A 72,089-nucleotide genomic window follows, 5' to 3' on the forward strand; every position below is an offset into this window, starting at 1 on the left:
GGAAGAACTTATCTGCTAAAGATTTTATGTGGGAGGATGAGAATTTTATACAGAAGCATCCAGAACTACTCAAGCATTGAGGACAATGCTTTTCGGAAGGAAAGGTGCATGTTAGGCCCCTATAATACTAGTCATTCCCCCATTACTATTGTCATTGTATCCCTTATTGTTATTATTGTGCCCCTATTGTCCCTATATTGTTATTAGTATGCACCATAGAAACCCACTATTGTTATTTTTGTGCCCTTATGTTACTACTATTATGTCAGCTTGATTATATTGTGACCCCTTAGACTCCTATATATAGAAGGGGGGTTTAGTCATTTGTATCATCCAATAATTGTTCATTTGTGTAATGTAAAGGAGGTTGCCCCCTCGAAGAGGTTGAATTCTAAGGCGTTGATATGTCTTTTCTATCTTTTTGTGAGTTGGTTTCATAATAGAACATGACACTAATCTTCATTATTTTCATCAATAGAATAACATCCCTACAAGAAAATACAATGGAGCTGCAAAAAAATACAAGCTCTCTCCACACTAACACTAATGAAAATCTATCACCTAGAGGAAAATTCAACTTGGTACTTATAAAAAATTATTAGGAATCATTCCCCATGAATGGAGGAATCTTTCCCCACAAAAATCCCTTGATTAGTGGATCTGGTCCCCAATACTAGGAATCTGCATTAAATGGCAGGGAACACATTCCTAGATTTTCTCAATCATTGGAGTTCCACAATCTGTGCCATAATTCCATAATATATTGTTGATTTATTATTTATTATTGATCCTCCTGTAGTAGGGAACAAGTCCCTAAATTATCTCCTCCTCCAAATCTTCACAATCTGCCCAATATTCTCATAATATTCCACAAAAATAGATAATATTAGGCACAAATATCCAATTATTCATAAACCTTCCTAATGGAAATATTAGAGTTAAAAATAAATTATCTAACCAAGAATGAGAGGTTTAATGTGGTGAAGGATGGTCATAAACCTTAAATTATTGTTTAATTTAGAGACATGGGCCCTAATTTATGTCTAGTTTAGAGGCCCATCATACCCCCCTATTGAAAGTGTTGCTCATCCTCTGAGAAACTTAGTTACCTCATTGTGCCTCATTCATGGCCCTGGTGGTCTCTCTCTTGTGCATTAAGAATCTTGGTTGTAAGTTTTGCAAGGACAAGCCTAGAAACATATTTGTGCAAAGAAAAATCACTGTTTCTTTAGACCATTAGTTTGCTTTCTTTCCCTTATTCAAGATGGGTTCTTGAATATTTTTCAATTTAGCAAGGTCTTCCATATCCTTATCAACCTTCTGCTACCTTTTACCACCATTTGGACACCTCTAACACCTTCAAAATGCCTTTAGATGAGAACTAGGACATCCTGTAGTAATTCCTGCCAAAACTACAAGAAACCTACAGGAAACCTTGTTAAAACTATAGGAAACCCATTTTGATCATAAATGATAGTCAAAGGTTAGGGCAGACCCTTACTTGACTTCCATGCCTTTCTCCCATTTTTATAACATCTTTTAGGCCTTGGACAAAAGCTAGAAAAAGATTAGAGACCTCTTGGAAACCCTCTTTTTATCACTGCAGTTTGAGTTCTATTTTCATGGTGAATGTCTCATTTCCTTTTGTTTCCTTCTTCTTCGCTCTTGTGGCCTATATGATTTCCTTTTTCTATTTTGATTAGGTCTCTCTTAAGCTTTGCCATCTTGGGGTTTAGCATAATTTGTTCATTTCTCCCTTCTTGTATCAACATTCTACCTTCCTGTAGTAGTCATTCCTCCTCTTTCAGGGTCTTCTAACTGTATGTGAGTGATGCGAAATGATGAAGAGAGATTAGATGATGATGCTAGGGCTCAAAGGGAGTAGTGTAGGTTTGTGAAAATGGAGAGGATGCTCTTCTTGTTTTTTTTCTCAAGAATGAAATGGGATGGATGAATGATGAATAGATAGTGAATATGAAGTGGATGGGGGGCTTGGAGTACTGTGGTGACTTAGCCTTTGCAAAAATTTCTTCTTTTAACTGTTGTCCTCATTCCTTGAACTCATCACCCTTCATAATTTGACTTTTCAACATTCCATGAGTGAAGGTGTGAGATGCAATTAACTAGTTGAAGGCGACTGAGACTGCTGACGCATCCTTAGCTTATAAAACCTCATCTCTCATGCATTGACAACAAATTTCTAACTATATGCTCAAGAGAAGAGGTCAAGGCTATTGCATACCTGTACCTACCTAATGGTTGTTGGAGAGACATGCATGCTGCTCGTGAGTTGTTGTTGATGTGCATGTGTTGTATGGTGATGTTGATGATCGTGATGCTACTAATAAGTTATGGAGGAGCTTCTTTGATTTCTGGATCTCCATGCTGAAGCTGATTGCAAATATCTTGCTACTTCATCATCATATCCCCTCAATTTTTCAAAGAAACCCATCCAATTGTGCCTTGTGAATATCTCTAGTATAGGAGGGTGTTGAAGAATCCTCATTGTGTTGATGGGTTCCCCCTGACATTTTTCTCTGATGGATGGAGGTTTTTGTATTTTTGATACCAAATTTCAAAATTCTGTGTATACAATTCCCCTAAACTGCAATCTTTTTCAATAAACTAGAAGGCTTTTCTATATTATTTTCACTTGGAAAATGTGGGAAAGTATAGAGCCTACCTCCTTATCACTACTTGATGAAGCCAACCTCTATTTTTCCCTTTTAAAACTGCTCACTGCCAATCCTGTAGGTGTTGTTATGTATCATGTAGGATCTCCTGTAGGATCGTGTAGGTTTTCAGGACAGCGACTTGTTTTATCCATATCTCCCAAACGGTAGAATGGATTGACGTGAAACTTTTTTAGCATGTTTCCATCATCATTATGCACCTATCCATAAACAAATTTTGATCAATGGATGCATGGATCTCGAGAAAAACTAAAAATAGCTGAAGGTGATGGAGGTCGCCTTCTTGGAAATCGTGCATTAGAATTTTTTGAAATTGCATGGACATGTTACCATCATCCATATGCATCTCCCCATGAAAAAAAATTGTAAATGGATGCATGGATATCGAGAAAATGCGAAATTGGTTGTAGGTGTTGGACGCTGATTTCTTGAAAACTGTGCGTTGGAATTTGCTGAAATTTCTTGAGAATATTACCATCATCCACATGCATATCCCCCTAAAACAACTTGGCAAATGGATGCATGGTTTTCAAGTTATGGAAAAAACAAATTTATGCTCTATGTATTTTTGTATCCTGTAGTAAAACAAAGCATCTTGTAGTTTTTTAGGACAACAAGGAAATTGAATGGTAGTGTTACAGGAATAAGTACCCTAGGGCTTTGGGTTAGAACCCCAACAGAGTAGAAGTAGACTACAACAAGAAACACTCATACAACTCAGGCACAATGCTTATATAAACAAACTACGTAAGAGTGACCGTACTCGGATTTCCTTTGTTCGAGTAGGTCCTGCAGGGTTTAGACCCTCCGTAACTTCTGATGTTCTTAAGACCTGAAAATCATTCAATTCGAACATACATAGCAGTATAGAAGTAAATCGTATTCACGAAATTTGACTTTATATCATATAAGCGAATGATCAATTACACATCAAAACAACATCATACATGAATTACAACATAATTTGATGCATAAACAAAGTTAATTTTGGAAACAAGACAACATTTATTTTATTGCAGTAAGCTATAAATAACATGGAGAGAATTCACCTGAGTCTTCTTCTTCCGGCTCCAAGCAGAACCATCCTCCAGATTTGTCCTATCCCAGCCTTCAACAATCTTCTTCCATAACCAACACCATGATATCTCAAGCAAGAGGGAGAATATCCATAATCAAGGAAACAAGTGTTTCTTGAAGCTTGGGGAAGTGCATGAGGCACAGGGATTCATCAGACTCAGTCAGGGATAATCTCAGTATAATAAATCTATCTCTTCTCCTCCTTTAGGCCTTCCCATAGAAGTCTATTTATACTTCTCCTAATTAGTTTTTTAGTTGGGAAACAGTTGGGCCACGGGCAATAGGAGGTAATCAACAGGTAAAACCCGTGAACTCTACCCATAATTAAGAAAATTTAATTTTTTAAAGTGTTTTAACACATATACGCGGATTGGGTATTGACTAACCCACGTGTACACGCTTTTATCTCAAGGAAAAGTAGCGTACAGGGAATAAAACATTGTTTTTAATATATTTGGACCAAGTCTGGAAGGAGGGGTTTCCCTAGGCCATAAACCAAGCATCACAAATACCAAGGGTGATAAATGGTGCTATAACAGGTAGAAGCTTGAGAATGATGGGTGGATGGTGGAAATAGATGAGGGTGATGGATTGGCATGGCCTTGGCCTTGTTGGAGCATTTGAACAAAGGAGGAGAAAGTCAAAATTTGACTTCTTTTGACTGGGTTTGACCTATTTTTTATTTTCTTTGGTGCCAACTTACTTTTGTTCCTTGTAGATGTTGGAGAGCACCTACATTCATCATGGAGCAAGGATTTTTTTATTTTTTGTTTTTTGTTTTTTCTCTTTTTCTAGGCCTACTAGTCGCCTCAAGGAGGTTTTCGACTAGTAGGTTTGCCTAGGCGCCTCAAAGGAGGTTTTCACCTAGGATCTTTTTTCTTTTCTTTTCCAACCCATTGACTACCTCATGGAGGTTTTCAATCAATGAGACAATCTAAGGCACCTCCAAGGAGGTTTTCACCTGAGATTTTTATTTTTTTCTTTTATTTTTCATTTTTTTTCGACCCTACCCTACTTGAAAACCAAAATCACTTTCAAGTATAAGAATACATCCAATGGAGCCATGTGCACATCAAGATGACAAAAAAACTGATGTGTAGGCTTGAAATTGATGTTTTGACAGGTACCTGAATTTGAGTGATCAAATACTTTGAATTAGATGAATACAAGCATAATTGAAGAAGAGAGTGTTGCTGCAACTTAGTGATTGTCTGGAACCATATTTCAATATAGTTGTGATGCCTTTGGTCCACTTGCTGATTTGGATCATCTTGGATGTCTTCTTCTACCATGACCTTCAAGTCTTCCTCTTTTTAATGATTTATCTCTTGAATACATGGAGGATTTGATGGTAACCATGAGGGAGCTTTCTCAATCTCTGATTTTGTTGTCTGCTCTTCGTCAAATGCAGCCCATGGTTCTTTGATCTTCTCTTTTGAATATTCTTCTTCTGCATGTTTTCCTTCAATGATATCAAGAGAATCTCTTTTTTGCAATACTCTTCCTAAGCTATGGTGAATACCATTGATATCAAGAGGAGATGTTTGAAGTGTTGTACCTCAGCATTGTAAGTGGGTTGAGCTACTTCAATGCGTGGGTTTGGAAATGGTGGTACAGGTAGTTGAGTGGGAGTGTATATTTGAGATGGATGTGGTTGGGGTTGTGGTTGTGGTGGAGGTGAATGGTAAGGATAACATGGATTTGGGTATGGAGGATATTGAGGAAAATACTGAGGATATTGTGGATGTGTCCCATAAGATCCTTGCCAACCTTGTTGCCAAGATTGGTTTTGAGGTTGAGATGGCCAATGTTGCCAAGGAAAGGGTGTGTTCCAATTACTTTGAGGTTGATATGCATAAACTTGAAATTGTGAATTAGGCTTTTGCATCATATCAGGCTGAATAGGTTGCCATGGTCCTCTTGGAGCTACATAACATTGCTGCACTGACAATTGACTTGCTCCATTGTCCTCTTAGTGAAATTCCTTCAACCTTGGCAATGAAGGACAACGTTTAACATTATGTGATTCTACAACACAAATATTAGCATTTTCTTTTCCTTCATCTTGCATTCTTAACATTTCTACTTGTTTTGTTAGATTGCTAAGAATTTCTATTTTAAAATCATCAAACAAATTTCCAAGTTTAGCTTGACTTACCGATCTTGATGCTGATTTACCTAATCTTTCTTTTCCTCTTGATATGTGTTTGCATGTTTCACAAATTTCCTCAAATGATAATTGATATACATCACCTCTACTCATGAGATTAAGGAGATCAATCCATTCATCCCTAATTTCTCTAAGTAAGAGGGTTTTTAGTGTGTCGGATCCTAAATGATGTAGTTTTGCCCTCTTAACATTATACATGAACCTCTCTATTAGATCCTCAATGCTTTAATCTTCTTTTTGATTCATTCTAAATATTTCTTCCTTAAGATCACGATCTTTATATTTTTCTATAAATATCTTTTGCATATCATTCCATGATCTTAATGAATTAGTCCCTAAACTCATGAACCATTTAAGAGCTCTATCCTTCAATGTCGCTGGAAACAATCTCAATTTTTGAGTTTTTAATAAGTAACGATAAGATCTACAAACAATCTCAAATTCAAAGAGAAAGGTTTCTGGATCCTTTGACCTTAGACCATGAAATTTTGGAAGAAAAGATGGAGGGATGTTCTTCATGTGCACACTACCATCAGTATCTTGAATGGGAAATCCAAGAGGATATTCCTCATTGTCATAATATCCATCCATTTCTTCTACATTCTTTGCCATCTTCTTCTTCTACCTACAAAATTGAATGGTGATGTGGCTCTTACTACACCAAGTGATCAAATAGGGGGGGTTGGTGTTGGAGATTTTTTGTTTTTATGATTGAATGAAAACTTATAATGCAATGCAGTTTTCTACTTTTGAAATTAAATATGCCTAATGCAAATATTTTTTGTTTTTTGCACAAAGTAAGAAGAAATGAATCAACTAGGGAAGAAAACAATGCATACTTTGACACCTCCTTGGCAACGACGCCAAAAAGTGATGAGCCTCCATATTGCAACAACAATGTTGCAACTCCCAAGGCTACCGACTTTAATTATAAACCCGGGGTTCGTACAAACTTAAGAGGTATGAACATTATATTTGCAGCATACAATGTTTCCTTCCTTTTCTGTCATGATGTAATGGAGTGCATGTAATAAAGGAAAATCCTAAACTAATTGCTTAAAATGAAATGTTTGAAATGGAACCTTAGCCTATTGCAAAAAAAGAAAGTACAAGGAAAGAGACTGAAATCCAATGCTAAAACACATCATTTTCTAACTAACTTCTAAGAGGATTTTCTTCAAAGGAATGTTAAGTTAACATGTATGCAATCCTACTATCCTAATCATGCAGATTCAAATCATCAAACCTTCTACTGCTACGCATGTAAATGAATAAAATAAATCTGTTTTTGTTTTTGTCTTTTTGTGGAAAAGCAAGTGTGAAAGCTAATCTTTTTTGGTGATGTGACAGGTGGCTTCGAGATGATGGTGGATGTTTGGAAGGCTTTTAATAACCTTAGGTGACCTTGTGTGGCTTCTTGGAGCTTTTCCCTCAATTCAGCCTCAAAACAGACCACTACAGGAAAACCTACAGGATCCCCTGAAAACCTACAGGATACAGCTGAGAGAAAAAGGATGAATGTTGAAGGCGATGGAACTCTTAGGGAAGGTGGTTGGTGGATGGAATGAGGCATGGGAGTGCCTAGGACCACTTCAGAACTCAAAACCAAAGTTGGGAGATGGATGGATTTGCTCAAAAAGCTTGGAGAAGTTTCCTTGTGAAATGATGAAATTGGTGAGGGTTTAATGACCAAGAAAATCAAATCCAAATTGGATGGGGAAAATTTTGGTATAACTAGGATGTCTAAGGTCCATATTCCACATGGAATCACTCAAAAATACCTCTGTTAACCCATGCAAAAAAAATAAAAAACATTACTAATCGAAAATCAAGAAATTTGAGAATTAGCAAACTAGTAAATATAAAAAACGCCTAACCAAATCAAGTGAAAATGCAATGGGGTGATTTTGGTTATGAACTAGAATTTTTTTGTGATCTAATGCAAGTGGAACCAAATCAATTGAATCTTGTTAACATGCTCTAAAAAATAGCATAAATTTATTGTTCTTTGCTAAAAAGGAGGTCCAACAATCTAGATTTGGGAATAAGAAGACTTATCCAAGCAGCTCAATGATTACTATGAACTTCCAAATATTTTCCAAGGATGAAATAATTATTGTGATCCTAAAAAATAACTTACATCAACCGTTTAACTCAATCCTACAACAAGAAATTATTAATACTAAATTCAGAAATAGAAAGAAATAAAAGTTAGAGATTCATGTGAATAAGCAGTGAAAAGAAGGAAAGAAAATGATACAAAAGGGTTCTGAGGTTCCTCGGATGGAAAAGCCCAAGGAAACTCAGAGACCTATGGAGGAGAACAAGACTGAGAAGCTAAACATGACACCAATCTTCATTATTTTCATCAATAGAATTACATCCCTGCAAGAAAATACAATGGAGCTACAAAAAAATACAAGCTCTCTCCACACTAACACTAATTAAAATCTATCCCCTAGAGGAAAATTGGACTTGGTACTTAAAAAAATGATTGGGAATCATTTCCTAGAATGGAGGAAGCTTTCCCCACAAAAATCCCTTGATTAGTGGATCTAGTCCCTAACACTAGGAATCTGCATTAAATAGCAGGGAACACATTCCTAGATTTTCTCAATCATTAGAGTTCCACAATTTGTGCCATAATTCCATAATATCTTGTTGATTTATTATTTATTATTGATCCTCCTGTATAGGGAACAAGTCCCTAAATTATCTCCTCCTCCAAATCTTCATAATCTGCCCAATATTCTCATAATATTCCACAAAAATAAATAATATTAGGCACAAATATCCAATTATTCATAAACCTTCCTAATAAATATATTAGAGTTAATAATAAATTATCTAATGCAGAAACAGAGATTTAATTTGCTAAAGGATGGTCATAGGCCTTAAATTATTGCTTAATTTAGAGGCATGGGCCTTAATTTATGTATAATTTAGAGGCCCATCACTCACCACATCAAACAAATTAGATTTCAATTTATCATCACAACCTTCAAAAGATTCATAATCAATATCATTCTTTTTCTTTATCATGAGAAGCATAAAATTTTTACTTGCATTTACTAGTCTCTTCATCTTCCCTGCGTTAACCAAAGAAATGTTCATATTTTTGCGATGGGCTCTCACTATGTACTCCACCCCATTCTTGAGCAATATGTATTTGTTGTCATGACGATAAAATACTACTTTTCTATCATATAAATAAGGACTACCAAAAATGATTCCTGAGATGTAAAGTGGAACTACATCTAACTCAACTTCATCAATGAAATTTTCAGTAATGGTGAACTTGAATAAACACTTCCTTGTAACCTATAAATTTGCATTGTTTACTATTCAACCCAATGGATATGGCTTATGCTGAGGTAGAGTTTCAAGGTTTAGTTTTTTAACCAAGTCTTCTAAAATCAAGTTTGATTATGACCCATTATCAAATAATGCATCAATCTTTGTATGATTTGAAATCACTCTAACATGAAACAACTCTATTCTTGACTCTTCATTTGGAGTGTTGTTTTGACTATGTGATGAACTAGTGCTTGTAATAGTTTCTTTTCCTTTTGTAACCATGGCTGAAATCTTGGTCTCATCACCACAATCTGAACCAATGTCATGTTCTGTGGTAGTGGTCGTCTTTTGTTTTCCCTGATTGTTTTGTTTCTTAGGCCTTAATTTGGGATGCAATTTCCAGCAATGGGCTTCATCATGCCCCTCTTTGGAACAATGTTTACATGTGATTTTCTCCCCTTCTTTCTTCACACTTGCATTTTTCTTTCCCTTCCATTTTCCACCCTTTTCTTTCTCCCTACCCTTGAATGGATTCCTCTTACTACCTTCCTGAATGTTCTTTCTTCTAGATTCAATGTCTTTGGCTTGCACACATACCTCATCTAAGTTATTTGGATTAAACATAAGGATAGTATGTTTCAGATAGGAATGTAAACCCCCAATATATTTTAGCAGTGTATCTTGGGAATGCAAATTCACTCCTAATAACCAAGCCCTTTTCCTAAACTTTTGTGTATAATATTCGACTATTTGGCCTTTAAGCTGCCTAAAATTATGCCAACTCATAATGGATTTTTGCATATATGCTAAAGGATAAAACTGTCTTTTAATTCCAAAAAAAAATTCAACCCAAGTGATGGATATCTTACCATGGATTCTCATTTCCTCTTGAGTCTTTGCTTCCCACCAAACTAGTGCATCTCCTTCTAGCCTCAATGAAGCCAACTGGATCTTTATGTCATCTTCTTGAAGGTTTTGAATTTTGTAGTATACCTCCAACTATCGAATCCAATTGTCCAACTTTTCTACATTCACCTCTCCATTGTACATGGGAAGTTCGACTTTTATGTCCAATTTCAGTAATGGAGTCTTTCCTTTTATGGTTTTGGAATGAGTGTGGGAAGTTTCAGTGGTGGTAGTGGAAGATGATGTTGTGTGAGATGGTGAAAATGATGAGGAAGATGATGAGGATGGTGGATGGAGGTTGATTTCCACCATTCCCTTTGGAATCCTTCTTCTCATGTTTTTTGTCCTCTGAGCTTCCTTTTGCATGTGGAGGTTTAGAACTCTCTCCAATCATTTTAGTGTTCCTCTCTTCATAGAGGACTTTAACCATGTTAGTCAAAGTATAGAAATATTTCTTGAATTATTCCTCTTCTGAAGAGGGACCTTTAGGCTCTCTTTCTCCAGACATAATGGCTATGTATTCCAGCTGAGAAATTGGTACTGCTGGTACCTTTTCAATCTCAGTTGAAGGAAAAACTTGAGAAGTTTCAAGTGCAGCTGGAATTGGAATTTGGGTGGCGGAGATTGTGGCCTTATGGCTCTCCTTCTTCTAGGCATTACCTCAAGAGTTGCAACCAATAGCTTCCCTTCTCCTCTTTGCAACTTTAACCTTGTAAGCATCACAATTTTGCAACCATTAAAACCCTAATTGCACAAACTCAAGCAATCAAGCAATTCAAACTTTTCTCTGATACCAACTTGATCTATTTTTGTATAATTAGTTTTGTTGTGCTAATAACAATTACAGATTTATAAATATGTGCTTGCTTATTGCTCCTTGAGATGAGGTTTCATTAGTTGTTTGTGCATACAATCAGCTAAATTTCCTTAAGTTTAAAAATACATTCATGAGAAAAATATCTTCAGAAACAAATACTGAACAACAAACATGTACAGTGAAGCAAACCATCAAAGAGACACATTAACACAGTGTTTTGATGAAGGAGTTAAACCCTCCTAGGATACATCTCCTTGGTCTAACTTCCATGGCTTGGGCCTTTGTATTAGCTCAATGTGGAAAAAATACTATTTACAAATCTCTATGGCTCCTGATACCTGCACCAATGTGTTTAGAATGTCCCAATTAGCCAAGAACACCTCTTTCTTAGCTCAATTTGATGGAAAATTGACTTCTCTAGAGCTCAGTCAGTGTTTTCGTACATTTTCTCCTCGAAATCTAGAACATCTCTAGTTAGTCCTGCTAAATTCGGTGGTAGGCCCAAATTTAGGGGCACCGCTAAAATCACTGCTAGTTTAAACTGCAGTTAATTAATACAAAACCATGCTTAATTAAGACAAAACCAAATTAGCGCTAAGCACTAATTGTGACATTCAGCGGCAAAGGTGGACCTAGTCACATGCGATAACTATTGCATTAAACACTGTAGTTAAGTTCGTCGAAACCATCGGAACTAATAACTGTTAGGTGTTACCCCCTTGCGTTCACATGAAACCGGCACGGTTGTGGATTAGATAACTATTGGATAATCTAATGTTTGTGGATTAGATAACTGGTGGATAACCTGACGTTTGCGGTTTATTACAATTGTGTTCACAAGTGGACCATTGGAGTTGTGGTTTGTATAACCGTCAGAGTCACGTTACCATGGCGGTTTTTGGAGTTGTGTTCACATGAGGGGAGCGCTGGCCCTCCCCTAACCACCAACCTTCAAACACATATAACATAAATATAAACTGTGAATACGATGGTTAAGAAACACAGTGTAGAGCGGATGGTTAAGGCTTATGGTTGGTATGCGGTAGGTCATGGGTTCGACCCCGACCACCACTAATAAATTTTGCTCCATAAATAAACACCAATCTTACCCTTGGGAGGTGCCACATGGCAGCCTTCGAGCTTGCCACGTGGCATTCTTCCATTGGTCTAAAATCAAACCAATAAGAACGCGGCAAATCACCATTATACAAACCATCCAAATGCTGACACTAGTCCATCCCTAATTTGTTATTGACCAATCATTAACCATGCCTAGTTACCTGCCACGTGAGCAATACATATTGCTGACTATGCAGTGACTGGGCATTTTTTTGGGCAAATTTCACCTGTTTAGCAAAGCGATTAGAACACAATAACTTCCTCATATGAACTCAGTTTTCGATGAAACAAGTTGCATTGGGATCGTTTTTCTGAAACGGACGCGATCATTCTGGTTTCGAGCCAATCTAAGAAATTTGAATTTTGAGCTAAATACTGAGCACCTGATCATGAGGGAGATCCCATATTTTTGACTTCGCTCAAATATTTTCTTCAGATGACATACATGATTTGATCTTCTTTTGGCTAACATAGTTACATCATCTAGATAGACTACTACACTTTGGCCAATAAGGCCATGGAAAGCAATGTCCATCACTCATTGAAAAGTAGCACCAACATTTATAAGTCTGAATGGCACAAGCTTGAAGGTGAATGTTCCCCATTTGGTCCTGAAGGTGGTTTTAAGACAATCTAGTTTTTCCACTAGCACTTGATTATAGCCAAAAAAACCATCTAGTATCGAGAACATCTTAGACCCAGATACTATTTGGAGGATTTGTTCCATGGATGGCACTAGGTAGTTGTCTTTGTCTCATGTGCATTTAATATTGCAAAAGTCAACTCATAACCTTATCTACGTGAACGTATTTCTAACAGAGACCAAATTTGAAACCCAAATATAATGTCTAGCCTTGAAAATGATCTTAGCAACTAACAGCTTCCTCAACTCCTTTTGAATTAGGGGTTCTAGCATTGGATGAACTTTCCTTAGATTCTACTAAAAAGGTTTCATCCCTTATTTAATGGGAATGACATGTTATATAATACAAGTATCATATGTATTCAAATCATCGTATGCCCATGAAAACACATCATGGTATTATTTGAACATGCGGATGAGTTCTTTTCCTCCTTGTGGAGAACAACATGTACCAAGGTTTACATATTTTGGATCTTCTTGAGTTCCCAATTAGATTTGTTTAGATGACAACTTTGAGCTCTGAGTCTTGACGTTAATTAGTCCTCTAAACTAGTTTTGTGGGTCCTATAATTTTTCAATGGACAATACATTTTTAGACATATTTCTTCCTTTCATTGCATCAAATTCTTCTTGCAAAGCCTTGTCATGCTCATCCTCCTCAATGGAAACATATTTTGTAACAACCCTGGCTAAAAATACATGTGTGTATATATATATATATATATATATATATATATATGGCCATAGTGATAGGACACATATTCCAAGCTAAATGGTGGGAGAAACATCCTAATGGGTGTTGATTTGGTTTATTATGGATAATGAAATTGGCAAAGGCAATGGATAAGGTTTTGGAGAGGTATGAGGCATTAATTGGCATTTTTATTTATGAAAATAATGGAAATTACGAGAAAAGGGAGGTGAAAGGTCACAGGTTGCATGTGAGGAGGAAATGAAGAAAAGTAATGGAAAATGAAGAAAATAAAGGCTTAATTGATAAAAAGGCTTTTGAGGATCAATGGGCAGTACTTGGTCAGTTCAGTTTTGGAGCTCTCTCATTATTCTCTCTCTCTCTCTCATACTCTTGGATACTAATAATTTTCTTGGAGCACTCTTGGAGGGTGTGGCATACTTGGATTTTTGGAGCAAGAAGGAAAAGGAAGTGAAGGAAAGTGAAAGAGGGAATCATGATCAACAACTACAATAGTTTTGCTTGTAGGTACCAAGTTGCATGTATGTTTTCCTCACTTGTTTTAGCATGCATGGCACATGCATGTGGTTTCTCGGTTATGATTTGTCATTGCCATGGAGGATTGCCTAGATTGACATTGGATTTGCCTAGCCTTTCCATTTTTTGGATAGCCATGGTGTTGTGGGTTTACTTCCTTTATTTTCTGGTTGGTTCTCACATTTCCTTTCCCTGGGTTGAGTTATTAGTTCTTGTAACCTTGGTTGGACAAACACTCTAGAGCCTTGTAACAACTCGGGTTGAGTTACTAGTCTCGTAGCCTGGGTTGGATAAACATTCTGGAGCTCTTGGTGGGTTGAGTTACCAGTGCCATAGCCTTGGTTGGACAAACACTCTAGACCCTGGTAAAAGTTGTGGGTTGAGTTACTAGTACCGTATCCTTGGTTGGACAAACGCTCTGGATCTCGATAAAAGTTGTGGGTTGATTTACTAATCTTGGAAGTCGAGTTGGAACAAATGCTCTGGAGCCCTAGATGGCTAGGATAGAGACCGATATGATGATGGTTTTGTGATGTTCGACTATGAGGTGGAGTCACTGTTTGATGGGTTGACGTGGATGGCCTATGGAATACCTTGATGAGTTTTGATTGAGGTTTTTTATGAGATCCCACATTCATGCTTGGAATATGGCACGAGAGTGAATGGATGAAGAGAGATTTGGCTTAGCCATTCTACGGTCGGGTGGAACGTGGAACTCCCATCCCAGGTTTGGATTTTTCATCAGTAATGAAAGGTTATTTCCCCTTGTATCTCTATGAGAATTATGATGGATTTATATGTGGTTTACATGGCTGTGATTTTATTGGTATTTCTGTCCCTATTATGCTGGTTATATGTACATTTCATGACAATAGCTATGTATGGCTCTCATCATGTTCTTACTTGTTATTGAATGATCAATGTATCTATGAACTAATGTATGGCATGGAAGCTAATGTGATAAGGAGACAATGCTTCATAACGAATATCAGATAAGTATGAGACTCCTATGCTCAAATCTATTATTTACACCTATAGGTTGCATATTTACTAAGTGTTTGACAAAATGTCTGTCATGGTTAGGATTGGTTAGGTCAATCCATTGCTCAAGTTTTATGTTAGAGGTTTTGCCTTGGTGTCATTTAATTTCTTGGAGAGTCTCATCAAGTTCTAGGCATTGGTTTGGAGACTAGCCTTGAAAAAGTGGCTTAAACCACACAGTCTCTAGCACATAATTGGCTGATAAATACTACAGACTCTTCCTTGCAGGCACTGTGGGAGCGACTATAGGTTTATAGTCGCATGCATGCCTTGATGGGAGAGACTTTGGGTTTAATTCATGTAAACACTAGGCTAACACGGGGATTGGGGACCTGGAGTGGTGGATTGTCTCTTGGGGGTCCTGAAGCACCTAAGGGAGGTTTGTGTGTTGTGTTTTCATTGATTCCATTTCCTTAAGGTTACCTAGGAGGTTGAATAACATCATAGTAGCCTCTCATCACATGTTTACCCCGATTGGTTGGTGGCTTGGGTAGATGTGAGTGGGGGGTGTTGCAAAGTAGTATCATAGCATGGGTGCACTCTCCTTCGGCTGTGTGTTGATTATGCTTTCATGTTGGTTGCATATGTGTTCCTTATTCATGTAGTCCATGTGCTTGTTGAATTTGCATGATGTTGATCATGGTTGTAGTGATGTCTCCATGTGAAGGTTGAAGGTGTTGTCGTGGATTATGTCTTCATGTGGGTATGGTTGATTATGCATTGTTATGCACGTCAGTGTTCACATGTTATCAAGTGCATGTGAGGTGGTTGTTGTTGTCATGCATGAGGTCATGGTTTTTGTTAGAGCCTAGATTTGCCTCAGGCTGAAAAGGCAAGGTTCTAGGTCCACATCAAACCATGCTCAGCCTCGTAGCTAGCCCTACGAGGACAGGAGAGGGCTCTCTCCGAGTCAATCTCAGCAAAAGATAATCAGAAAGGGCTTGAGATGACTGATTTAACAACTAATCTTAAGCTAGGTATTAACTGCAAGGATTTAATTTGAGTTTTTGGGGGTTTTGTTGGAAAAAGGGAAAGGCAAATTTTGGGTCCGGGGATGAGGCCAGATTTTTGCAGAGTTCAGGTAGGGGCAAGATAGGCAGTAGTTTTGATGCTTTGGATCGAATGAATTGATGGATCAGACTAGTGAGGGGCTAAGGATGGCAAGAAAGTCTCAAGAGTCCTCCTCAAACAAATGAAAACATGTAGAATTAAACAAAATATCAAGGCAGAGCATAGAAGTCCAATGAATTCTACCTTAATCATTCATTTGTTTAATTGCAGAAGACAAGAGAAGGGAAAATGATACACATAAACATTAGTGAAATTAAAAATACATAGATAAAAACACCATCAAAACATAAAGCCACATGGATCCCAACAAGTGTTGCAAAACCCTGGTATTTCCTTTGCCAAAATTGCAGAAATGAAATGTACAATAGAGTGCCAAGCAATCCCAAGTGTCCAACCATGAAAATGACTTAGAAATTACATAATATAGACAATCCTAACTCCTTCCCATGCCTCTAGGGGTCGATCTCATCATTCTAGGAGCTGTTTCAACCATATCTAAACAAGGAACTGAAAAATAGGCAATGAAACAACTTGCCCCTATATGCTAGGAAACTGATTCATTCATTTAATTTCCAATTTTTAGTGAATGAATCCTCTAGAACAAGTAAAAATGTGCCAATATTACATCATGGTCATCAAATTACATCATGGTAGATCAATAGTTACATAAAAAAGAAAAATTGGTCAAAACTGGGCGAATCTCTGAGCTGAACAATGAAAAATAGGCAAAAATCCTCTATGCGTCGCGCCAATTTGGAGCTGAATTTGAGGCCCTTCCTGAAGTCCAAATTGAGCCCAAGATAGCTTGTTGGAAATCCCTGCCTATCTAATTTCCAAAACAAGTGGAATTTCTGAATTTGGATGTCATTTTCCCCTCCAAAATTTCAATCTCCCAAGGCTGCTTCCTGTGTGTCAAAATAGGGGCAGTGAGGTCATTTTTTGAGTGTTTTTTGACCTTTTGAGGGCTCAAAACCTGCCAAAATTTCTTGGCCATGCACAAGAAACCATAATTTATCATGAAAAATCCAAAAATTCAATTTTTTTTTGATTTGGAGCCCTCTAGCAAAAGCGAGCGCCATGTGGCACAGCACATAGGGAGGAAAACCCTGTGTTAAAAATTTCTGTGCGTAGTGCCTTTTTGAAGACCAGTTTTGAGGACCTTCCCATGGTCCAAATTGGGCACGGGATAGCTCGTTGGAAATATTATTGAGTCTACTTTCCAACCCAACTTGAATTTTTCAATTTTGAGTTCATTTTCCCTGTCAAAAGTCAAATATCCCAAGACTGGTCAAAATGTGCCAAATGAGGCTGCCTCAGGGCAGAGTGCTGTTGCAGTCAACTTTTGAAGATCTTCCTCAAATCCAAAGTGATATCATGCTAGTTCATTGGAAATATCTTTGTGTATACTTATCATTTTACTCAACAAGAAAGTCATTTGGCCAACCATGCTAGGAGAAAACTTGATTTTCCCAAGGTCACTTCAGAGGTGCATCAATTCTCCCGAGGAGACTGTATTTTTGACTTTTCTCTAAAACCATGACACCTGTGTAAAAAGTGAAGGAGGTTTTTCTTCCTTGGCTTATTTTGGACAAAACCTCTCTCATTTGTTTCAGATTCATCTTTCCTTGCTCAGAAGCATCATTTGAGTAAAATCTACCCCGATGTGTGGAACAGGGGATTTGTTGAAATGAAGTGAAATGAAGGGGATAGGGGGCTTATAAATTCTTGAGAAAATTTCGAGAAGTAAGGAGGGATGTTAGAACATAGGGGAAAGTGGAATTTCAAAGATTGAGTGAGGGGAAGGGGTCCAAAAAGGCAAAACACAGGCCTAGCCTTGAAAATTGTCAAGTTGTAGCAAGAAACTAGGGTTTGTGCGAAAATGAGGAATTTGGGGGATTTTAGTGATGGGAAGTGTTTAATAAGGTACATTAAGGATAGAGGAAGGTGTATGAACATCAGGATACAAGTTTTGCTGATGATTTGACCATCCAAGAGAAATTGCCTTCAAAGCCCTAGGAAAGGGAAACGAACTTTACCTAGGCACAACTGAAGCATGAGCAAGGTGTAAAATGACCCATTGGACCCTGACATGATGATGAAAACCCTCTGAATGATGGCACATTCTGCTTAATGGTGACATGAAGCTCTTGGGACAGCCATTAAGGTTTGGGAATTTTAAGTATGAGACTAGGAATTTTTGTGTAGGGTTAGGGTTTGAGGTTTTGGATTTGAGAATTTGGGAAAAAGAATTTGGGAGAAAGAATTAATGAACCTAGGGGATAAGGAAACTTAGGGAATGATGAAAACAAGGGAGAAAGGGATGGAGGAGTAACTTTGGTGACAAAACAATGATTTTGAAACCCTAACAGCAAGTTTCCCTGAGGAAATTTAGGAGGTAGGTTTTGATGTTTTTATTTTAACCATTATCATCCTTAAACCACCATAGCCTATCACAAAATTGGATGAAACACCAAGATGGAGGCTCTACCTAACAAATCCGTGCGAATTATTGGCAATTGGGAACAATTCTTAGAAATTTCAGGCCTTTTGCTGTGTGCGCCGTGCAGCACGCCCAATGCGCCACGCCTCCCCTTTGCGCCGCACTTGTGAAATTTTGAACTGAAAGTTGAAGCCTAGTGCGTCGCACCGATTGTATGCACCATGCCAGTCAGCCAATGCGCCGCGCACCTGTTTTTGACCAATTTCTCCCAATTTCTCTTGCTTACCTCCAAACACAACTTTGCTTTGCTTCCAAGAGTGAAAATAAACTTTTCAATTTGAAGAAATGACTTATAAACTAGGAGCTTTTAAGTTTTGGCTCATAAAACCCACTTTCATAATATTTGCAAATGACTTTATCTTTACACTCTGTTTTCCTTCCTTTATGATTTTTTGAGCTGAGTGATGAAACTCTTGTCTTTTTGTGTAGGGATAGCTATCATTGGATTCGGCAAAGGAGACCAGGGTTGTGCTTGAAGAATTTCACAACTGAAGGAGCTTTGAGAATTACATACTTATTACAAAGATAAAATGGACAATTTTTCTTCAAAACAGAGTTTTGAAGAAGAATCATGATCAAGCATATTGACGATGAAATTTATATCATGAAAACTTATTTCGAGCCTCCCTCAAGTGCCTGTTGGTAATCATTGAATAGTTTGAAGCATTTATTGACAAAACCCTAATGAAACCCTAGACCTACTTGACACTGAAACCCTAAAGACAACTTTTTCAACTTTGATGAAAAGACTGTATATGTTTTTTAAATGAAGAGCTAGCAGGTAGATAACATGAGGGGAATGAGTGACAAGGCCCTTCCGTTAGATTATGGCATGCTCCTAGTGGAATGCAGATGATCGAGCTGAATGAGACACCTAAAAATGAAATGCAATAAGAGAAATGATCTCTGACGGAGGGATGACCAGACCGACACTAACATTGGCTCCAATGGGGATGGTAGCTCCTTAGAGGTGCTAAGAATGACAGATCTTTGGGAGAGAAGACAGTGCCTTCATCCATTGGGCAATGGAGTAAAAACTCAAGATAAAATGCATGGCTGGAAACTGACACAAACTTACTTAACAACAAGACTGAAAACTGACTCACAAATGACTCATGACTGACTTAACTAAAACAAGAACTTACAAATCTTATTGAAGGGCAGCAGTCCATCAAGATTTCAAATCATGATGACAACCACCTACATACTAATGAAATATGTACAATCATGTGTAATGAGCTTTCCAATGTAACCAATCCAGCAGATGGCTACATACCAAATTTCTGCTCTCACTTTTCTCAAGTAGGCGGAATAATGAACCTGTAGGCAACTCAAAATAACCACTGAATTCAAAGCTTATGATAGTGAACCAGGCAATATTTATATTTTCTAATGCTTGCAAAAGAATGCCGAAGGGATCTTGAAAATCCTGAAGCACTGGCTTATCTTGAGATCCAGCTGCAAAAATACAAGTACTCCCTCCATTTTGATCTGAAAGAACAATTGATTTCCAAGGGATAGGAATGCACAGAGAGGTATGTGCTTCTGCCATCTGAGTAACTGTGAGAAATTCTGGCATATTGTCTCTCTCAAACTCAACTTCATGGTCTAGGTCATTCTTAAACGGAAAACAATCTTCAAGATTATCAAACATGACAGCCTTATCATCTTCATGAAAGAAAATATTATGGGTTTGTTGATCTATAATGCTAATTACAAGACTAACATCATTTTCAAAAGAGGAAGAAGTGCCACCATCACCTTCTTGACCATGTGCACACTGCAGATTTGCGTTAGCTTGGGCTGTAACATGACCTTTCAGGAGTTGATCTATCTCATCTTCAGACAAAGGAGATAATACTTTTTGTTTTTTTTTTGCTCAAGCGATTACTACCTTCTTGAAATAACATTTCAAAACATGAGAAACTTGAATGATAGTCCTCAATTCCCCGATCTTCTGAAATTTGAAAATATTGTTGATCATCTTCATATGACATGGCAATCAAATTATCATTTATCACTGATTTATTGAAAGAAGATTTTTCACTTACTTGAACAAAGATCTCATCTTGTTTTTCATGAACTGACTAGATTACCTCCTCATGAAGGCTTTGGTCAATAACTTTGACTTCTTCATTCAAGATGATCTCAACAACAGAGCTCTCCTTCATGGGATTCAAAACAAGGTAGTCTTGATCATCACGATCTGAATCTAGATCTGAAATAGCTGACTTGAATTTGTCACAATGTGAAATTGAAACTTGACTTTCCTGCATCCTGTCTTCTTCTATGGATAGATCTGAAATAAAACCTTCTCTTTCATCATTTTCCATTGTACCAAGATCTTGATCCTGCTGCAAAGCTTCCTGAGCATCTTGATGGGAATCCTCTAGGTTCTCTTCATGTTGCTAAAATGGATTCTCGTACAAGGCTTCCATGATCTCATCATCCATGAAGTCATCATCTTCATAATATTTCTCAAGGCTTTCAATAAAACTATAAGCATGTTTGCAATAGTTCTGAACTAAATTTAATGATGGATAATATTCTTTATACCTTTCAAAGAACATGGCATGAAAATCCTTCAAACAGTAAATACAAGTAGGCGGCAAACTTTCATACCAAGATCGGGCTTCACCTTCCAGAGTGGCCATGAATATCTTCATCAAGCAATCTTCAGGAAAATCAACCTTCAACTTGCGAATATGTATGTGAAATCTAACCAGATGTAAGGCAGCATCCTTCCTATCATCATCTTTAAACATAGGCAAATTATTTTGCCAATCTACCTTAGGAATTTTATTTGGAAAACCTGGAATGTGATCTCGGCTCATGGGAGCGTATCTTCTTGCAACCCGTTCCATCTTGAAAATCTTAAAGCTATTGATCTTCCTGTAATGGAGTCACCATGAAGCATTGATTTCTGGATTTTTCAGTGAATGGAGTCACCAGGTGAATGATTTCAGCCTTCTTATGTCTGATCGTTGTCCACCATCAACAATCAGATCTGAACTTGATACATGTACTGGGGCAATTAACAAGTTAGATGTCATGTTTACAAGCTAGACCAGAGATTGACTGAAGCAATGTTTATCTACTTTCGCTAATGCAAAGCAAGAGCGTTTCGAAGGCTACCTGGCATAACTTCAAGCTTCGTCTGTAGCTTATAAAACAAATGACATCAACAAGAAAACCATTTTCTTCCCCAGTATGGTCGCCACTATGTTAGAGCCTACATTTTCCTCAGGCTGAAAAGGAAAGGTTCTAGGTCCACATCAAACCACGCTCAGCCTCGTAGCTAGCCCTATGAGGACAGGAGAGGGCTCTCTTCGGGTCAATCTCAGCAAAAGATAATCAGAGTGGGCTTGAGATGACTGATTTAACAACTAATCTTAGGCTAGGTATTAAGTGCAAGAATTAAATTTGAGTTTTTGGGAGTTTTGTTGGAAAAAGGGAAAGGCAAATTTTGGGCCCGGGGATGAGGCCAGATTTTTGCAGAGTTCAGGTAGGGGCAAGATAGGTAGTAGTTTTGATGCTTTGGATTGAATGAATGGATGGATCTGTTATGAAACTAGCTCAAGAAAAGATAGAAAAGATAGATCAACGCCTTAGAATTCAGCCTCTTCGAGGGGGCAACCTCCTTTAAATTACATAAATGAACAATTCTTGGATGATACAAATGAAAAGACCTCCTTTCTATATATAGGAGTCTAAGGGGTCATAACATAATCAGAGCCGACATAACAATAATAATGTAAGGGCACAATAATAACAATAGTGGGCTTCTATGGGGCACAATAGTAACAATATGGGCACTACATGGGTACATCAATATAATAAGTGGGTTATACTAATAACAATAAGGGGTTACACTAGTAGTATATGGGCCTAACATGCCCCTCTCCTTCAAAAAGCGTTGTCCTCAACGCTTGAGTAGTTCTTGATGCTTCTGTATAAAATTCTTGTCATCCCATGTGGAATATTCAGTGGGTAAGTTCTTCCACTTGATGAGATACTATGAAATTGATCGTTTTCGTAGCTGTCAGGTTCTTGTTTCTGTGACTGCTCCATGTTCCAATATGATTTTTCCTTCCTCTTCAATTTCTGGCAATATTGTTTGAATTGGCATCTTTTGCAACTTTTGAATAAGTGGCCATACTTCTTCGTCCTTCTTCCATTCATCCCTTTCTTCATTTATCCAATCTGGTTGGATAATATAAATAGCACAAAACAATGCTTCCACATCCTCATCCTTGAAGAGTCTTCCCATTTGGTAAGGTTGCCATTTTTTAAGTGCATGTAGTATTGCCAACATTTCCTTCTCATAAATAGCTTGCTTGAGATGTAGCAGTAAAAATACCCAATCACCTACATCAAAACATTTTTCACTACGATGTTGATCTACCTGTTGTTTCGTTTGATTTTGCACTGAAGTGGCATTATCCTTTAAAAGTTGGATAACTTGTTGTTGATGCTCGATGTGATCTTTCACTGCTTGAACCTTTTTCTTCTTGATATGTCCTTCTATCTCTAGAGTTTGAGGAGTGGTAATTTCTTCCAATCCTTTACAAGATATGGTCGGATTCATTTCTTGATGCTCGATGTGATCTTTCACTTCTTGAACATTTTTCTTCTTCATATGTCCTTCTATCTTGATAGTTTGAGGAGTGGTAATTTCGAACAATGAATTACAAGATATGGTTGGATTCATTTCTTCTTTCTCAATGTGATCTTTCACTTCTTGCACCTTTTTCTTCTTGATATGTCCTTCTATCTTGAGAGTTTGAGGAGTGGTAATTCTTGCTAATGCTTTACAAGATATGGTCTGATTCATTTCCTCTTTCTCTGGGGTGGGGTCCTGACGTATATCTTCTTCTTTTGATGTTTATTGATCCTTTTCTTCCTCCTATTCATATTCTATGTAAAATAATTTCTTCTCAGCACACTTATGACCTTTAGTGCATTTGCTATCACAATTGTAACAAAGCCCTTTTTCTCTTTTTTCTTCCAATTGTTGTGGTGTAACCCTTGTAGGTTGTGGAAGGCTAGGAGAAACAACACTTCCATCTTTATAGTTGTGAGGGGTACGCTTCCTGGTTTCCATAATTTTGCTTTCCACTATGTCACAAAGCCCTTTTACTCTTTCCAATTGTTGTGGTGTTGCTCTAAAGAAGGTGTTGCTCTTTGTATCCTCATAATGTGCTATCATTTCCTCCGTGAAAATTGACCACGTAACAAGTTGTTTATGAGAACAAAGCCCTTCGTACCATAAAAATTGATCTGGTTCTAAATATGAAGATGCAATACATACCTTTTGTAACAGTTGTACACCATGTAGATCAAAATATTGCTCCATCTAAAGTATCCAATTTACCAGATCCTTCCCATCAAACTTCCTCATCTTGCTTTTTCTTGATTTTAGGAGCTCGACCTTGAAATGACTGTAACTCTGTACTTTCGGATCTTTAAGTTCTAAAATTGTGACCTATAGTAGCCCTCTGTGTCCTCTTTCCAATGCCACCAGTCTGATCCAAATTGGATTCTCTAAGAAAGAGTTATGCACAATCTCCCAAGATGACTTGATTATAGACCTTTCCAGAAGAGCGAAATTGTATGAAGTGCCACGTGTCACTGTTTTGACCTTTGGATCTGAAAAATGCATACAAGAAACTACAATCCGTCCTCTTTCTGTACCTTCTTATGAAATTTCAATCTGATCCCCAGAGAGAAAGTTATGACGATTTTCCCCAGGTCACCTGTTTGGAATGTAATTCAGGAGTCTGTAAAAAGACCAACTTCCTCAGATCATATCTCCGCAAATATAGTGCAAAAAGCTCTGAAATTTGGACCCGAGCTTCAGCGTGATTTCTTCTCAAATGGGTTTTTTTTTGCAACTTCTGAAACGTCGCAGAAAAAAATCTATAGAAAAAATGCCACGATGACCTGTTTAGAGTAGTGAAACCCTAGAATCCAAAGCTCTGATACCAAATGTTATGAAACTAGCTCAAGAAAAGATAGAAAAGATAGATCAATGCCTTATAATTCAGCCTCTTCGAGGGGGAAACCTCCTTTAAATTACATAAATGAACAATTCTTGGATGATACAAATGAAAAGACATCCTTTCTATATATAGGAGTCTAAGGGGTCATAACATAATCAGAGCCGACATAACAATAATAATGTAAGGGCACAATAATAACAATAGTGGGCTTCTATGGGGCACAATAGTAACAATATGGGCACTACATGGGTACATCAATATAATAAGTGGGTTATACTAATAACAATAAGGGGTTACACTAGTAGGATAGGGGCCTAACAGGATCAAACCAATGAGGGGCTAAGGAGGGCAAGAAAGTCTCAAGAGTCCTCCTCAAACAAATGAAAACATGTAGAATTAAACAAAATATCAAGGCAGAGCATAGCAGTCCAATGAATTCTACCTTAATCACTCATTTGTTTCATTGCAGAAGACAAGAGAAGGGAAAATGATACACATAAACATCAGTGAACTTACAAATACATAGAGAAAAACACCATCAAAACATAAAGCCACATGGATTCCAACAAGTGTTGCAAAACCCTGGTCTTTCCTTTGCCAAAATTGCAGAAATGAAATGTACAATAGAGTGCCAAGCAATCCAAGTATCCAACCATGAAAATGACTTAGAAATTACATAATATAGACAAGCCTAACTCCTTCCCATGCCTCTAGGGGTCGAGCTCATCATTCTAGGAGCTGTTTCAACCATATCTAAACAAGGAACTGAAAAATAGGCAATGAAACAACTTGCCCCTATATGCTAGGAAACTGATTCATTCATTTAATTTTCACTTTCTAGTGAATGAATCCTCTAGAACAAGTAAAATGTTCCAATATTACATCATGGTCATCAAATTACATCATGGTAGATCAATAGTTACATAAAAAAGCAAAACTGGTCAAAACTAGGTGACTTTCTGAGCTGAACAGTGAAAAATAGGCAAAAATCCTCTATGCGCCGCGCCTGATTCTCTATGCGTTGCACCACTTTGGAGCTGAATTTGAGGCTCTTCCTGAAGTACAAATTGAGCCTAAGATAGTTTGTTGGAAAGCCCTACCTGTCTACTTTCCAAACCAAGTGGAATTTCTGAATTTGGATGTCATTTTCCCCTCCAAAACTTCAATCTCCCAAGACTGCTTCCTGTGTGTCAAAATAGGGGCAGTGAGGTCATTTTTTGAGTGTTTTTTGACCTTTTGAGGGCTCAAAACCTGCCCAAATTTCTTGGAAATGCACAAGAAAACACAATTTATCATGAAAAATACAAAAATGCATTTTTTTTGGATTTGGAGCCCTCTAGCAAAAGCGAGCGCCACGTGGCGCGGCGCATAGGGAGGAAAACCATGTGTTAAAAATTTCTGTGCATAGTGCCTTTTTGCAGACCAGTTTTGAGGAACTTCCCGTGGTCCAAATTGGGCACAGGATATCTCGTTGGAAATATTATTGAGTCTGCTTTCCAACCCAACTTGAATTTTTCAATTTGGAGTTCATTTTCCCTGTCAAAAGTCAAATCTCCCAATGTTGGTCAAAATGTGCCAAATGACGTTGCCTCAAGGCAGAGTGCTGTTGCAGTCAACTTTTGAAGATCTTCCTCAACTCCAAAGTTAGCTCATGCTAGTTAATTGGAAAGAGCTTTGTGTATAATTATCATTTGACTCAACAAGAAAGTCATTTGACCAACCATGTTAGGAGAAAACTTGATTTTCCCAAGGTCACTTCAAGGTGCATCAATTCTCCTGAGGCGACTGTATTTTTGACTTTTCTCTAAAACCATGACACCTGTGTAAAAAGTGAAGGAGTTTTTTCTTCCTTGGCCTATTTTGGACAAAAAAATCTATCAGGTTTTCCAAATTCATCTTTCCTTGCTCAGAAGCATCATTTGAGTAAAATCTACCCCGATGTGTGGAACAGGGGATTTGTTGAAATGAAGCGAAATGAAGGGTATAGGGGGCTTCTAAATTCTTGAAGAAATTTTGAGAAGTAGGGAGGGATGTTAGGACACAGGGGAAAGTGGAATTTCAAAGATTGAGTGAGGGGAATGGGTCCAAAAAGGTAAAACACAGGCCTAGCCTTGAAAATTGTCAAGTTGTAGCAAGAAACTAGGGTTTGTGCGAAAATGAGGAATTTGGGGGATTTTAGTGATGGGAAGTGTTTAATAAGGTACATTAAGGATAGAGGAAGGTGTATGAACATTAGGATACAATTTTTTCTGATGATTTGACCATCCAAGAGAAATTGCCTTCAAAGTCCTAGGAAAGGGAAATGAACTTTACCTAGGCGCAATTGAAGCATGAGCAAGGTGTAAAATGACCCATTGGACCCTGACATGATGATGAAAACCCTATGAATGATGGTACATTCTGCTTAATGGTGACATGAAGCTCTTGGGACAGCCATTAGGGTTTGGGAATTTTAAGTATGAGACTAACAATTTTTGTGTAGGGTTAGGGTTTGAGGTTTTGGATTTGAGAATTTGGGAAAAAGAATTTGGGAGAAGGAATTAATGAACCTAGGGGGTAAGGAAACTTAGGGAATGATGAAAATAAGGGAGAAAGGGATGGAGGAGTAATTTTGGTGACAAAACAATGATTTTGAAACCCTAACAGCAAGTTTCCTTGAGGTAATTTAGGAGGTAGGTTTTGATGTTTTTGTTTTAACCATTATCATCCATAAACCACCATAGCCTATCACAAAATTGGATGAAACACCAAGATGGAGGCTCTACCTGGTGAATCCGTGCGAATTATTGGCAATTGGGAACAATTCTTAGAAATTTCAGGCCTTTTGTTGTGTGCGCCGCACAGCACTCCCAATGCACCGCGCCTCCCCTATGCGTCGCGCATGTGCAATTTTGAACTAAAAGTTGAAGCCCAGTGCGCCGTGCCGATTGTACGCGCCGTGCCAGTCAGGCAATGTGCCGCTCACCTGTTTTTGACCAATTTCTCCCAATTTCTCTTGCTTACCTCCAAACACAACTTTGCTTTGCTTCCAAGAGTGCAAATAAACTTTGAAATTTGAAGAAATGACTTATAAACTAGGAGCTTTTAAGTTTTGGCTCATAAAACCCACTTTCATAATATTTGCAAATGACTTTATCTTTACACTCTGTTTTGCTTCCTTTATGATTTTTTGAGCTGAGTGATGAAACTCTTGTCTTTTTGTGTAGGGATAGCTATCATTGGATTCGGTAAAGGAGACCAGGGTTGCTCTTGAAGAATTTCACAACTGAAGGAGCTTTGAGAATTACATATTTATTACAAAGATAAAATGGATGATTTTTCTTCAAAACAGAGTTTTGAAGAAGAATCATGATCAAGCATATTGATGATGAAATTTATATCATGAAAACTTATTTTGAACCTCCCTCATGTGTCTGTTGGTAATTATTGAATAGTTTGAAGCATTTATTGACAAAACCCTAATGAAACCCTAGACCTACTTGACACTAAAACCCTAAAGACAACTTTTGCAACTTTGATGAAAAGACTGTATATGTTTTTTAAATGAAGAGCCAGCAAGTAGGTAACATGAGGGGAATGAGTGACAAGGCCCTTCCATCAGAGTATGGCATGCTCCTAGTGGAATGCAGATGATCGAGCTAAATGAGACACCTAAAAATGAAATGCAATAAGAGAAATGATCTCCGACGGAGGGATGACCAGACCGACTCTAACAGTTTGTGTAGTTGATATGAAGATGCATTGATGACTGGACTCTAGCTAGAATGGTGTGTATATGGTTTTGTATTCATGTGTTATATGTATATATGCAGTTGTTATGCATGTATGTTATTGGTTATAGTTATGCACGAATAGTAGGTCAAATATGCCTTGTCAAGTCATTGTATGCAATTTAGGTCATCATGGTGCTATTGGTTGTTATGATGCTAATGTGTTGGCTGAGATAGAGTAGGAAATGCATATCATCATAATGAGGTTGCAGCTATTGAAAATGCAACAAGATGATGGAGCTTAGTGGAAAGGAGTCGCCTTCACTAAGTGGGCCCGCAGGCTATTTTTGACGCAAAGTCTATTTTTAGACTATGTCTATTTTTAGACATATGGATCATGGTCTATGAGTTGCAAGATGCTATTTGTGGATGATTGGTCATGTTGGTAAAAATAGATGGACTTCTATTTTTAGACATATGGGCGGAATCTATTTTTAGACTGCCAGGCTAAAAATAGAACAGTCGAATATTATTAGCTCTTAATAATATTTGGACTATAAACATTATCTTATCCTCTTGGAGCACTTCAGTTCGAGCTACGGATGTGGCACATGCAACTGCCAGAAGGAAATAAGCTTTTCTTATGGGTTAGTTGAGCTATTGCATGATGGACTTTAGTTAGAACTCAAGTGATTGAGTTTGGTGGAGTTGATTGAGGAGTTGATGGAGTTGTGTTCAATTTGACTTAGTTGAACTAGTTGTATTTAGTCTAACTACAGAATACACTAGTGATGAGTGATGTGAATTAATTATTAATTATTAACTCATAAAGCAACTAAAGAATACATCAGTTAACTCAGTGCATGGACAGTTCAATGGAGACAGGTGTTAGAGGTGGAGACTACTATCAGTTGTGACTATAGCTATGCATGAGATTTGCACAATCAATGATGGAGATTTCCAATGAGGATTGCGCAGTACAAGCCAAGGAAAGGAGCTTGGATCATTCCCATTGGATTGCGCAGTAGAGGCAGGCAAACAGCGGAGGAGATTTGAACCTGTGACTTGATTCAGGTCTGAGCTAGTTTGTGTGTAGCAGGTGGAGATAGTACTGAGTACTTGTGAGGAGTATTGTACTATGTATTGTTACATGTTCTCTATCATTATAATATACATATAGTTGGGGGTTTTCAGCTGTATGCTTTCCCCGGTTACATACTGTGTTAATGTGCGCATGCGATTGATGTTTCGTTCTTTTTAATTCCGCAAAATTGATGATCAATGTAGAGGAGGTTATGTATTATGCATGAATTCCGCAATAGTGTATAATTAAGATAATCTCTATGAATAAGTGTTATATTATTCAAAATTTCTACATGGTATTAGAGCCAAGTTGATCATCAGATCTATTATTCAGAAAGTGTTTACATTTTATTTCTTCAGGAAGAGTCTGTAATCGGGCCAGGTAGCCTCTGGATTCATCCTTCTTTTGGAAGGTGAGATATCCGGTAAAAGCCAATACAATCAATCTCTGTATGAGAAAGAATTTTTCTCACGAATTTTAGATCAGAAGCGGTTGAGTTTTGAGCTGGTGGAATTCGAATTTGCAGCAGTGTTTTCTTGGTGTCAAAGTTGAAATGTCTTTCAACAGATTGCGATTGGAGTATGCTCTTGAAGGCAACTCAAATTATATTGCATGGAAAGACAGGATGGAGGCAGTGTTAGATGACAATGGGCTGAAGGAGTTCATAGAGGTTGAGGTCCCAAAGCCTACTGATGTTGCTCACGTTGAGGTTTGGCAAAAGAAGACAACAAAGTGTCAAAGGATTCTGTTGGAGGGCGTGAAGGATCACATTGTATCCAGCCTGCATGGAAAGGCTTCTCCATACTTGATGTGGAAAGCGTTGACAGATTTATTCCAAAGCAAGAGCGACCAGAGGAAGTTGGTGCTCAAGGATAAACTCAGAAACATTAAGTGTGAGAAAGGAGACAGTATGCCCAAGTATCTCACGAAGTTCACCCAATGCCGGGATGAGTTGGGAAGTGTGGGGGTGATTGTCGATGATGAGGACTTGGTGAGCTTGGCTCTCCTTGGTCTTCCAAAGAGTTGGCATTCCTATCAGGACTGTGTCAATGGTTGGGAGAAATTGCCAGGATGGGAGAGACTTTGGTCAAATCTTGTGTAGGAGGAGATCAGGCGGAATACCAGGGATGGATCTTCATCAAAGGCATATGATGAAGAAAATTGCGCTTTGGATGCCAAAGCAAAGAAGGGGAATGAGAAGGGTTCTCTTTCTGAATCCAATTCTTCCAATGATGGGAAGAAGGTTGAAAAATTGAAAGTGCGATGCTTTCGTTGTCATGAGGTGGGCCATTATGCTGCAAATTGTCCACGGAGGAAATCCAAGAAGGGATCCGGGGAAGGATTTGAAGGTGAGGCACTTGCTTCAAAGTTCGAGTTGGATTTCACACTCTTCGCATGCATGGTTTCATCCATGGTGGGAAGTGGTTGGTTTCTTGACAGTGGAGCTTCTTTCCACATGATCGGTGACAAGAGTTAGTTCAGTACTTTGGAGGAGAAAGATCTCCAGATACTCATAGCGATGGGTAATGATGAGAAGTATAGTGTCTCAAGTGTAGGCACGGTTATTTTTTAGAGGGAGCATGGAGCTTGCCTTACCTTGACCGATGTCAAGTATGTACCAGGATTGAAGAGAAACTTGGTGTCGATCGTGATGCCGGAAGACAAAGGCTATGATGTAGTCTTCAGTAAGGGAAAGGTTTTCCTTAGACACATCATCACTAGACAGGTGAAGCAGATTGGTTCACGGGTCAAGAACCTGTATGCTCTTGAGGTTCAAGATGCATGAAAAGCCTTGAGCAGCAAGGCAACTGATGGATACTTGGTGGTTGAGAGGGAGCGTATATTACCTCTCAACATGCAGAGTCAGAAGAAGTCTTAGACGACTGTGGAGGAGCCACGATTGGTGCAGCAGCTTCAGGAGGTTGTGGAGCAGCCACAACAAGGGAAGCTGATAGGAGATCGAGTAGAGACATCTACTCATGCAGATACCTCTAGTAGGGGGAAACTTCAAGCCAGGTGGGCAGAGGGATCACATGCAGCCATACCTCCAGGTAGGAGGTGGGGTGATGTGGATTGATTGTCCCAAGGAGGAGGGGCAGGATCCTTCAGGTACCCAACCTCTTGGATGAGACCTTGCTACGGCAGCCTCGATGTGGAGTAGTAGGAATTGACTGATTGGGTAGAGACAGATGTGGATGGAGCGGCAAAGAGAGCGATAGTGTAGGGAATCCCAGGACAGAGCATAGCTAGCAGGCTGCAACAATGCGAGAGGCACAAGTGTTTTGCACAGTGCTAGGTGGCACAGAGAAGTGTGCAATGGTGCAAAATGCATGGAGATGTTGCAGTAGCGCAGATCTCAGAGAGGGAGCACTTGTTAGCAGCAGGTAGAGCTTCAGCATCAAAGTATGTTCCTAGCCCAACAAAGTGGTCAGTTGGGATTGTTTTGGTTCCAAGTGTTGTTGGAGCAAGTGGACCGGGCAAATGTGTTGCATGCAGAACATTCCAGAGTTGCAGGATAGCGGTTGCAGATAATCCATATCTTGTTGAGAGGGAGTGTTGAAAATGCAACAAGATGATGGAGCTTAGTGGAAAGGAGTCGCCTTCACTAAGTGGGCCCGCAGGCTATTTTTGGCGCAAAGTCTATTTTTAGACTATGTATATTTTTAGACATATGGATCATGGTCTATGAGTTACAGGATGCTATTTCTGGATGATTGGTCATGTTGGTAAAAATAGATGGACTTCTATTTTTAGACATATGGGCGGAGTCTATTTTTAGACTGCCAGGCTAAAAATAGAACAGTCGAATATTATTAGCTCTTAATAATATTTGGACTATAAACATTATCTTATCCTCTTGGAGCACTTCAGTTCGAGCTACGGATGTGGCACATGCAACTGCCAGAAGGAAATACGCTTTTCTTATGGGTTAGTTGAGCTATTGCATGATGGACTTCAGTTAGAACTCAAGTGATTGAGTTTGGTGGAGTTGATTGAGGAGTTGATGGAGTTGTGTTTAGTTTGACTTGGTTGAACTAGTTATATTTAGTCTAACTGCAGAATACACTAGTGATGAGTGATGTGAATTAATTATTAATTAATTCACTAATTATTAACTCATAAAACAACTAAAGAATACATCAGTTAACTTAGTGCATGGACAGTTCAGTGGAGATAGGTGTTAGAGGTGAAGACTACTATCAGTTGTGACTATAGCTGTGCATGAGATTTGCACAATCAATGATGGAGATTTCCAATGAGGATTGCGCAGTACAAGCCAAGGAAAGGAGCTTGGATCATTCCCCTTCTCACATTGGATTGTGTAATAGAGGCAGGGAGACAGTGGAGGAGATTTGAACCTGTGACTTGATTCAGATCTGAGCTAGTTTGTGTGTAGCATGTGGAGATAGTACTGAGTACTTGTGAGGAGTATTGTACTATGTATTGTTGCATGTTCTCTATCATTATAATATACAGATAGTTGGGGGTTTTCAGCTGTATTCTTTCCCCGGTTACATACTGTGTTAATTTGCGCATGCGATTGATGTTTCATTGTTTTTAATTCCGCAAAATTGATGATCAACATAGAGGAGGTTATGTATTATGCATGCATTCCGCAATAGTGTATAATCAGGATAATCTCTGTGAATAAGTGTTATATTATTCAAAATTTCTACAACAACATTAAACTTTGGGGTAAGAGAAGATCGTCATACAAGTATTGCATGTTGGTATGAAGATATGTAGGTTAAGGATTCTTATATGAGTTAGGGTTATATACATTAGGTTTATGTACATGTTTTTGATGTTATGGTTACATACACGATAGATGATAGTTGATTATTATAGTCACATGCACATGTGTCGATTGTCAAAAATGATAGTAACATGTGGTTGCATTCATTTCTATTGTTTTCTTATGTTAGTTAACTTGATGATTATGGTTATAACATTAATATATTGATGTTATATGTGTCATGCTAAATTGGATTGGAATATGCAGATGGTTATGGTTACGATATTCAGGTATGAGCTGACATATTCAAGTATGCATGAACGATAAATGCTTATGAGTTTATGCTGTGAACACGTTAGTTAGTTAGTGTTATTGATATTGTGATCTTATTTATGTTTGACTTGACATGTTGTAAATTTATATCTTTCTAACTAGATTGATTGTGCAAAAAAGATAGCCTCCCTTGAGGTACACTAAGGTATGAGTTTTCCTATGTAGTATATGTGGTGGTTCATTCCTGATTACATCATCTATCTGGTGTTGAGTGTTTGATGTCTATTATGTCATCTAGTTGATTTATTTAACATGGTATGTTTGCAAGTTGGTTGAAAGTTTGATGAGTTGCATAATACGAGTACATGTTCCAATGATCTTGTTTTAAGATGGTCATACTAACATATATGTGTTGAGACAGTTGATATGTACTTGAATGTAGTTGACATTTGTAGCATTATGTCTAATGACTATGAGTTGATTATGGATTACGACATGATTTTTAGTCTTAGTAATGGATGATTTCGAATTGATAGATATGATTGCCTTGATATTTGGAAAATATGGTTGACATGTGTAAACAGTTGCAGGAAACATGCTTGGTATTATTATGAGAAGGTAAGAGTTGATGTGTTTACATAACTAACAGTTGGGTGATGTGACAACACATAGTAAGCCTCAATTGCAACAAGGTAAAAAGGTAAAAGGAAGGAATTGGGCAAGAATTCCTTTGGCTATGTTTGGAAACCCTAATTCCAAGTGAATGAGTTCTTTGCATACAGGAAGTCTTCTTAACCTTAATCTCGTTTGACATTATGTGGATATGTGTTATATTCATGGACATGTATTTGACAGGTATATCAACCAATTTCTAGTTACAAGTAGATCTGTCAAGGGAATTGGAGTCCCTTGAGACATGGCACAGATGTGTTCAACTACAAGGCAGTGTGCTTGGCATAAAAAGATAAGGTAAATGGTGTATTATTACGTTATATATATACTAACAGTTATGTCTTTATGGCAATATGATGCCGAGGATTGCATGGAAAAATAAATTTCCATGAAATATTGAAGAAAGCTCTGGTTAAGAACCATGGGGATTGAGTCATGGTGTCTATTGTAAGTCTTGTGTTTTTTGTCTTCCGCAATCTTTGTGCTTGATTTGTGATTTTGAGTGTGTCTGGTGCATAACTATGCCACTTTGTTCGCAGTGTCATTTTTTTGTTGGTTTTCCATGGTTTCCTTCTTGGTTGTTTCTTGTCTTGCCTTTTATGTTTTGAAGGCCTTGGGAATTGGTTGGGTAAGAGGATAGTTGATGGAGCTCGGGGAGAGATGTGTGGCACCCAATAGGTAATGTAAGGACTCAGATAAAGCTCTGTGCATTAGTAAGCACATCGAAAGTTAAGACTATGACAGTCAGTTGGACTAGTTGGGTCCATTGTGGTAAATAGATGGTGTCAGTACATACATGAGAAAGGTAACTAGAAAAGGTAAAGTAAATGGACCTGAGATGTCGGATGGCTTGACTAAGTTGGGAATGGTGGTTCTCAATGTTGTGCATGAATAAATAAATTTCTCTTAACCTTGATATCTACTATTTATGTTGTGATCATGATTTCTTTATGCTAATGATTATGTGCATATATGTATGTATGTATGTACATTGTTATCTGACAGGGTCATCACAGATCATGATTGTTTTATGCTAATGTTTATGCATATGTATGTATGTGTCTATGTATCTATGTCACTACCCGATAGGGTCATCAGGAATCGTTCTTGTGGAGGAATGATTGCTTATGCAGACAAATGACATGAAGAGGTTCCTGATCTGATGAGGAATCAATTGGGAAGAGTAGTCATGACAAATGTATGAGGTTAGAATCATGTGGTTATGAGTTGATATTATGTGATCATATTATGTCTATGTTATGGATAGGTTATACCAAGGGATACATCAACAAAATGAAAGTAGTGTCGTCTGCAGCATGCTAGGAGGTAGTGTGGTTTTTGATGTGTGGTATTACTATTGTGCATATGTCATACATGTTGTACATGTTGCATCTGTGGTGATTGTGCACATGAAGTATTGTGCATATGTAGTGTGTGTACATGTTATTTATGCAATATTATGTACAGGGTGTTAGCCTACATATAGTGTTTATGAATGTTGCATATTCAGTGATGGGTATATATATGGTGTTATGTACATGTTGGGTATACGGTGTTGTGTACATATTTTACTATGTGCATGATGGATATGCGGTGTTGTATGCATATGGTGCTCTGCACGTGTTGGATATGTGGTGTTGTGTACAGATGATGCTATGTACAAGTTGGATGTGAAGTTCTATGTATAGGTGGTGTTGTGTGCATGTTGTACATGTGGTGCTATGTACATATGGTGTGGTCTGCATGATTTTACAAGTGGTGCTATGTGCATGTGGTGTTGTGTACATGTTGTACAAGTGGCACTGTGTGCAGGTGGCGCCGTGTACATGTGATGCTATGTACACGTTGAGAAGGTGGTGCGGTGTATAGGTGTACTATGTACATGTTGTACATATGGTACTAGTGAACGTGTAGTATTGTGTGCATGTCATACATGCTATGTTGAGGGTATGTGGTACTATGTATGTGCATTATGTACATGCATGTATTATGTGGTGTTGTACATCAAGTATAGATGTATTTTGTTGTGTTGTATGTCAGGTGTATGTGTATGTATTGTGTTATGCACTGGATGTAGGCATATGTATTGTATTGTATACAATGGGTGTAGGTGTATGTGCATGTATTGCATGGATTTGTATGTTGTGTGTGGTTGTATGTGTGTGATGCACACTATTTCTATGTGCACCTAGTTAAGGAGAAGGCACTAGGCTTTTGTCGGGTGTGGCAACCGATTTTGTGTGTGTACAAAATAAGAACAAAGTCAGAAGGATCGACTAAAGGATAAGTATCGGTATATTATTTCAGTTTTATTATGAATGTGATTTAGGATTTTGGTCTATGATGATTACATGTGATCTATGATTTTGTTTTATCATGGTTACATGTGATTTATGATGTTGATCTATGGTGGTTGTGTTTTGAGCTAACTTGATGAGATATTTTTATACATGTTGATTTGGTCAAATATGCTAGATTGACTTCTTGTGACAGGTAGTGAAAAAGATTGCAAATGTACTTTATTGATGAGCCACCAATGAGGTATGATGTGAATTTATTTCAATTTATTTTAAGTCTAACGGAAGTTATGTGCTTGGTACAGGAATGCATGAAATGCTTAGTTGGGTGATTGAAGTCAACTACAACAATTAAAAGCAACAACGAAAGAAATTGAAAAATGTAGCAATATGCAAGTAAAGCACTTAGGAGCAGTGCCATTGTGGGACACTCATACCCAATTGTGTCCATTGATTTCCATGACCATGCTATGACCAATATGATGATTTTGAGGTAGGGATATGCCTTGGTTTTTGTATCTTCCAATGCGAAGAAGCCTTTCCAAGGTATGGAATTCCTGATTGGGGGTGCCAACAGAGCTTGGAAGGTGAGTAACTGCATGGAAGGGGTGACCGAATTGCCTGAGGAGCTGTGTAGCAGAGAAGGGAAGGCCAGGATGGATTTTTTTGGTCATTAGCATTTCCAGACGGAATCATATGCACATTGGGAGTGTGCCCTAGAACAATGATCTGGTAACTGTTCACTGAGAGGATAGGTGGTGCGGGATTGTAGCACTTGACATTGGATGCAGATTTGAATTCACAGTGGATTCTAGACTTCATGGGAAGGAGGAGAATCCTAGTATTACTTTTAGGGTGGAGGTTTGAGCCTCTAGATTCCCTTATTACAAATGTAGGCGTTATATCCATTTATTTGTTGGTTGAGCAAATGTGCATATGTTTACATGTGTGTACTATTGTAAATATTGTATCGAGTTAGATTTATAAAGCTCCATAGACAATATGATTATTTGTTGGTTGAAGCAAATGTGTATGTGTATATGTGGTTATTATTGTAAATATTGTAATGAGCTATGTTATCAATATCCAATAAATGGTATGTTTGTCATGTTTTATCAGGTGGTCATTGTAAATACTACAACAAGCTATGCCATAAAGCTCCATGGATAGTATGTTTTGCTTTTAGCAGTATTGTTGGTTATAGGTGTCATTGAACACCGAGGACGGTGTTCCCCCAAGGGGGATGGTTCTGTAACAGCCCTAGTTAAAAATCCATGTAAAAATATATATATGGCCACGGTGATGGGACACGTATTCCAAGCTTAATGGTGGGGGGAAACACCCTAATGGGTGTTGATTCTGTTTATTATGGATAAGAAAATTGGCAAAGGGAATGGCTAAGGTTTTGGAAAGGCATGAGGCATTAATTGGAATTTTTATTTATGAAATTAATGGAAATTAGGAGGAAAGGGAAGTGAAAGGTCATAGGTTGCATGTGAGGAGGAAAATTAAGGAAAATAATGGAAAATGATGAAAATAGAGGCCTCATTTATAAAAAGGCATCTAAGGATTAGTGGGCAGGACTTGGTGATATCAGTTTTGAAGGTCTCTCAGGATCAACAACTACAACAATTTTTCTTGCAGGTATTGAGTTACACGTATTTTTTCCTTACTAGTTTCGGCATGCATGACACATGCATGTGGTTTCTTGGTTATGATATGTCATTGGCATGGAAGATTTCTTGAATTGAAAATGAATTTTCCTAGCCTTTCCATTTTTTGGGTAGCCATGTTGTTGTTGGTTTACTTTCTTTGATTTCTGGTTGGTCCTCATGTTTCCTTAACTTGGGCTGAGTTATTAGTTCTAGTAACCTTGATTGGATAAACATTATGGAGCTCGGTAACAACTTGGTTTCAGTTACTAGTCTCGTAGCCTTGGTTGGACAAAGACTCTTGAGCCCTGTAACAGCTTGGGTTGAGTTATTAGTCTCATAGCCTGGGTTGGACAAATTCTCTAGAGCCCTTGGTGGGTTGAGTTACTAGTCCCACAGCCTTGGTTGGACAAACTCTCTAGACTCGGAAAAATTTGTGGGTTGAGTTACTAGTCCCATAGCCTTGGTTGGACAAACGCTCTGGAATTGGGTAAAATTTGTGGGTTGAGTTATTAGTCCTGGAAATCCGGTTGGAGTAAACGCTCTAGAGCCTTGGATGACTAGGATAGAGACCGATGTGATGATGGTTTTGTGATGTCTAACCATGAGGTGGAATCACTATTTGATGGGTTGAGGTGGATGGCCTCTGGAAGCCCTTGATGAGTTTTGATTTAGGTGTTGTATGAGATCCCACATTCATGCTTGGAATGTGGCACGGGGTGAATGACTGAATAGAGATTTGGCTCAACCATTTTATGGTCATGCGGAATGTTGAACTCCCATCCCGGGTTTGGATTTCCCATCAGTAATGAAAGGCTATTTCTCCTTATATCTCTATGAGAATTATGATGGATTTATATGTGGTATATATGGTTGTGATTTCATTGGTATATTTGTCCCTATTATGCAGGTTATATGTACATTTCATGACAACAGTTATGTATGGCTCTCATCATATTCTTACTTGTTATGGAATGATCAATGTATCTATGACCTAATGTATGAAATGGAAGTTAATGTGATAAGGAGACAATTCTTCATAGAAAATCTCATATATGTATGAGACCCCTAAGCTCAGATCTGTTATTTACACCTATAGGTTGCATATTTATTAGGTGTTTGAAAAAATGTCTATCATGGTTAGGCTTGGTTAGGTCAAGCAATTGATCAAGTTTTGTGTTAGAGACTTTGCCTTGGTGTCATTTAATTCCTTGGAGATCCTCATCAAGTTCTAGAGGTTGGCTTGGAGACTAGCCTTGAAAAAATGGCTTAAATCTCGCAGTCACTAGCACAGAACTGGCTGATAGAGACTATAGTCTCTCCCTTGCAGGCACTGTGGGAGTGACTATAGGTTTACATTTGCATGCATGTCTTGTCATGGGAGTGACTTTGGGTTTAATTCATGTAAATACTAGGCTAACTCAAGGATTGGGCACTTAGAGTGGTGGATTAGCTCCTAAGGGTCCTGAAGCACCTGAGGGGGGTCTGTGTGTTGTGTTTCATCGATTCCATTTCCTTAAGGTTACCTAGGAGGTTGAATCATATCATAGTATCCTCTCATCACATGTTTACCCCGGCTGGACGGTTGCTTCAGTAGATGTGGGAAGAGGGTGTTACATCTTTGAACACATTCACATTAGCCGTAAAAAGCAGTAATGTTGGTCATCATTGAAAACACGAAAATTAGTGACGTTATTAAGAACACATGGTTTATATATAATATCTATAAAAAAACCATTTTTCAATGGAAAAATTCTAGTGGCTGCATTAGCTAATGTATCTATTGTGGCATTTCTAAGTCTAGGAACATAAATAATATTAAAAGCTTTAAAATAATTAATCAATCACCATACCTCATGTTGGTAGTTCTTAATATTTTTTGAAACACAGTGGATAGTATCTTGTACCTGTCAAGTAACCATTCGTGAGTCACCGATTACCTTGAGAAACTCTACCTTCAGGTTGAAAACTTTCTTTAACCCAAGCATGAGTGCTTCCTATTCGGCAATATTATTTGTAAACTTGAACTCCAAATAGAAAGATAGGATATACTTATTATCACATGGGTCAACGTGTAAACAAATAGATCCAAATCCATCATGCGTTTTAGAACCATTGTACATGGTCCATATATTATTAGCTACTAAATTGGTTCCTATACTACTATTACTATTATTTACATCTATGTTACAAGATTCATTAGCGCCAGTCAGAGTACAAGGAAGGAGCTCCAACTGTGTATCTGGTGGGATGAGTGATCTTTGTGCTTGATAACACCCATGATCAACTTCCAGGAAACATTTTCAAAGATAAGTTCCACACAGGCAATAGGCTCATTATGACCATCAAGTGGTGTCATAGTATATTTCATGTATGGTTCACTTTCCACTCAAACTTGGTGGTTTCTACCATTAAATGGAAGCCATAAGTGTGACCAATATATAGAAAAATACCCTTGTAATTTATTGTTGGCTTAAGGGGGCCTGACACAGGTTGAGAGTTGTTTGTTCCAACCAACAAAACCCTAACTGCTGGCCCTTTTGGCAACAACCTACATAGTGCAGGCTGCAGTCTCACCCGAAACAGTATTGGGGGATGCTAGAACCACATTTCTGCATCCAAAGACCATGTGATAAGTAAACTGAAACCCTTGTAGCTCAGATCTGCCTTCATGCATATCTATGTATCCTTATGGTACGCTACTACAACTCTATGAAAATGGCCCTCAGACCTTCATGAAGGTATGTGATTAGATTTTTAGACCTAAAAGACGTAGACTGAAAACTTTCGCGTAGTAAATACTAACCCTAGATCTGCGCTCGTGCAGATCTACCCAGTTCAAACATAGATCATACGAATTTGTCTAATGCCTTCTCGAAACTAGATCATTACTTATTCCATGCATATATATTGAGGTTTTAACACATTCATGCAACAATTACACTTTATTCCATAGAAAACAAATCAATAAGAAATAACACACAAATTTAAATAGAAATAAGAATAAGACAGATGCAAGATATTCGTTCCAAAATCAGTCTTTAGTATATTCAGCATTTAGATTACAGACTTTTCCACTGTGTGCACCCAGCTACAAGGGCTCGTGCACTCAGTTGTGAACTTGCCAAGGTCTCTGCACACTTAGCTGCAGGATCCTTCCCCTTTTGTTGAAGCACAGGAAAGAGAGCTTTCCTGCCTTAACACTTGCCCAAACTAATAATCTTCTATCTTAGTTACCATATCTAGACTCACTATGAATTAGATATTTATAGCCTTTCTATTACAATACCATGGCCCACGGACTTTGGGTGAGTCTTAAAACTGACCTATCACTTACCCATACAAGGGGCTAAAGCCCCTTTGACTCCTACTTAGCTGCGTGCTCCTCTTCCACATTTCGTAGAGACTTTACATTCTTTACAAAAATTGGTTAATCTAACACAAAATTGGCCTCGAGGACCCTTTCCCAACATTTACTAAACTAGTATCTACTCAAGAGTGCACCATAGGCTTTAGGGATGTCCACAATTAAAATGTTTATACATTGGTGTACCCAGTGATCAGATGATAATTAGATAATAACATTCTTGAGTTCACCAATAGCTTGGACAAGGGATCTGTCCAACTGGATGATTTGTGCATCAATTTTATCCCATTTAGCATTAATTTTCTTAGCAACGAATAATGGCATTACATTCACATATGCAGTTAAATCGACCAAACAAATATGGACATTGTAATTAAAAGTTTCAACAGTTAACAAAAATGGGGAAAATTATTGTTAGCATCTAAAATTACAGGAATAAATACAGATTCGAGAGTTCCAAAAGACTTATTGGACATATTTTGAGAATTAGAAACTATGTCACCTGATGAAGGTTGTGAGAAGGCTTGGACAAGTAGTTGATGATGGCTTGCTATCTTTGTGAGATCAAAGATAGAAATGTTGGCACGAGCTCTCTTTAGATCTTCGACTATGTTATAATCAATAGTTCATTTTTAGCAGGCAATGTTGAAGTGTTTGGAGGTGTAGCTTGATTTTACACTTATGAAGTGATTGACTAGATGGAAGTACTCTTAAAGATAACAACACTTCCAGACTTATTTTGTGTATTCTGAGCAAGACTAGTTGGTGTTGCGAGTCTTGTTAACAATTGCTTCTTTAATTCTTGTCTTGTCACTTCCTGTTCATAAATGGGCTTGTTTCTCCTCAAATTATAACGACCTATTTTTTAATTTTTTAATTTTATTTCTTTTTCTGAGGAGGAACCTCACTTTTAGGTGGTGCCTCAACACTCTTCTTGTTGGTATTGAGAGTAAAACAAAAAGTGTTAACTTCATGTCCAACACCTGTGATGTCCACAGCTGCTACAGGATTGTTTGTTTCTTCCATCTACTTGGATTGCTCATCTGCTAATAATGTATCAACAATATGTGATGCTAGAGCATTCATCTTTTGGTTCCACTGTGGGCATGTTTTCTCTAAATTCCATTCCTAATGGAAGGATCAATAGTTATCCATGCCTATACTTTCAATATTCAACACAACATTTGAACTCTAAGAATATTTATTTGGCTGATTTTATTTTTTTTATTCTTCATAAATGAGAAAGAATTGGGAGGCTTACTACTAGTATAGGTCTCACTTGACTTTCTCTTTAATTTTGAAACTTAGTTGGTGAGTGCCTTTAAGGATCTAGTGACAATATTTTAATATCAATAGAGTCCTTTTCTTTAGCCTTGCTTTAATAAGGTTGAGACTTCTTACTAGTCTCCTTGGAGTCGTTGGATTCATCATTGCCAGTAATAGCTCCAACGGCACAAAAGTATTTCTCTACCACAATCTCTTCTACAAAGTTTAAGGCCAATGTATCATTTGTATCTCTTTTGACAAAAGCGTAAATATTTGTTGGCAAGGTAGATGTATAATAATATATAGAGATAGAATTGTGAGGTTGCGTGTTTGGGGGGAATTTGTTCAAGGTGTGGTTGAATATTTGTTTGAAGTCCTTAACTTTCTACTTTTCCCCCATCTTAATATTTCTTAGCTATTTTAATAACATAGTAGGAGTTTTGTCATCAACAAATTTCTCCAAAAATAATTCCATAAATTTCCTCCACCATGGATTGAATTAATAGGAAGACTACAGTATGTAGAAATTAATAGAAATTTGCTACCACTGATGAATTCAAACTGAAAACAAGAGATTATAAATTTCATCTACAATACTATGGAATGGAAATCACAATTTAGAAATAAATGCAATAAAATGCAACCATCAAAACCACAACAACACAATTATTTACAAGGGAATCCAACTGGGAAAAACCCCTTTGCTTCTTTTCATTAATCATATGAGAATGAGAAACTATTACAATGTCTTTCTTCAAATTTCAAGCACACCCTGTATTGTAAACATGTTCTCCTACTGACTTTCCTACTCTAGCCAACACGTAGCCAATTCAAGGCTCCAAATTCCTCCTATTTCCTTGCGTAATTAAGGAGAAATTGAGCTCCTGAATAATAGGGGAATTCCCTATTTCCTTTTGAAAATCCCAAGGAATTGATCACCTCCTTATTAGCCAATCATGTACACTCAACTAGTATACATTTGATAATTACAATGTGCCTTTTCCTCCACTCTAGATAGCCAATTCGAATTCCATGCATGTCTGGGCTATTTTTAGTTGATTCACTAGTTTAACTGAGACATCACTGAGTTAACAATAGTTCTACTACTCAATTGACCTTCAACTGACTCAATTAATTACTTGAGCTCAGTTAACTGAGTTTAACTGGAAATAACAAAAGTAGATTGCTAAAGTTTAGCAATCACTACATGCACAACTCTACTCCAAGCCTATAACTCGAAATTATTGACTTAATTAGTAGACAAGGACATGTCACTCTAGCTAACTGCAATCCAAGTCATCTACTAATGTGGAAAATCAAATTACTCAAATTGAATAAGGTACAAGTCAAATTGAGCCTTTCTTGCTGCAATTTCTAACACTCCCTCTTAGCAAGAAAGGGATCTCACACCACCCCTATCTTGCACCTGTGGAATTTGAATTTGCCTCTTGACAATGCCTTTGTCAAGATATTTGTATCATGCTCCTTAGTTGGAATGTATTGTAGCATCATAATTCTCCTTTGCACACAATCCCACAAGTGATACCTAATATCAATACGCTTGGACCTGTCATGAAATACTAGATTCTTAGAGAGTTTAATATGACTTTGATTATCATATTAAATCACTATCGCATCCTCCTCCTGACTGAAAAGTCCCACAAGTATTTTCCTCATCCATATGGCCTCACATGTTTCCTGAATAACAATCTTGTATTCATCCTCTATTGAGTTGAGTGCCACAGACCTCTATTTCCTGCTATACCAAGAAATAGTTGTAGACCCAACACTAAAGATAGAACCTAAAGTACTTTTCCTGTCCGATGGACTCCCTATCCAATCTACATTAATGAAGCCCTGGAGCTTCACTCCATCTTGTAGGTTTTATCCCCGTACAGAAATTACCTGCATATGAATTCTAAAACACAGAAAATAAACAATGCGAGAGCATAACACATAAAATACATACACACAGAGATTTTCCCCTAGATCCCAAAACCGGGACTACCAGCTTGATTTTTCATCATGTTCATTTCAATGTTACAATACATATTTATACATTTCGAAGCATCCAATACCATGGACAGAAAACCATCGCAACCAAAACCATGGATCGAAAACCATCACGTCCAAAACAATGTGCGAAAATCATGCACAAAACCATAGGTAGGTTCACCCAACCTAACATAGGGTCCAAAACCAAAATTTTCTGGGGTACTGCCTTGGACCCATAGAGTGGGGTTACTTGCAACCCTCAAACCCCCTGTGACTCTCCCCGCTACGCAATCAGTGCAACGAAGGGTGGGCTCTGCCCCCCTTCTAACCCCCCGATTAACTACTTGGGCTAGTCGTGGAAAGAATATAACACAACCTAACACCTCTATCCTCCTAAACCATAACCCATACTTGGTTGCACCTCTGAGGTATCTTAACACATGCTTTGTTTCCTTCCAATATAGCTTGGTAGGCTTCACCATGGTTTGACTCAACTGAATAACTGCATAGCATATGTCTGGCCTTGTGTTCACTAGATACATCAAGGATCCCACAAGATGCATGTAGATGGTAGCATCTACTGCCTCTCCTAAAGAACCATGCTCCTTCCTCCAGTTTGTAGCTATAGGTGTGTCCATAGTCTTACAGTTCTCCATGTGAAATCTCTGAAGTATTTGAGAAGAATACTTCCCTTGACTCACAAACATCTCACCATCACCTTGCCATACTTCCAGCCCAAGGAAGTAATGCATCAAGCCCTTGTATTTCATATCAATTTCTCTTGCAATATCCTCCTTGCAAGAGTGGATCAACAGTTGATCCCCTATAAGTATCAAGTCATCAACATACAATACCAAGGTAAGCCACTTGCCATCTACCACAATGTGATATAGATTGGCGTCTGCTTCACCTTTGGTGAAGCCTAATCAATTGAGATATGTGTCAATCCAAGTGTACCATGCTCAAGGCACCTACTTGAGACCATAAAGGGTTCTCCTCAGTCTACACACATGTGTCTCCCTATCATATGTATCAAATCCCTTTGGTTGCTCTATGTAAATTTCTTCCTCAACAACACCATTGAGGAAGGCATCCTTCACATCCATGTGATGGATATTCCTCCCCATTTTCAAAACTAATCCTAGAATGGTTATGATCAAGGAATATCTTACCACTAGGGAAAATGTTTCTTCATAGTCCACTCCATCTACATGCGAGAAGCCTTTGGCCACAAATCTGGCCTTGTACTTCTCAATACTCCCATAAAATGCATGCTTCACTTTGTATATCCATCTAGAACCAACCACTCACTTTTTCTCTAGTCTCGACACCACCTCCCATACACTGTTCTTCATGATGGATTCATACTCCTCCACCATGGCATCAACCCACGTCACTAGCTGAGAAACTACTTCCTCAAATGAAGAAGGCTTAGAATTAATGATTTATGTCATCAGTGCCATGTAACTAGTATACTTGTCTAGTTTCCTCCTCTTCCTGCGCAAGGATGTAGGAGCTCCCACATGCTCCCTCATATCTTGAACTAAGTTATCAGCTTCTCTGGTTCTCTTCCTACCTTCTCCAGAATATTCTACTTGAGTGGGTGTCTCTAATCAGCCTCCTGTCTTCTCCTCCAAATGTAGTTACTGCAATACATCCCAAAGCTATACATAAAGCCCATCCTTTGGAGCGAGAAGATCCTCCTCTGGTGGGATACTCATCTCTTTCTCTAGAGAGAATCTCATAGAATTCTCCTCATCAAATTTGACATAACCCCCTCACTACTGTCACCTTGAAAGAGGTGAAATACACTTGATAATTATGTCATGTCTCTGTGTATCCTACAGAGAATCCCATCTTAGTTGTAGGCTCCAATTTCTTCATGCTATCCTTGGAGATAGGAAAATACACAATAGCTCCAAAAATTTGAAAATGAGATACATCTAGATTCCTCCCAGAGAAAGCTTCTTCAGGTGTGATCATGCAAAGTATTCTATGAGGGCTTTTTTTCTGCAAATAAATTGTGGTGTTTCATGCATCTACCCATAGATGTAATGGAAGCCCTTAATCATGCAACATGGCTCTTGTTGCTCCCAATATGATTATGTTCTTCCTTTTAGCCACCCCATTTTGTTGTGGGTTATGGGGTGCTATCAATTCTCTTCTAATACCCTCTTTGGCACAAAAGTCCTTGAAGATGTTAGAAACAAATTCTCCTCCATTGTCAATTCTCAAGGCTTTCAATTTTTGATCAGTCTCCTTTTCAACCAATGCTTTGAATCCAACAAATTTGGAAAAAAATTCAACATTTTTCCTCCTGAAGAAAATTCAACACTTTCTAGAAAAGTCATCAACAAAAATTACATAATACCCGTGTTTTGTTGTATAGGTGGTAGAAAATGGTCCACATACATCAGAGTGCACTCGATCTAAGATTTCTCTAGCTCTATTATCTTATCCCTGGAAGGTGTGTTTGACATATTTCCCCAATGTGCATCCCTTGCAGACATCATGCTGGTCAAGGGTGCATTTCAGGAGACCGGTGGTAATCTGCTGCACAATTTTTAAGGCCCCATGGTGCAAGTGTCCCTTACGCCTATGTCAGAGTTCTCCAACATCTCGACTCTACACATTTTATGCCTTGCTACTCAATGTAACACAAGCATACACCTTACGTTTGTAGATATTTTTCACTCTAGCTCCAATATATTTCACTTTCCAGTAGCTACATGTCTCATAAAGGATTTCCCCTTACTAAAAATAATAGCATAGCCTCTATCCTCCAATACAACTACAAATATGAAATTATTCTTTGGCCCAGGTACATACATGACATCTTTCAAATGAATATGGGAGCTTGAATCCCTCTTAAAGGTTACAGTTCCAATTCCTTTTGTACTATACCTCCCATCATCCCAAATTTATATGTGCATCTGGAGATCCTTCTCCTCTAGGCTACTAAAGAATTATCTGCATCATGTCATATGGAAGGAAGCACCTGAATGTAGGTTCCACACACTCCCCATTACATTGTTTTCCATGCATGCAATTATAGTGAAATGTAATTCAAATTGCGAGGCAAGTGCTTCACCTTTTTCTCCTCCTAAAGGCTTATTTTTATACTTCTTGTGGTAACACTTTGTTGCATAGTGCCCGTATTCATGGCGGTGAAAACATTTTTTCTTACTTAGATCCTTCTTTCTACCATTATTATGGGTAGACTATGGCTTGTTTTGGGATTTCTTGCCCTTAGCTTTCTTTCCCTTCCCAACTAAGGAAAATTTTTCTTCCTCCTCAGCTTTGGATGTTACTCCATCTCTAGTGTTCCTTCGAATTTCTTCCTGCACCAAATCATACCAAAGTCTCTCCTAATTTGGAAATTTATTGCTTGCATTTACTTGGACCTCGTAACTATGCCAATATTTTAGAAGGCCTAGGAGAGCTAGGCTCACTAGCTCTGAAGATGGTATATTTTCTCCAACTCCTCCAAGCTCATCTTGACACTGAGTGAATTTGGAGAGGTAATGTGGAATGGTTTCATTTTTCTACAATCAGATGTTTCTAAGCTTGTCCCTCAATGCCAATTTCCTAGAATCATTTCCATTTTTGAATAACTCATTGAGGGTCTTCCACATAGAAAATGGAGTTTCTTTTCCATGTAAATTTGAGACTATGTGGTCTCTCACACCCTCTAGGATGATCCTCCTGGATTTTTCGGTATCCTTCTTCCACTAGGCTAATTGTTGTGCATCCAATATTGTTGGTTTTGGAATGTCAGTTTTGGTGTACTCTAGCACTCCATTATCATCGAGCACAACTTCCATCTTGTCCTTCCAAGCTATGAAATTCAAGGTTTCCTCCAAGGAATACTCCAATCTCAATCCGTTGAAGGACATTTTCTCACACGTAATAAAACCTTCTTCACTGAATCTGCAAATCAAAATTTCTGAAGGAGAAGATCTATTGATTGGTTTCTACTATGATTTTAGGCTTTTATACCATGTAGAAATTAATAAAAATTTGATACTATTGATGAATTCGAATTGAAAACAAGAGATTACAAATTTTCTCTACAATACTGCAGAATGGAAATCACAATTTAGAAACACATGCAATGACATGCAACCATCAAAACTAAAAGAACACAATTATTTACAGGGGAACTCAACTGGGAAAAACCCCTCTGCTCCTTTTCATTAATCAATTGAGAATGAGAAATTGTTACAATGTCTTGCTTCAACTCTGAAGCACACCCTACACTGTAAATCTGTTATTCTACTGAATGTCTTGCTCTAGCCAACACTTTTCCAATTAAAGGCTCCAACTTCCTCTTGTTTCCTTGCGCAATTTAGGAGAATTTGATGTCCTAAATAATAGGGGAATTCCCCATTTCCTTGTGCAAATCCCAAGTAATTGATCACCTACTTAAATTCCAATCCTGTACACTCAAGTACTACATAATTGATAATTACAATGTGCCTTTTCCTCCACTCCAGCAAGGAAATTTGAATTCCATACATGTCTGGGCTATTTTTAGCTGATTGACTAGTTTAACTGAGAGATGACTGAGTTAGCAAAAATTCTACTACTCAACTGACCTTCAAATGACTCAAATATTTACTTGATCTCAGTTAACTAAGTTTAACTGAAAAATAATAGAATTAGATTTCTAAATTTTAGCAATAACTACATGCACAACTCTTATGTGATCCTATAACTCGAATTTACTGACTTAACTAGTAGATAAGGCCATGCCACTCAAGATAAATACAATTCAAGTTATCCTACTGATGTGGAAAATTGAATTACTTAATTTGACTAAAGAAAAAGTCAAATTGAGCCTTCCTTGCTACAATTTCTAAAGTGGTACCATGTTACTGCTCTACCTTCTAAAGTAAAACTAAAAAACCTACAAGCAACATCACCATATCATACCTCTAACATTCGTAGATGCATGTAGGAATGATCAATATGATATTTTGCCTTTGTTTTCTTGTTCGGATCAAACTTAGATAGAAAATTCTCTGAATTCCTAGGCATTTTATAAAGGTTATCTAGAAGAGAAAGAGACCCTTCGGCCATCCAATCCAAGTCTTGATCAACCATGTATTCATCTCTTTTCTCCTCATTTTCCAAATCTAATGAGCCTTCTCCTTCACCATTTAGACCGTTGTTAAACTCAAAATCAGCTCCTCGTTTTTCTCCATCAAAAATAACAATATCTTGTGCTCTCCATGAATAGGTGGAAGCATCTCTTGGAGACCCATGTCTTCTGAAGATTCTACTAACTCCTCAAGAGTGGAAAAGACGGAATCTTCCTCCGATGCAACCAATACACTAGTACAAGTTGTTTCTTTCTTCTTGGTGTTATCCTCCACAATATCCCAAGGCTGAGAAAGGAGATCGAAGGAGGTAACCTCAGACCACTTAGGGTTCAACAGATAGTCCTGCTAAACCAGAGAGGGTTCTCTATAAAGGTCACAACCAAATATGACTGGATTGGGAAAAATATATTAGGCTAGGTCTGTTTCAGCTCTAGGGTTTTGAAATTTAGAGTTTTTCTAGATTAGCAGTAAAATTCAAGGAACTAGGCCAGGTCTCAAAGGTTTCAGTTGCAAGAGATAAAGAGGAGCAAGGTAGGTATGCTTTTGTGATACTTTGGGGTTTTGTCGATGTAGTGTAGGGTGGAAAAGCAAAGATTCAAAATGAGCATGGAAAGCATGAATTAATTTATCAGAAGATAGATAACATAAACATGAAATTCCTAACAAAACAAAGCTTAAGCTTAAGAATTTTGTTTAAAACCTCTTAGGAAAATCACTGAAAAGCATAGATATGGAAAGGAGATGAAATTATCATTCATATAAGATATTAACAGAAGAAAAACATTATCAAAAACTCATACCACAAGAATTCCTAAATAATAGTTGCAACTAGCCTTTGATATCCTATAAAAAATGATGAATACAAGCTCCAAGTCATTCACTCTCTGATGTCCAACCCCTAATACTTCGAAAAATGAAGTATTTATACAATGGTTTACAAAAAAATATCTTGAAATAGATTTCGAGATTTATTACAACAATTCATAAAAATAGATCAAAATTGCTAAAAATATCATTTGGCTGAGATCTGGTGTTGTTTTCGGAATTCTGGTGTAACTAAGGCCTTGAATAAACAATTTTGTTAATCCTACTGATTGATGAACTACGTTGTTGTTCCATTTTTTTTTAATTCTGTTTGAGCGGTGGTGACATGGATGATCTGGTGCTTTGTGAATGGAGGTCGTGTTCTTTTAGTTGAGAAATTACATGAAAGACAACGAGAAATCGCGGCCGAGGGCATGAAAAACTGAACAGATATTGACCATCGGGAAGAAATATGATCCGTCGATCTAAGTTGTCTATTCAGTTGCTTAGATCTAGGTCGTTGATACGGGCTGATTATATATCACAATCACAGTAGGGAGAGGGGATCTTAACCATGTTCCATAGTGTTTTTTCAACGGGCTAGACCCGTGACTTTATCAAGAACACTTTATAAAATATCACATTCAGCTGGGGCTTTCCATATCGCAATCGAAACCAGGAGGGGAGTACATGGGAATGGGACCATAAACCCGGACCCGAAAACCTTTTAAATATAACATATAATCACAGTGGGTCTGGAAAGAAGGTCATGTTAGTGTATCAAAATCCCAACCAGGGAGTAGGAGCATGCCGGAAATAAATTTAGATTGGTGCGATTGCCTGGGGCCAGGACTTATTAGCTACAGGAGATATCGGTGATTGGTAATTATTGTGGGATATGGGACCGATTGCAGGATGCGGGATTTAGTTGCAGGATGGGACTGATTGCAGGATGCGAGACTTAATCGCAGGATGGGACCGATTGCGAGAAGTGGGACTTAATTGCAATCAGCAGACAGGTAGAAACTTAACATTATAGGCAAGCAAGTTTGCGATATGCAATAGCGGGATGGTGCGGTGATCCAAATGGATCCTAAAACACTCTCTAAGTCTTCAAAATCTCTTAAAAACACCTAAAAGATCAAAACCATCACATAAGGGGAACCTTCCAAAAGGCGGAAAAACACTATCGGGAGGAAAAAAACATGAGAAAATAGTGAAAAAAATAGAGTATCAGAGGTCAGAATGGTGAATGCACAGTAGCCGTCAGATCTGGCCGATCAACGGTCCTGATTTAATCAGAAAATTGCAATCGGCACAGACAGACGGAGGATATCGGCGGAGTCCATATATGTGTTGTGATGGCGATCGGCGGAGTTAACGAGGACCATCGATCAAGCGCGTATATTGATAGCCCACATTACATCGCAACATCGAAATCGCCAACCACAATGAAGCGCTTACAACGGCCCGAGGTTATCGCGATATGCGATTATGATCAATCGCATCGCAATATCGCATCAGAGCAACACCATGGAGCGGGACTTATACATATACATATCTGCGATGCGACCAACTGGACCCGATAACAAATATAAACGCTATCTCACAATATTTGAGATCCGTCAAACACCATTTTTAATGTATTTTCACAGTTTCGTTTATTAAACGAAATGCGAAGGATAAAGCACCAATGCGATAAACGGACCCGAAAGGGTTCGTGAATGGAAAAATATATTGTTTCAAGTCTGGGGGGAGCCATTTTTACGTTGTTTTCACAGTTTTAACGTATTTTTAAAAATACAAAGGAACAAGGCCGAAGCGACTTGCGATAGCGATTGGGGACGGACCCGATAGGAAAATAGACCGGATTTAAGGACTTTTGAAGTCCGAAATGAACAGTGTTTTGGCGGAATTTCACAGTTTTGCAGCGTTTCTCTGTGTAAATAGAAAACGATCGTTTTTGGCATTCCAAAGGATTTCAAAGGCCCGATGACCTATCCCGTTACAGTACAGGTGGCCACCATCCTTGGAAACATTTAGCAATGATTGCTAATGCTTAAAAAGGGATCTGAGCAGACAGAGGTCGGGGAGACAGAAAGCCAAGAAGCTGAAACAAACAGGCAGCGCAGTTTGGCTTTAAAGCCATAGAAAATAGAAGACAGAGGCAGGCAGTGCCAAGACAGAGCTAAGACAGAGATAGAGAGTGATTGAGAGAGTCTGTGTACTCAGAGAGGCTTGAGAGGTTCAAGCAAACTCTTGCTGTTGTATCTGTTGTGTATTGAGTCTCAAATTGAGCTCATACTGTTGTAAAACTCTGGTTGAAGACATAATAGAGAGGCCACCACTAAAGGCTGGACTAGGAGATGTAGCCCAGGAGTATTGGGTGAACTCCTCATTAAATTTGTTGTGTTATGTGATGTCTATTATGTTTTGTTTACTGCTTCATTATTTGTGTATTTCGCAATCTTATCGATCCATTACATAAAATAACATAGGCACATCCAAGCACATGAGTTTGTAATACCTTATTAATTGTCTCAGATCTTGTTATCAGATCAAGTGGTATTAGAGCTTTAGGTTGCTACGGTTAGACAAGCTTGTGCTGGATTAGTGAATGATAACTAGGTCAAAGCTCAAATTAGGAGAAGGAGAACTGGTTGAAGCTAACCCAAAAATTGGTAGAGTCTATCCTAGGAGGAAAATGGCAAAAGAAAATCCCTTTGAATTAGACTCTCAGTTCATGGACAGTTTCATGACCATGAGAGCCATGGTAGAAGAGATGTATCGAGAATCTAAGAAAGGTTGAGGTAAAGATTCTTCAACCTCCAAACAAGACAAAGGAACAAAAGAATCTATTCTAGATGACCATTCCGAAGGCAAAGGGAAAGGAAAAGAGGCTCCTTTATCCACACCTCCTGATAGCCCTAAAAATAAAAAGAAGAAAACATCTTTGATTAAATTAGATGTTAAATTTGATTTGCCAATATATGATGGAGAATTAAATGCAGAGAAGCTAGATAATTGGATTAGACAGATTAATGTGTATTGCAGGGTGCAGAATATTGATTCAGATAGGAGTAAAATTTAGTTGGCCAGCCTACGCCTTGGAGGAACTGCCTTAGTCTGATGGGAAGGCAGGACACAAGCTAACTTGAAGAAACATGGTAAAATTCTTTCTTTCTAGAGTGAATTTGCTTTTGCCATTAAAAAACAGTTCTATCTACTAGCTTATATGCAGCAAGCCATGATGAGTTGGCAAACTCTTCGCCAGTTAAACGGGCAAAGTGTACAAAGCTACACCCACGAATTTAGAAAAAGAGCTTTAATTCTAGGCATTTCTTTAGACTCACCTGAAACTTTGCTGAAGTATATAGGTGGTCTACACAACTATTTGAGGCACACCATTCTCATGTTTAACCCTACTAGCATAGATGAGGTATCTGTTCAGGCTACCCATCTAGAGGCTAGAGGCAAAAATGTGAATCCAGAGATTGGGGGATCATCAAAACCCACTGCAAGCAAGAACAAGGAAAAGAGGAAGTAGAAATGGAAAGAGAGGAAGGAAAACGCTATACAGAAAGACAAACCTTCATGCACTCACTCCAAGAAGGATGGACATGATGATGAACATTGTTGGTCTTTGCATCCAGAGCTGAAACCCAAGAAGTTCGATGGCAAGAAGAAGAATACGATTGCTGCTATACAAAAAGATTTGGGGTCAGACTCAGGTGATGAAACAACAATCACAGCCATAGGTATAAAAGGTAAAAATTCTGAAGCATCTACTAGTAATTCTGCACAAACTATTGATAGTGAAGAAAATGAGAGGAAAAGACATGAGATTTTTCATATTAGAGTTATTTCCAAGCATCAAAAGATTGATACTTTATTTGATAGTGGCTCACAAGTAAACTTGATTTCTGAAGCAATTGTAAAGAAATTGGGACTACTAACCACACCTCACAAGAAGCCATATCCATTAGGTTGGGTATGTGATAAAGCAAAGCTACAAGTGACTAGACAATGTAAACTTAGGTTTTCTTTTGGGTCAGCATTTGTAGATGAGGTTGAGTTAGATATCGTTCCCTTGGATATATGTGGAATTGTTTTAGGAAGTACTTACTTGTATGATAGAAAATCCATTTTCTATAGAGATGAAAATAAGTATCAACTCATTAAATATGGAATCGAATATATTGTAAGAGCTCATAAACTCAAGAATAATTATACTCTCATAAACTCAGGGTAGATGAAAAGAATTGTAAATTCATGCAAGCAATTTTTACTGATGGTTGTAAAGGAAAAGAAACATGATAAAACCAATGTATTTGAAGGTTGTGATGCTAAACAACAAGCCGATTTAGAAAAAGTTGTTTCAGAATATGATATCCTATTTCAAGAACCTAAAGGTCTGCCACCCAAAAGGGAAATTGTACATGATATTAATTTGTAGCAAGATGCTCCATTGCCTAACAGCGAAATGTACAAGTTATCCACTTTACAGAATGCAGAGATCAAGAAGTAGGTACAGGAGCTGCTTGAGAAAGGGTTCATAAGACCAAGCACGTCACCATGCGGATCTCTAATCGTGTTGGTGAGGAAGAAAGATGGTTCATGGAGGATGTGCATTGATTACCGAGCACTGAATAAAATAATGATCAAGAATCATTATCCCCTTCCTCACATTGATGATCTATTGGATCAATTGAAAGAAGTTGTTTACTTTTCCAAGTTGGACTTGCATAGTGGTTACCATTAGGTCAGAGTAGCAGAGCAAGATGCATGGAAGACTGCTTTCAAAACAAAGCAAGGGTTGTATGAATGGATAGTTATGCCTTTTGGCTTAACTAATGCTCCTGCGACTTTCATGAGAGTTATGAATGATGTACTCAGGCCTTTTATTGATGATTTTGTAATTGTATATTTGGATGACATTTTTTTTTAGTAAAACATGGGAAGAACATTTGAAGCATGTAAAGAAAACTCTAGATGTTTTGAAAAAAGAAAATCTCTATGTTAAATTATCAAAGTGTAAATTTGGCAAAACATCTTTGAATTATGTGGGTCATAGTGTAGGGGGTGGTGAATTGAAGATAGATCCCTCTAAGGTTGAAGTCATTGTAAGCTGGCCTAAACCCAAATCTGCTACAAAAGTTAGAAGCTTCCTAGGAGTAGCACAGTATTGGAGAAAGTTTATTGCTAACTTTTCCTTAATTGCAGCTCCCTTACATGCTTTAACAGGATTGCACAAGGTGTTTTAGTGGGGAGGCAAATAGCAAAAAGCCTTCGACGCCTTGAAAGAAAAAATTAGTACAGCGCCAGTACTAGCATTGCCAGATCTTCAGAGACCATTTGAGATCGAAATAGATGCCAGTGACTATGCCATGGGATCAATGTTGATGCAACATGGTAAACCCATATGCTACCATTCTGAGACATTTAATTCTGTAGTAGTTAATTATCCCACCTATGATAAAGAATTGTATGCATTAGTACAAAGTGTAAAGAAGTGGAAATATTACTTAATGGGCAAAGAAATAGTTATACATACTGATCATCAACCACTTCAGTATTTGCGCTCACAAACGAAATTGCAGCAATAAAGACACTATAGGTGGATGGGTTTTCTACAACAGTTTCATCTAGTCATCAAATATAAGAAAGGAATACATAATAAAGTTTCAGATATGTTGTCTAGACCAATTATAAATGCATCTACTATACTTAAGCATAACTCGGTAATGCATGAAAGCTACATTGAATAGTATGCTCAAGATATAGATTTTAAAGATGTATATGCAACTTTATGTCATGGCAAAAAAGTAGAAGAATTGGACTATTATGTTAAGGACCAAATCTTGTATCATTGGGGAAAGCTATGCATTCCACAAACTGAAAGAGTTAACATAATTAGGGAAGCACATACTTCTCTGATATCAGGTCATTTTGGTGTGAGCAAAATGGTTGCACAGCTGCAAAGATTCTATTATTGGCCAAGAATGCATGAAACAGTTTCTAGATATATTAAAGGGTGTACCATGTGTGCTAAAAGCAAGCCCAGCAATAGAAAACTAGGCTTGTACACTCCACTTCCAATTCCTTCTCGTCCTTGGGAAAGTGTTTCCATGGATTTTGTTGGGGGATTGCCAAAATCTAGAAAAGGTCATGACTATTTGTATGTTATTGTGGACAGATTCAGCAAAATGTGTATTTTAATACCTTGTAACAAACAGATTATAGCTAGACAAACAGCGAAATTGTTCTTTCAGCATGTCTGGGTGCATTTTGGGTTACCCATTTCCATAGTATCTGATCGAGATTTCCAATTTGTTGGGAAGTTTTGGTCAAGTCTGTGGGAATTGATGGACACCAGACTGAAGAAGAGCACAGCCTTTCATCCAAAAACAGATGGCCAAACAGAGGTGGTCAACTGATCCAGTTGCTCAGGGGTTATTGCAGCAAGCATCCCAAGCTTTGGGATGAACATTTATGTTATGTGCAACATGCTTACAACTGTGCTAAGCATTCTTCTACACAGAGATCTCCTTTTGAGACCTGTTTTGGTTTTATACCAAGGTCTCCATTAGATTTTGTCTTTGAAAATGACATAGCCGTTGATGGACACAACGATGTGGACAAAGTAGCTAGGTTCATTGAACAGATCCAAGAAATTCACCAGGCAGTGCAGGAACAACTAGAAAAGAGCCAAGCCAAGTACAAGGCAAGGTATGATAAGCATCGGATGGAGCATAGCTTCCAAGTTGGTGATCAAGTCTGGCTGTATATCAGCAAAGACAGAATGCAAGGTGAAGGAAAGAAACTGAAGCCAATAAGGTATGGGCCTTTCAAGATACTTAAGAGAATTGGTAAGAATGCTTTCCGCCTTGATTTTCCAGCTTACATGCACATCTATTCAGTGGTAAATTCAAAAAATTTAAGATTGTTTGAACCTTCATTAATTGAAGATCCCGAAGAGAAAATTCAATTGCCTTCTATTGATGATCTGTTGCCTGGATATCTCAATGAGTTGTAGGAAGATACAGTTCTAGACAGGGAGGTGAGAACTACGCACAGAGGGGATGTTGAGTATCTAAGAATTGGACTCAAAGGTTCAAAACCCAGCAGTGAAAAATGGATAGAGATTGGGCAAGTGAGGCAGGTGTATCCTCACTTGAGCAATGCTTGAAAACCAACTTTTGGTGGTCCAAAATCCATTTCAGTGGGAAGGCGTGATCCAAATGGATCCTAAAACACTCTCTAACTCTTCAAAATCTCTTAAAAACACCTAAAAGATTAGAACCAACGCATAAGGGAAACCTTCCAAAAGGTAGAAAAACACTATCGGGAGGAAAAAACACGAGAAAATAGTGAAAAAATAGAGTATCAAAGGTCAGAACGGTGAATGCACAGTAGCCATCAGATCTGGCCGATCAACAGTGCAGATCTGATTGGCAAATCGCAATCGGCATAGACAGATGGAGGATATCGGGAGAGTCCATATATGTGTTGCGATGGCGATCAGTGGAGTCAATGAGGACCATCAATCAAGCGCGCAGATCGACGACCCACGTTGCATCGCAACATCGCATTTGGAAATCACAATGAAGCACTTACCATGGCCCGGGATTATCACTATATGCGATTGCAATCAATCGCATCGGAGCAACACCATGGAGAGGGACTTATACACATACATATCTGCGATGCGACCAGCTAGACTTGATAACAAATATAAATGCTATCTCACAATATTTTAGATCCGTCAAACACCATTTTTAATGTATTTTCATAGTTTCGTTTATTAAATGAAATGCGAAGGGTAAAGCGGCGATGTGATAAACTGGACCCGAAAGGGTTTGTGAATGGAAAAATATATTGTTTCAAGTCCGAGGGGAGCCATTTTTACGTTGTTTTCATAGTTTGAACGTATTTTTAAAAATACAAAGGAACAAGGCCGAAGCGACTTGTGATAGCGATTGGGGATGGACCTGATAGGAAAATAGACTAGATTTAAGGACTTTTGAAGTCTGAAATGAATAGTGTTTTGGCGGAATTTCATAGTTTTGCAGTGTTTCTCTATGTAAATAGAAAACGATCATTTTTGGCATTCCGAAGGATTTCAAAGGCCCGATGACCTATCCCATTACAGTACAGGTGGCCACCATCCTTGGAAATGTTTAGCAATGATTACTAATGCTTCAAAAGGGATCTGAGTGGATAGAGGTCGGGGAGACAGAAAGCTGAGAAGTTGAAATGAACAAGCAGCGCAGTTTGGCTTTAAAGCCATAGAAAATAGAAGATAGAGGCAGGCAGTGCCGAGACAAAGCTAAGACAGAGATAGAGAGTGATTGAGAGAGTCTGTGTACTCAGAGAGGTTTAAGAGGTTCAAGCCAACTCTTGTTGTTGTATCTGTTGTGTATTGAGTCTCAAATTGAGCTCATACTATTGTAAAACTCTGCTTGAAGACATAATAGAGAGGCCACCATTGAAGGCTGGACCAGGAGATGTAGCCTAGGAGTATTGGGTGAACTCCTCATTAAATTTGATGTGTTATGTGTTGTCTATTATGTTTTGATTACTGCTTCATTGTCTGTGTATTTCACAATCTTATCAATCCATTGCATAAAATAACATAGGCACATCCAAGCACATGAGTCTGTAATACCTTATTAATTGTCTTAGATCTCATTATCAGATCATGCGGGCCCAGTTTATGCCTCTGGGTAGTGGGTTTATATAATGTATTACGTTGTAATACATTAAAATGTAATGTATCACAAAAGGCAATGCAGTCATGTTCAATGATATGGTAAAGCGACTAGATTTAAATGTATCAAATGGATTTTCAGCGAGAGTTTGGGAGTTAATATGAAATATGAGAGTTTTCAAGGGAAAAATGCATTTTGACTTAGGATTTAAGGATTTTCTCAAGGAAAAAGGGGTTTTATATGGAATGAGGGGATTTACGAGGAAATTTTGAGGGGGTATATGGAGTATTAATGAGGATGTTGAAACAAGTTGAAATCTCCTTGAACACATTATTTCCTCTAATTACTACTCCCATAATGATTAACCATAAGTGATGTTATGACTCTTTTGACCATTTTGATGACTTGACCTATTGATGACATCTAATGGATTATGAAATCGACCATGAGATGAGACTGAGATGGTGATCAATATATTTACTGATGACTCATCGTAATGAGTGATGACACAACCAAAATGGCATTGGACCATGAAATGGAGGGAGTAGTAACATACCTAGACATACTAACCAGTGATCAAATTTTATTTGAAAATATAAAAATTTGACCTAATAACCCTATCAACAAATTTGAAAGAGTACATTTAATCACTGGTCATTGGAAGGACTAACAAACACTAACACTTGGGATGATGGAGAAGATTATGAGCAATGGGGAGTAAACCATTAGATTTCGCAAACCAACGGGTAATAGGGTGAATCACCTTGAGTTAGGTAACTTTGTAAGACAACTTCGAACTAGGTTGAGAATACCCTCTTACCTCAAAAATAGGATTTGGGATAGTTCTTGAAATATTAATACCATATCCAAAAACTAAATGATTGGGATGTGAAGATTTATCAGCCATAAAAAATAAAAAAAATAAAAAAATAAAATAAAAATAAAAAATCCCTCCTTCTAGTGCCAAAATGTTGATGGTGTTGGATACCGCCAACATACAGGGGATCTCCCTGATATGAGGTCCTAATTAGACCTCGCACTGTTTGGTGTAAAATTTCCATCCAGATATACGATTTAGTTACCATTTACTTAGAGATTTTTCTTGGCTTAAGCAATTAGCACAAGAGAGAAGCGCAAATGTGCTTTCGAATGAGTAAGAGAGTGTGCCTTGTGAAATGTTCGATTGTAGAAGTATCAAGATTATTTCACTGCAAGGGAAAGAAAGTGAGTATCTAAGAGATAAGTAATAGTACTAATCTAATGGAGACACATGCACATAAACGAGAAAGAATCATTAGACATCAAGCAAAATAGTTCACATATATGCTACGATCGTTAAATCATCACAACACATTTCCAACAAGTTTAGCACCAAAGTCACCAAAATAGTTCAATTAATTTAGTACATATGATAACCAACATAAACCAAAAGAATTAGAAGAATAGTCTCAAAATATCCATGATTCATGCATGAAAATGTATTGGTCGAATGGCTTCAAGTACTAAGAAAAAGTTCCAAGATACATAAGTATAATGAACATCACTAGCTCCAATAGTAGTGTGTTAGAGCCACTACTTTCTCCCCAAAAGTATCGTCTCTATCTCTCTAATGCCTCATAGGAGAAGCCAAGGTTAAATTTCCTTTTCTTGAGTAATGAGGATCCTTTTATAACTTGAGGCATCACCTTTCATACCCCCATGACTCTTGACTTTCCAACTTCTAATGAATTTTGGACTTCTATAACCCTTGAACTTCCAAATGACTTTTCAAATTACGTATGATTCTTGGAATTACATGTATTTTATACTTCTATACGATTACCCTCTTTTCTAGATCTTCTTCATGAATCCTTGCCATGTTTTTCTTGAAATACCTGAAACTACAATCACTAATGGAAAACAAACATCAACCTGAAAAATCTCCTATCCTAACATGTTTTATCAAAATTTATTGTTCATGACTTAATATTGCACTTGTGAAGAGCAAGGATAACTTCTAGGTAAAAGGGCACACTATGAAAGGTTGAAGGGCTAGAGATTCGAGGCTTTGGGATGCACTCATGTGCTCAAGAGAATACAAAGAGCTCAAGCAAGGGCGCAATTCCAAAGGATGAAGGAAGAGCATTCGGGCTTCCCACGTGCATTGTATGCTCAAGGGACACAAGGAGGGAGCAAGGTGCACTATCGAAGGTTCAAGGGTTAGGATTCAAGGCTTCGAGGTGCCCTCATGCACTCAAGAAGGAAAAAGAGGGTGCAAGGATGAATGATGAAGGGTTAGGCTCTGGGGCTTTGAGATGTGGTCATGTGCTCAAGAGGGTCAAGGAGGGTGTAGGGAGCATTGCTGAAGGTTGAACAAGTTAGGATTCATGCTTTGATGATGGGCCATGCGCTCAATAAAGAGGAAGGCATTCTTTTAGGGTGAAATTCAGATCAAGGAAGGGGAATGAGGATTAGGAGTGTGTTATGTGCTCTTGAACGGCATGGGGTGCACTTCTGAATAATGAATGATTCTTGATCAAGGTTTAAGAGTGCACTTTTGTGCTCCTAGCCTTAATGGGTCCACCTATGCAACCAAAATTTGTCTAAGTTTGGAAGATGGAACAAGGGGCAAACATAATGAGTTTAGAGATGAAATAAAATGTGACACATACCAACTCATCAATAAAACTTAGACAAGATTGAACAATGATAAAATAGACCTCAAAACACTAATTTACAAATACTCCCCAACTAAAATGGACAAAATGATGACTGTGACTAAAAGTTTCATTTTAAAATAAACAAAGGTGTTGTGACCATGAAATGAACTAGAGATGTTCTAAACAAAGTGATGACACTTAAGAATGAACAAGAACACTTGAAACATATATGATAACTTGAAATAACACTTGACGACCAAGGTGACACTTGATGTGATAGTTGAGTAGACTCCAAAATTTGAATATAGTGAAATTTTGAAGGGTGTTTTAGCAGTGAAAACAATTTACTAAGTAAATGAATGTAAAAAGAGTTGTGCATATAAATCTCTCTATTGAATTTTATGTTCTATTTATAGAAAACTGAGGACTATGTTCATCTAAGGGGGTGGGGTATGTGATAACCCTTTTTTCTACCCTTCTTGTAAATATCACTATGAATTAAAATTCACGTAAATAATGTGGAAATGTAAATAACGAATGGGTTAGAGGAGTGGACACATATTCATAGGTCTGAGGAGGAGGATTTGATTGTGCTGAGTGTAATCCCAATACACTTCACTTATTTTACCACCTATCTACCTAACAAATTTATGGCCTTAATGATTCTAGCATTAAGGTTTTGTATGGGCCACCTGTGTGAAGGATGATCCCATATTGTGTCTATCCTCATAGGGCGTGTTGGTGTGGTAAATGCAGAAGAGGTAATTGACTGAGTTGGTAGTGAAATAGTTTGAATGATATTAAAAGAGAGACACACAAGATTAAGTGAAGGGATGCAGACCAAGAACATGAGAGAGCTCATAGAAGTAAGGTGCAGATAATGTAGAACAAGTGAATGAGAATCTACAAGGGAGAAGTGACCCTCTCTAGCCAGTGCTCTGTAGTTGGGACAATGTTCCCAATGATTTTTTGAGGCTAGTGGTGTATGCCTATGATTAGTTGGCTACTGAAAGTTCAATGGAGAGTTGAATCGATGAGTGCTTTCTCATTGAGTTGATAAACCATTGGTGTGCTTGCTAGAAGGTTGATAAACCACTTGGTAGGTTGAGACACCTTGGTGCTTGCTGAAAAGGAGTTGATAAACCACTAAGTTCTTACCTTGGGGCTGATGAACAATTTATGTGCTTGATCATTAAGCTAATAAACCACCTAGATAGTCGGCTCTTGATGCTTGCAGTGCTTTCCTAGAAAATATAGAAAATAAACCACCTATATAGTGTACTCATCCTCTTGGAACTAAATAGTACTTCACTGAGCCTTAGGTGAATTCCCGTGATTGATTTATGTTGTGATAGAGTGTCACTATAGTGCTTACTACTAGAGGTACTTGATAAACCACTTGGATAGTGGACCCCTCTTCTTGATTATCTATTTGACTAATTGTTGGTGTGAATGCCCTTGGTAAATTACCTCATCATACTTTGAATTCGGCTCGGGGGTGGTCAACTACAAGAAAGATTGCAATGTAGTTGGCCTATTGTTGGATGGAGACTTGAATTCCCTCCCTTAGTTGTCATTCATTCATGTTATACAGATAAGGGAATTTAATTGCATATGTGTTGTACTATGAATGATGAATATTGTTTGATATATGTTATAGAAATGTATTTATCAACATTGTTAATGAAGGAATGTGTTATTCATGTTTTTCTATGATGAGATGTTTATGTGTATGTTCTCGTGGTTATGAGAGGCTTGGAGGCCTCTATGGTTGTTGACATGTTCATTAAGTACAAATTTATCTATATGATCATATATGACTATTGGATGTCTCTGACTAAACAATTATGGATTGTGATTTCCATTTTCTAATAATTAGTGAATAACATGGTTGTATATTTGTTTAAATACTATGATTATCTTTCGTAAGAAAGGGATGTGATTGATGTAATGCATGATAAATTAGATGATCTAATATTATTTGTTTGGGACAACCCTTGTGATCTCATATGATGTTGTTATATATGAATTTATAGAGTGTTATTAGCCATGGTTTCAAGTGCCTAATAGTAGGCTTGTTGATAGATCCATTGATTGTGTTATGGCTATTCAGTGATTGAATAAGGATTTTATCTCTATAAATGGGTGTTATGAGTAATTCCCTGCTTCAAGGAGAACATTGGAAAAGTCATTTGAAGTCTTCATACTTTATCATTTTAATTACTGTAGAAGTTAGATTTCATATCCAAGAGTGGATGAGGTTTTGGCAAATTTTGTATCTAGGGATGGAAGGCTTTTTGGATTTCTACACTTAAGCACATTTGTATCTACAAAATGGCTAGATATTTAAAGGTCTAGCCAATGTATCCGTTGATTTGGATATTTGACTAGCTAATAATGGGAATTAATTCAAAAGTCCTGGATTTCTATGCATTATTTAGAGTAGGTCATGTTTGGTGATTTATTGTCATGAAGCTAGATTACCTTGCGAATGGGTGATGTATCTAGGATCTAGGACATCCATGGAAAGTACATGATTCAAATTTATGAAATCCTAGATGTGGGCTAGAGACAAATATCTTTGAATGCGCATTCCAGAGGTCTGAGGGTCTAGAAGGATGCCACATTGGGAATTTCATGTGAACCCAAATTCCACTTAGGACCATATATAACATGAAAGGGGTGAATTGCACATAAGAGATGGACTATATGGGACCTGCTAGAGAAAATTGAGGTGGCATGTGCCATATAAGCCTAGTAAGGCTATGTGGATGTCACATAAGAAGTCCATGAGGACGTAGCTCAGATGATGTGGCCAAATTGGTGATGCAATGCTATCTAATTGGTGAAATTTAAAAGGGGAATAATTGTCAATCCAAAGGTTGGATTGGGGTAAAATATATATCATTAGAAAGATCTGAAAGATTTGAATGCAATGGTGTTGTCCAAAGTTAATTTTTTAGGATATAGAGAAGGAGGATTTTTGTAACCCAATCTTCATAATGAGACCATGGAGGTCAGTTTTGTTAAAAGTAACAACTTCCACAACCTAAGAAGAGCAAGGGAGTGGGAGGGAGAATTATAATATTTAGTAAATAATTGGGTATGGGAAATTAGGAGTGATATTGTGTGTAGATGAGCTTCCAACTTCATGTGGTTGGCCCTATTAAATAGAGAATACATTATTTGTGGAACTAAGAGAAGCTCATTTAGGTATTCCACTTAAGTGTTTCTAGAGTCTCGTATATGTTGATATGTCTATTTGTTTAATTAATTATTTTTCAATCATGTTAACTTTTATTCTTTGATGATTTTTACATTATTCACAATGGAAACAAGTAACAACTAACCTTTGTGTGATGTAGTTGTACAAGCTCCCGTGTAATCAAGCTCATCAATGTAGGTGGGTTGCTATATAATGAAACATTGATGTTATATAACGATGCAAGAATGGTTAATAAATGCTTAGGTTGAAAGTATGCTTCTAAGATTGTAAAAACTACATAAAACCATGTTATAGTCTATTATAAATTGCATGCAACTGTGTTACAATTTTAGAGAAGGTTTAGACATGTAAATATCAAGTTGTATCCCCTATTACCCATGAATGGTTGCTAGGAATGATATAATGTTGTTTTATCCTTTTAGAACTACATTTGTCAGTATGTTTGGTTGCAAAACCCTTGGAAAGGCGACATAATTTCCTACACTTTATATGCTAGAATATTAGTAGGCATTTGCATAAAATTTCCTTTGTTGTGATATATATGAAACTTGTATGTGTTAAGTATGAATACAACTTCTAAAGAGAATGTTTGGTTGTAGAAATAAACTTAGTTTGTGAACTTTCAAGTCTTTTTTATATTATAGTTTTCATTGGTGGAATCCTTGTTGCATGGATTTAGTATGTTGGGCATCCATATTCTATGCATAGTCACAAAAGTTTGATAAAGTTTCAAAAGGGAACAATTTTGTACTTATAAATTAAAAGTATATACACTGTTGGAATACTCCTGAAGAGTGTTTATTAAGTTTAATTAATAAACGATTAAGTGTTTTGGTAATGCTTAATTACTCTCAAGGTGTTCCATATCATATTTTACATATGTGAAATGTGGATCATCTCTCTTCATGTCCAAAAGTCTACATGTTTTCATGTATACATCACTCTACCTTTAAACTTCTATTCTTAGTTGTTTTCTCAAAGAAAAATTTAAATCTAACGTAGGGTTAAGTCATATTGTGGACTGTTCAACACCTCCACATTTTCACATCAACCAAATGCACCCTAAACTTTTGCAACATGCAAGATGCACCTATCTTGATATTTAGAAGTTGTTTTCAAATTGCAAATGCAGAAGACCTCCCTCTCATTCTATTCCTCAATACTCCACAACTCTGCAATTCCACATTCTCCTTTTCTACATATGTGGTAATCATAATTCACTTTATACTTAGTCAATTTTCATCAATTCAACCACTTATATACCACTTTTGAAGAGTTTTTTTTTTTTGCCACAAGATCAATCCCAAGAATTGGATTAATATGGTTATTAACCTAATGTGTTTCTTGTAAAATTTCCATATAAATTCAAATTCAAGTCATAATTATTGTTAATGAATCAAAGGCCTCAACTTATAAGGTTACACCCAATCTATGGTGAATTTATTAATATGCATACCCTTGTTAAACATGATATTTTATTAACGTGATCACTACCTACTCTTAAACTTATGTGAAACAACATGTCGAGAAAATAGGTATATTGTAGTGATACAATTAACACCCTCATACATGGAGATTAGGAATTTCAGTGGTTTGTGGATTACAAGTGGTATTTAGCTCTTTCACCAGAGAAGAAAAGAATGAAAAAATACTAGACATTTGGAATAGCATAGGTTTCTTACATGGCCGAAGTATTTGATTTTAAAGTGTTAATTTTATGTTGTGTAAACAAATTTAACACCAAGAAAATGATAATTTAGCTAGAATAAATCAAGAAGACAATAGTATCTCTAACACCAAGCCTTTTTAGGAAGATGTTGTAGTTCCTTGTGCCAAACATAACTCTTAATATCCCCAAAGCAAACAAATATTTGGACACTCATGGTGGGGGCCTATAAAAAGTTTTCTCAGGAAGTTAATCAATGATCCTAATTTTTTTTCAATTGAGGTATGCTCACTTGCATACTCATAGAAATAAATTGAATGCTTGTTTGTGAGGATTGTTGGGTAGGATTCCACTAATTTCATTCCCAAGTATGATTTTTATGTGCTTAATTACTTTGTTAATGAGAGTGCCATTTTTTATTGGGCACATATTTTTTGAAATGAAACTCCTTATGAATTGTGAAATTTACGTAACACTAATAGCTTTTACATGAATATTATTTAGTCTATGCCATAGTCTATTACAAAATATTTGAATATCTTCTGCATTTAAAGAGTGAAAATTTTTAAAAGAATCAATTACAATTTTTGTATCTATGACTTTGGAGTCCAAAAGGCTGATTTACAAGTGAAAAATGGCTTTCCATTTACATTCAAGATAATGGTTTATGGGTCTTCTACAGAAATATTTTCAAGAGAAGCCATGGATTGTCTTATTAGAAAAGAATTTTTTTATTTCCAAACTGAGTTCACCTATGTAAGGCTCTATGGATTTCAAGGAAAACCCTTATTACTTCCCTATTATGTTTGTAACAAATTCTTTGTGGAAGAAATATGTAGATAATACTAGTATTAGGCCCATTTCTTCCATGATAAAAGAAAGATAAAAATTAGTCCTAGTGTAGGATTAAGGAAATTATTGTTAGGAATATTGCATAGTTGGATGAATTTTTTGCATATTTTGAATCATTTAGAATGAGGGAAGTTCATTAAGTTGAAGGTTTCTATCTACAAGGTTTTTTTTCAACCCACATGACATTTATTAGCTTGGTTCATCTTTTGTAAAAACATTATAGCTAGATGAAAGAGAAGGGGATAATCAAAATCCCCAAGAATTTTTTCTTGAAGGTTGCCAATCACTAATGTAAGTTGACATCAATATTTTGAATAGCAGTAATAATCAATACAAACAGAAATGATTTTTTTTAAAGGTGTTCATCAATATATTGGAGTAAGAGTCACAACAATATGAGAGAACAAAGAAAATATACTATAGGAAGTGTAGGATATGGAGGAGAGAAGGTTCCTCCCAAAAAATATATTATGAAATCACATATAATTTCTAGAAGTTTAAGAAGAAAATAAGGATTCCATTGAAAAGGAAAGATAATAAATTCAAGAAAGTGAAATTAGTTATGATGAAATGGAGATTGATACTGATGATGGAATGCATGATTAGGCAAATAAATAATTGATTAAGACTTGGAAAATAGTTGAAGAATTGGATTATAATGATCCAATAGTTTTTGAAGAGGAATTTGTTACATTGCATCATGTTTCATTTAACCTAAGCTATAGAAAATTACAAATTATAAAATTTAATTTAAATAATAAGAAGATAAAAAAAATATGGAACTACGAAATATGACAAGGGTAAAACTCTCAAAAGTGTTAGAGTTGCATGAAACAATAGGAGAAGCTCTAAAATACTCTATAAGTGACCAAAAAAATGAAAATGTGATTTTGAAGAAGAGAGTGAAAGAATTAGAAGAAGCATTAACCCACTATATGTGGAGCACATATCAATTGTTGAACCAAGTGAATTTTTTGAAGACGCATCAGAATTGAGTTCAAAGTTAAAGGGATTCTCAAACTTATTGAAAACTATAAGAATGTATGTTATAAAAAACATTAATACGAGGATTTATTTAATCCTTGAAGATGAGAAACTAGCTACTAGTCGCAATATTAATTTTGCAAAAAATACAAATCTCGCTTCACAAAGATCTAGAAAATGATGAATACTTCTTTAAAGAAGTTTTCATTACTTTGAATGCTAGGGTAACAATCATGAATGATGCACTTAGAAGGAAGTATAATTTTCCATCAAAATATCTAGTGAAACAAATATAGGCTTGCTGGTTGATAAAAAAGAAATATATAAGGGAAATTGTTGGCTTAGGGCATCCTGACCCAGGTTCAGAGTTATTTGCACCAACCAAAAAAACCCTACACTACTAGCCCTTTTGACAACCCATGTAGCGCAGGCTGCAGTCTCACCCGAAGCAATATGGGGGGATGTAAGAACCAAGTTTCTGCGTCCATAGCCTAGTGTGATGTATTATAGCACCTTGGATCTACCTTCACGCAAATCAATAAAATCTTAGGGCACGTTACTGCAACTTAGTTAAAGCAGCCTTCAAATCTTCACGAAGGTCTATGATCAATCCTTGTGGACCTTTAACAGTTGATCTACCTACTTACGTGCATCAAAAAGAAATCCTAATTTAGCGTTTGTGCAGATCTACTTAAGTCGTTATTAAACATAAGAGAAATCACCAAAGACTTCGTGGAAGTGTTTAAACATGCGTTGCGTACATCATTAAGACTGATTCAAGATAATCGCATAGCATTCAATCAATATTTCATAAAAAAGGTCATTTATTAGCGGCATATAACATAAACATACATGAACAAAAATACTCAATAATTCTTTGAAAAATTGTCTTTATTTATCTTCAATTCATGGATTACAGACTCAAACTTCCTTGTGCACATAGCTGCAAGGGTCCACGCACTCAGCTGCGAACTCTACCTAGGCCTCCATGCACTCAGTTGCGGAGCCTTTCTTTCCCTATCTAAGCGTAGGAAGCAGAGCCTTCCTGCCTTAGCTCCTACCCAAGACTCTTCAATTAACCCAATCCTCTATCTTAGTTCCATCTAGTTACCTCTTTCTTTCGCTAAGACTCAACTATTTATAAACTTTTTCATATAATGCCATGGTCCATGGATCATGGGTGAATCTCAAAACCAACTCAAAACTTTACTTAAAACAAGGGGCTAAGCCCCTTTGACTCTTATTCATCCACGCACTCTGCTTCCACAAATCGTGGAGACTTTACATCTTTTACAAAAGTATATACAAAAAAGGACTAATTAATTCCATTATGCCCCAGGGGATACCATCCCAATAGGCCCCCAATACAAATATCGTGACTTGCCCTCGAGTCACTGAGCTAGTTGTTCTACTTCCTGGCGGAGTTCACTGAATGCCTTGACCAATGCTTGTAGCTCTATTATACTCTGTTCCATTTCTTGCTACACATCCTGGACCAGTCTCTCTGTGGTTGGTCCCTCTACTGCTAGCCTCAACGTTTGTTGTGCTTGATGTAGTCCCTTAAGATTATCTTGAAGGGATATCATGATCTGATAAGCCTCATCCAACCAAGGCTGCAACCTGGCCTTTAGTAAGGTCTCTTTCTTTTGCGCTTCCTCTACCTGTGCCAGTAGCTACATTGCTTCTTGTAACTTGGCAAGGCACTATGTTGGTACTATGGTGCACACAGTCGCCTTGACCTCATCATATTGGTGCTGCATCTCCCTTACCTCTGTGTTTAATGTCTGCAGGTTCGGATCCTCTTGCAGATTGGTCCATAGCTCCAAAGCCTGATCAAACATTGCCGCAAAGTCAGTGACTGTGGTATCCAAGGTAGCCATGCCCTCCTTATTTGAAATTTCACACTCATCCTGGACCTTAGGCGGAGTCATGGGCTGCAACTTCAACTGCAGCTCTGAAATCTTCATGCTAAACTTGAAAGTTACTCTTCCAACTTCTGCTCTAGCCTCACACAAACCAATGACTAATTTCCTAATTTTGGCCTCAAGCTGTGCATCTTCCAGGATGTGAAGTTTAGGTACTGTCTTACAGGCCTCTGCTACTTCTAACTCCATACTTGAACTACGTGCCTGTAGTTCCTCCTTTTCCTTCAGAGCCCATGTCTTCTCAACAAACGTTTGTTCATTGTTGACTTTGTACTCACTTATGAGGTTGAGAGCACGCTGCTCCCTAGTTCTCAACTCATCTGTCACCCACTTATGCAGCGCATGGAGGGTTTTGAGGGAGAGCGTCGCTATATTTAGTCCTATATCGGTGACTATACTAAGTACAATACGATCCTTGGCTGACACTGCGCGAATGGACTCGTCTGGCAATGGTATAGTTTTGAGATCCAGGGGCCTTACGAGCTCTACTCCTTTGCTTGTCTTGGGTGTCAGCCTCGCTTGCTCCACGCTCGCTTGTCCAACGCCCACCTATATTCTGCTCGTTTGTATCTACAACTCGAGCAGATTATTTTAGATGCTTCCCAACATCTGTATGTATTACTTCTCAAACTGATGCAACACTTCTGTCCTTATATCCCTTACTTTGTCGCTGATCTCATCGAGATCACTTTCTATCAATACCATGGGATCAACTTGCGTTTGATCAGATTTATGCTTTTTCCGTGTTCCACCCTTCTTCTCCTTGCCACGTATTTTCAAAATAAAGGGGGTTTTCTTCCCCTCGTCACCTCCTCCGCCTTGTTCTGAAATCTCTTCTTCCTCTGTCTCCGGTGAAACTGACTTATCACCTTTCTGTGACTCACATTGCTCTTTGTCTGTCTGCTCCTTAGCAGCGCGTTCTTACTCTATGCGAACCTTTTCTACAACTTCCTTCTTCTTTTTTTTGCTAGGGTACGTGCAACTTTCTTAGCAGCCTCCTTTCTTTTCTACGTAGTAGAACTTTCTACACCCGTGCTTGTTCCAAAATCTAACTCTGATGGGGTGCACCACTCTGTAGGCCATAACCCTACAATCTCCTGCACGTCCGTTTCTGACACCAAATAGGGCAACTTGTGCCATTTTTCTCTCTATCCTTCCCCACTTGGATATAGACTCTATGGAAATTAGCCTTGAATGTTGTGTAGGTTGACAACTACATGAACAAGGTTGGGGACAACCTTGGATGCTGACTGAGTACCATATGGATATCTATTTCCATAAAAGTCCAAAATATATTTGTTTTTGTAATCTGTGCGGCATTCTTTGTAGACCATAAAGAGGCAAATCATGCTACCTTTGGCAATCCTTCCTCGAGAGGAGGAAATTGGCTATCCTTCAGCAATCTCCATGCAATAAGGACAATTGATAGCAACAACCAAGCATAGTGGAACACCTTGGTTTCATTATGGGCCTCTCAGCAGTTCACTAGGAACTCCTGACAAAGGTACCTGGCCTAATTAAATTGTACACCTTTCACGCACTGCGCAGCAAGTGAAACTAC

This window comes from Pinus tabuliformis, chromosome 9 (genome assembly GCF_031772625.1).
Source record: "Pinus tabuliformis cultivar Carrire ecotype Pingquan chromosome 9, CPIR1, whole genome shotgun sequence".
Lineage (NCBI taxonomy): Eukaryota > Viridiplantae > Streptophyta > Pinopsida > Pinales > Pinaceae > Pinus > Pinus tabuliformis.